The sequence below is a fragment of the Lynx canadensis genome, chromosome A1 (assembly GCF_007474595.2).
Source record: "Lynx canadensis isolate LIC74 chromosome A1, mLynCan4.pri.v2, whole genome shotgun sequence".
Lineage (NCBI taxonomy): Eukaryota > Metazoa > Chordata > Mammalia > Carnivora > Felidae > Lynx > Lynx canadensis.
Genome location: NC_044303.2, coordinates 191,924,468 through 191,996,556, shown reverse-complemented (window position 1 = coordinate 191,996,556; position 72,089 = coordinate 191,924,468).

Here is a 72,089-nt window from a genome sequence, read left to right as displayed (position 1 = left end):
TGTTGAGGGAGAGCCCCCTGCTAATTGGCCCAGCTGAACATGACTAGGTTTAACAGCAAGACCCACACCCTGGCTAGGGAGCACAAGTTAAATAAATTAAGGTGTTTCCCAGCAGAGAAAGCGAGACGGGGAACAGGGGAGGGCAGGTTCATTCATTTCTCCTTCTGCTTTGGGAGTCCTGCGGCCCTGAGAGAGTTTGAGGGGCATTTCAAGGATACAGCCCTTCAGGACTAAGGACTGGAGAGCTGGGGGAGAATGGCTGAGGAATCTGAGGTGCAGCTATTTAACATTGTCCGAAGCGGTGTCTTAGAAACCCGAACGGGCTGCAAACATCAGACCCTGCTGGAAAGGAATGCCACCTGGATTTGGCTGTCTTTACGCGTGTGTTGGCAGTGGCTTGGCAAGGCGTGCTAGGTAAAAGAGTCTAATGTTTTTAAGCCCCACACACTTTGGAGGCAACACAGTTTGAGTTCAAATCCCAGCTTTGCGGTTTAGCTGTTCTGTGGCTCTGACAGAGTGCTTTGTCTTTTTTCAGCCTGAATTTCTCCATTTGCAAAACAAAGAAACAATACTGCTACTTCCCAGGTTTAGGAATATAGTGCCTTTGGAAACAGTTCCCGGGCAATAACTAGAAATTGTTTCTGTGGCTATTGTTGGTAGAAAAGAAAATATCCACACCTGCCATTTCAACCAATCCGTGAATCATTTCCCACTTCACTGGTTTTTTAGCAGTTATTTTCCTTGCTTTCTCCTTTTGAGATGTTAATGGACCCCACATTTGGCTCTTCTCCCCAAAGGAACACTGCAATATTCTCAGATCATCATTTTCTTTACGCGTATGGTTGTCACCAAACCATTCAAGTCATATATTCTGCCAAGAAGCTAGTGAATAAAATCCTGTATAAAATTCAAACTCTTGTTACAGAAAAACTATCCTGAAATCGTAGCTTGGGTTTATTGTTGTAAATAATTTTAAAAGTTAGGCTTTTGGAGCACCATGCAATCCACTGCCTGTTTAAGTAACTTCCTGGAATATAAGGTGGGCAGGACTAGAAGCCATGGAAAAATGAGAATAGATGGGAAATCTGGGGTCAGTTCCTACATGTCCTTGAATGCCGTGCTAAGTAGTATGGATTTAAGTTATTATGCAGTGAGGTACCTATTGAAAAATTTTGAGCAGGAATATAATCTGGTAAGAATCTAAGGTATGATTTCTTTGTATTGCGTTTGGTGGGGGATGACTGGATTGTAGAGAAGATTTGGAGCAGCCCAAAAGATATCCCTGCCTTTGAGGCCAGAGGACTGTAGACCCAAAATAAGATGATAGAAGAGAGGATTGTGTGGGTGATATCGAAGGTCATTCCAATGTTTAGTTGTTTGTTTTTTAATGACGGTTTCGATGAGACACCTTGGGAGCAGAACTGATAGCATTGGATATATGGAGAATGGGTGTTGGCAAGGAATATGGTGTAGTTAACGCTGGGCTCCATGTTGGTTTAATGAACGGAATTAGTAAGATCAAGAAGTTTGGAACTGTGGGCAATGTGACGAATTCAAGGTACATTCAAGTATAGCATGAGTACAATTTTAGTCTTGATAGGTATAATCTGGGTGTTATAACTGGAAAAGATGTTTTTAATACCAAAAAATAAGAGTGACATATAGTAATTTTGATTAAGTTAACTTAATTGTAGTAGAAAATTAGTGTCACAGTGTTGCTCTGGGAGCAAAATGAAGTTACAGGAGAGGGCCCCGGCGGGGGCAGTGCTGGGGTGCTCGCCTAGTTAAGTGTCTGACTTCAGCTCAGGTCATGATCTCATGGTTCCTGAGTTTGAGCCCCACCTTGAGCTCTGTGCTGACAGCTCAGAGCCTGGAGCCTGCTTTGGATTCTGTGTCTCCCTGTCTGTCTCCCCTCCCCTGCTTGTGCTCTGTCTCAAAATAAACATTTAAAAAATTAAAAAAAAAAAAAAAGGCCACCAAGAAAAACACTGCCTGTGTCTTTGCGCTATGTCTGGATTCCTGGAAGAATTGATTTAAAATCTGTTCAGACTTCATCCTCACCTAAACCGAAGCACTAGTCTTAAAGACACATTTTAAATTTATGTGTGATTGTCAATAGCAAATAAAATATTCCATAAAAATGTGTCTATAAGAACTGTACTCCCTGCAAAAAACAAAAACAAAAACTGTACCGTAGTAAAATTTTCCAGGAGCTTATCCATATTATTTCACAGTATACAGATTATGCCTACTCTATTATTCTTTAAGGCTAAGAGAACATAATTCTTGGCCTTAAGCTGAGGACCTGGAGTTAAAAAAACAAAACAAACAAACAAACAAACAAAAAACCCTGCTAAAACCAATATAAAACAAAAACATGGGGCGGGGAACAACTAGTAAAAGAGACAGGAAGTCAATTATATCTGTTAGGTCCTGTGCCTGTATTCTATAGGCTTGCTTCCTGATCACTTTTAGGATTTACTCGTTTCTTTTCAGGCTTGACCTTAGAAGATTGAACTAAATCTTTCCTCAGAATAGCAAAGCTAGAGAGATGATATTTTCCACATCTGAACTCTGAGTCTAGGATGAGAAGGTTTTATTTTCAGCATACATAATAAAAGAAATAAAAGAAAAAAAAGAGGGGGCCTTTTTGCAAGGGAAGTTGTTTTATCTATTAATTGAGGCTGAGGGAGCAAACACCATTTGTGTTATGTTTGTAGATTACAGGTGCTTTCTAGCTCTATCTTACTATACCCTTACACTGCTGAACTGTTGTGGACCAGAGAAACCCAATGCGGCTGGCTAAAGCATGGGCTGAAATTTACAGAACTAGTCTACTGAGAACCAGCATTTCCCATCATTTTAGTTTCAGCCCTTAAAGGATGGGAGGCAAAGATCTAAAAATGAACCCATTGCAAAAATATTAATGAATTGGACCGGACCCCTGAGTAGAAAAATTAAAGCTATTGTCAGGGAGTATTGTTAAAATGTAGGAATCAGTATAAATTTGAGCTATACCAGGTGGTGGTAGAAGGACAAGGCACATAATTGCTCTTAAATAATTGCTAAGAGAAAAAAAAAAAAAAACTAGGAGCACTAAGAAGTTATGTTTAAAGTGAAGGCAAAGTAAGAAGCAAAGGCAACAAATATCTAGTGGGTTATCTGGATGATTCCATAGACCCAACAGATGGGGACATGGCTACGTCAAAATGTGTTTTAGAAGAACTCCTTCATAGAAGCTTGCAGCTGTGAGAGACTTAGTGTAATCTATTCCTGGCATTTTCAGTTTTTATTATAAATAGTCTATAAGTATTCTTGATCTATAAATACCAGATCATTATGTTGTATAAACTAAGTTATGTTATATGTCAATTATAACTCAAAAACAACAACAAAAACAACAGCAACAAAATCCCATTGAAACAGGTGTCTTTCCACCTGTTCCTCCTGGAACAGCCTTCCTTTTCCAACCTCTCCACTTGCCATGGTCTGAAATGCCTCTTGAACTGTAAAGGTTCCTAAGAAATGGCCATAATGCCCCACCTTCCATTTTTGCTTCATTTCATAAATGAAATTCAAAAGCCTGTTTTGTAGAAAATTCAGGAAGGAGCAGGTGGCTTATCTCCTGTATCTCCTCTGATCTCACCTCCATTACATCACATTGCCGCCCCAGGTCTCTGTGTTCCAAATACAAGAGAAGGAGACCTGTGTCTGCCCATGAAGAGCATACCAATTAAATGAGCAGACAAGGGACAGAAATAAAACAGGGGAAGGAAGTCAATTTTGCCTGTGCTTTTAGCCACAGCTGTTTTCTTCATAAAACGTGCTTCAAAGCCCCATATGTTCAGTGGAAAAGCTGCTCAGAAGCTCTGTGGAGTCTCGGAGCTTGTAAAGTCGAAAACGTTAGAGAAGAGAGAAGTTACCAAGGACTAGAATTGGGGAAGGGAAAGGTTTCAGGAGGCATTTCATGGAAGAAAGAGGACTGGGCTAGTTCTTGAAGGGTGGTAGGATTCAGGTAAATGGATAGAAAAGACTTCCTTATCAGAGCCTGAAAAGTGAAGGAGGAGGGAGAGTAGAGGGATGATATGAACAAATGGGCTTATTTTCTTAATGGCCTTGGCTTTCTGAAATTGTCTGGTTTATCTAATTATTTACTTATTTATTGTCTGTCTCTTGCAGCCAGAATGTAAATAATGTGTGGTGCAGTGACTTTGTGTTATCTCAACGGTAGCCCAAGCATGTCTACAGAGGATTTTGTGCTGTGAATGAAAGATTGAGTTTAGGGAGTTTATGGAGGTTAGACTGGACTGTTGCCATATGGTCCAATTGAGGGACTAGGGTCACCAGCATTCAGGGTTTGAAATTAACCTATCAAAAGGTTACTGAATAGAGAGGAGAAAAATTCTGTTGATGTGGGTCAGTGATAATATGAAAGTGGAATTTTGATGGACTTGGGACAGAAAAAATGGTAATCAAGGAAGACTTAGTAAGAGCCCTTTGTAATATTCCAAACATAAGGTGATTAAGGTGGGTATTAGGGTAATAGGGGTAAGAAGAGTACAAAACATTTGATAAGGAAAATCTCAGAGGCAGTGTTTGTGAGATCTTGTGGCTGGACGCGATAATTTGAAAAGACTATTGGATCATCTTGACCTTCATCATTTTCAACCTGTAATTCCTCTCCAGATTCATTTTTATTTTTTTAAGTTTATTTAATATGAGAGAGAGAGAGAGACAGAGAGCAAGCACAAGCGGGGAAGGAGCAGAGAAAGGGAGAGAGAGAATTCCAAGCAGCACAGAGTCTGATGTGGGGCTTGAACTCAGGAACCTTGAGATCATGACCTGAGCCAAGATCAAGAATGAGATGCTTAATCAATGGAGCCCCCCAGTCCTCTGGAGAGGCCCTTCCTCCCCAGATTTAAATTGGGCTGACAGTCTGCATACCAAGTCAAAAGCAATTGTAGGCTTTGGGACTTCCACACAGATGGCATCCTAAATGAATCTGTTTCACTATTTAAAAACCTGGAACCTTTTCTGGATATGTCCTTTTCATGTGAAAAATATCATAGATCAGTAGACCTTATTCTAGATTTGGGTGCTTATTTTAAAATAAATTCCAACAAGGGACAGAACTACTCTTTTGTGGTCCATGTGCTGAAATACGGAGAGAATTAGATCCCTTGAGTAATCCAAGTAATCCAAATGTCATTTCCTGCCATTTCTCTATTGTTTTGGTTGATTCAAAATGCACAGGTTTCTTTTTGTATGCTTTCTTCCTTCCTCCACCTGTCTTCGCCTTGATACAGGGGGTGGGTGTTTTCCTCCAGCTCTCATGGCTCTTTTTGTCCTCGTCGGTCTTTCTCTAAAAGGTTCTGGGAGTCCTCGTCATTTCCAATCTTCCAGTTGGTGCTTAGTTTACCGTAATTTTATGCAGCATATGATATAAAAGTTTACCACCTTGTTCAGTTCAAAATTAAACCTCTCAATCAAAAGGAGAATTCAAATGAATCTTGAAGAAATTTGAGGAGGATGGAAATGGGGAAAATGATTACATCCCTGAAGCAATGTCAGACTCTGAAACCAGTTCTGGATTTTCTTAAAATTGCTCGCTGGCTGTGTGATAAAGCTTGGCATTTGGCATTTCTTGATGATTTGAGGTGGGTGTTACATCAACAGTAGATAACCCTACTCTTCACCAGTTCCCTCCCACCTCTCACGTATTTTAATTTTTGCTCAACACTGTGTTGCGCTGTACAATAATGGAGCACTCTGAACATGGACACTGTCTGGGTAATAAGCTGTAAAAGGGTTAGAAAAAATAGGTTGGTCATGGCTCTAATTTGGGCATTTGCTAGAGACCCACTGTGATATAAGTCCGGAGCTTCCTTACAAGATAAACAGTGACTTTACAGAAGAACCAGTGAATAAAATAACTGCCACTTATTCAGTGTTTACCATGGGCTCAACATTGGGATAAATGCTTTACCTGCGATATATCTTTTAATACTTCTAAGACCCTGTAGGAGAAGTATAATTAGCAACCTTACATTTGGGGAAAATATGTTTTAGAAGGGTCAAGTTGCTCAAGCCACAGATCTCATTTGTTGGCCTGGGTTCTCCTGAAAGCAACACCAGAAACAAAGATTTGTGGGTCGTAGTTTTCTTGGGAAATGATTGCGTTGAGCAAGAGTGGAATGATCAGGAATGAAGGAGGGAATTTGTATGTAGAATGTTACTGATTTGGACACTACTAGAAATCTGTTGTTTGCTCTTGTTGGAAGGGTGTTATGAGAGACTCCAGGAAGGGCATCTCAAAACCATCCTCCTAGGGATGAGAAGGAAACATTTTTCTATTAGCTGTTGTTACTGACTTCATCTAGTACACTGACTTCACGTAGTATATTTCTGAGGGCCAAGCAGCTTCTCATTGGTGTTCCTCAACATGGTGTCCAAGAAGGTCTGAGACAGGTACTTAAGACAACTCTGTGTCAAGGGCCCAAAGTACCACTCTTAAGCTGGCTGATGGCTGCTAGAAAGTGTTCCAGCCATGGCTGGAATAAAAGGTGGGTGAAGTGGCCATTCACAGGAAGAACCCAGTCCAGCTGGTTCCAAAAGGAACCAAGTTTTGAACCCAAGCCAATCTGATTCCAAATCCTGTGTACGTCACCACTATACATTGTTATCTTTACAAGCAGTATTGGACTCACTAGATTGGCTCTCCTCGAATGTGTTGTAAGGATTTGATCATCTATCTTATTGGAAAAGAAGGTCTTGATGGAAATGTAGCCTAAGTGAAGTTCGCCTTCAGTTCTCCCAATGCTGCACTCAGGGCCCTGGTGCTGCCCTGCCATTTTAGCACCCATGTGCTCCAGTCCTGTTAAGTGATACACATACCACATGTGACCTGTCCCTTCTTGTAATGACATCCATTGCTGTCACAGTGTGTTGGTCCTGGAAAGAGCGTGGAGTCTGGAGTCCAACCTGCGTTTGAAATATTGTACTTTAAGCAGTGTGACATTGGGCGAGTCATTTCTCCACTTCTTATTTTCCATGTTTTATTTGCCAGAGGGGAGCTGTAATACCCACATAATAAGGCTAATGCATGAAAGGAAAAAGGATTAAAGGGGAGAAAAGTCAATGAAAACACTTCGATAATTGCCCTTCCCTCTCCCTTCCCTCAGTCCCTTGGTTCTTTCTTTTCTGGATCTTTAGGTGATGGAAGTTAATTAAGCAGATTCCAAATACATGAATGGCTTAATGTAACTTCTCTCATAATAATTTGGCTTTAACAACTGCTGCACTGAAAAGAGGTAGTAAGAATAAGTCACCGCCCGGCAATCTCCTCCCTATCCTTGAAGAACCATCCCAGATGTTGGTGCTCTGTGGAGTCCTCCAGATGAGTAACCTCAGAGCACAATCAACCGCCCTTTTCTTTTTCCCAGTAACTAACCTCTATAACCACAGTCCCACAATACTGAGAGGGAAGGAGAACAATTGAGCACCAAAATGTCTCTGCTGTTAGCAATCAGGCTCAGGTGAATCCCAGGGAATACCCGGTATATCATTTCCTTCACCATCAAAATTTCTCTTCCAACTCAGAGTGCAGAACTGTAGAAATCTGAGAGTGACTTCTCTTGCCGACTCAACTTGTCCCAATGGTATGTGCCATTTGCTATTGTGAAACCTTCCGCTTTGACTCTGGGATCATCTAGTAATTCCTGCCCTTAGGTACTACCTGTACTTGTTCATCAGAGGTTCTTTATTCCCCCTTCTTACCAAGGTTATCAAATCTTCATTTGCCCATGCCCCTAGCCATTCTCTACTTTCTAAGAATTTGTCTTCTTGAAATCCCATCTCCCTTTGTGTCTTACCACTACAGGGTACTCACAGGCATCCTCATTCAGGTCAGTTTCTCTTCTTGGACAGAAGATTGGCTCTGAGTGTTGGCAGTAAAGAAGAGGGTGTAAGTTCTGACATGATTTGTAAGGTTGCTGTGGTTTGGCCTCCGGGTAAAGCATCTAAAAGACAACTCATCTTTAGAAGTTATAAAGATTAACTTTTCACTGTCAGTTTAAATATACCTTCTACATTAAACATCTGGGTATCTTTTTAAGCTTGGAGTTACTGCCTCACAGGGAAAAAAAAAAAAAAAAAAAAAAAAAAAAAAAAAAAACCTTTGTTACATTATTCTAGAGAGTGCCTAACTCTAGGGAAGGTAGCAGAAGAGAACATTTCTGGCCTTGCCTCTCTTGAAACACTTTCCTATACTATAGCTTGTACACTATAGTTTACTTTTTTTTATTTGAAAATTTTATTAAGATAACTCAATGCCAATGCAGTTGTAAGAAATAACTCAGAAAGATCCCCTGTATACTTGGCCAACTTGCATTCATTCAGTAGTAATGTTTTTCAAAACCGTAGTATAATTTTGCAGCAAGGGTTATTGCCATTGATACAATCCCCTAGTCTTAGATTTATGCAGTTCTATGTGTACTCACTGTGTATGTGTGTGTGTGCATGTGTGCACTGAGTTCAGTACAATTTTATTACCTGGGTGGGTTCATGTATCACCTCCCCAGGCAAGATGCTGAAAAATTTCAGCCTCACTATAGTCCTTATTGCCCTTTTGTAAACATAACCTCCTGTTCCCTCTGTGTCCCCTGTACTTTACCCCTGAAAACTCTTCACCTGTTCTAATTTTTTTTTTAATTTTAAAAGTGTTTTATAAATTGAATCATATAGTTTGTGACACTTGGGATTGGCTCTAATTCAGTACAATTCCACATGGATCCATGCAAGTCTGCTATGGTATGTAGCACAGTTTGTTGAACTCTTCATCCTTTAGGACATCCGGGCTGATGCAAATTTATACCTATTACCACTAAAGCCACTGTGAATATTCATGTGTGAGTGTTTGTATGAACAAATGTTTTGAATTCTCTACGATATGCAAGGTATATATATAAAAGGGGATAAATGCCAAGGAGTGTAATTGCTGAGTCATGTGATAGTTGTTACATTTATTAAAAAAGAAAAAAAAGTAAAGACATTTTTCCAAAGTAGCTGTGCCAGATTAAAAAAAAAAAAAAGGCAAAAAAAAAAAAATCCCACCAGCAACGTATGAATGATTTGATTTCTCAGTATCTTTTCAGCATTTAGTGTTGTCACTTTTTTTTTTTTTAATTTTAGCCATCTCATACATGCCTGCATAACTCATCGTGGTTTCATTTGTATTTCCCTAATGGCTAATGATGTTGAACATCTTTAATGTGCTTATTTGCCATCTGTATACCTTTGCCAGTGAAATATCTGTTTGCCTTTTGCCCATTTTTTCTAATTGTATTGCCTGGCACGTGTGTTTACTATTGATTTATGAGACTTTATATATTTAAGATACTAATCTTTTGTTGGGTGTGTGGTTTGCAAATATTTTCTCTCCATCTGTAACTTGTCTTTAAATCCTCTTTCAAATGCAATTTCACATAACCAAGCTATTAGTTTTAATAAGTGCCAGTATACCAATTTTTCTTTTCATGGCTTATGTTTTGGTATCAAATTTAAGAACTATTGTCCTAGTCCTAGACTCCAAAGACTTTTTTTCCTTTTTATCCCCCCTAAATTTTTCACATATTTGTTTTACATTTCAGTCTGTAATCCATTTTATTTTGAGTTAGTTTTTGTAAAAGGTGTGAGGTTTAGGTCAAGATTCATTTATTTGCTCGTGGATGTCCTGTTGTTTCAGTAACCTTTGATCAAAAGGCTTTCGCTCGCTCTCGCTCGCTCTCTATTTTCTTTTCTTTCTTTTTTTTTTTTTTTTTTTTTTTGCCCCCAATGAGCTGTACTTTGGTCAAAAACCAGGATATTTCTGTGGATTTTTTTCTGGGTTCTCTGTGTTGATGTTGAATGGTGTTCCCCCCCCTTCCCCCCCCCCCGGCAATACCATGTTGTCATGATTACTGTAGCTTCTAGCAAGCCTTAGTGTCAGGTAGACTAATTCTTTCTACGTTGACTCCCATTATTATTATTATATGTATTTTTTTAGGTACTCAAGAGCCTGAGTCTTTTCAATCAAATTTTAAAATAAACTCTCCTGTGTCTACAAAAAAAGAACTTGGGAGTTTGACAGGGATTGCCTTAAACCTGTAGATGAATAGGGGGAGAATTGACACCTTTACTATATAGAGTATTCTGATCCATGAATATGGTATTTTTAAAATTAAGACATCTTAAATTCTTCAGCATTTTGTAAGATTTCGTTTGTTTTTAGGGTACGCATACTGATGAAATAGATGATGCCTAAGTGTTTTATTTTCTTCGGAGTGATTGTAGGTGATGGCATGTGTTCAGTTCCAACTACTGCATGTGAATTGTTAGTAAATAGAAATGTGATTGATCTTAAAACCTACGACCTTGCATTTATTACTTCTAGTATGGGGGTGGGGTGGGGAGATACCTTGAGGTTTTCTTCATTATTGTCTCTTACTTTGCAATCTGTCTGCTCTTTATTTCTTTTATTTGTCTTATTGCAGTGTCTGGAAGTTCTAGTATCATGTTCATTAAGATTGGTAAGAGTGGGCATCACCAAAATTGAACACTTCTGTGCTTTGAAAGACATCCTTTCAAAGGAAAGAGAGAAGACAATGTACAGAATGGAGAGAAAAAAAAATTTGTAACTCCTGTCTGAAAAAGAACTTGTATCTAGAATATATAAAGAACTATAAGAACTCAATGATAGAAGCACTTTCAAAATGGTCAAATGATTTGGATAGAGAGAAGGAAAAAAGATGGCCAATAAGCACATGAAAAGATGTTTATCATCAGGGAAATGCAAATGAAAACCAGGGTAAGATAATGCTTCGTAACGACTGGACTGGCAATAATTATTTAAAAAAAAAAAAGTGACAAGGATTGGCAAGGAGAGTAGAGAAATTGGAACTTTCATATGCTGCTAGTGAGAATTTAAAATGGTACAACTGCTTTAGAAAGCAGTCTGGCAGTTTCTCAAATGGTTAAACATAGCTACTCCTAGGTATGTGTATATATCCAAGAGAATGAAAACCTAAAACATGTCCTTAAAAAACTATGCAAGTGCTCATAGTAGCATTGTTTATAATAGCCTAAAAGTTGATGCAATCTGAGTATTCATTGATGAATAGATAGATAAAATGTAGTAAATCAATACAATGGAAAATTATTTGGCAATCAATAGAAATGAAATACGGATACATGCTACAATATGGATGAACTTTGGAAACATTACACTAGTTGAAAGAATCCAGTCACAAAGGATGAACCATGGCATAATTCCAGTTATATGAAATTTCAAGACTATGAATATTTATAGCTAGAGATAATGGGTACCTAGGGCTGAGGAAGATAAGCATTTTGGGAGATGACAGCCAGGTGATCAGTTTGCTTTGGAGTACTGAAAATACTTTAAATTTATAATGGATACACAACTCTGAATCTACTAATACCCATTGAATAGTATGCTTTAAAAGGATAAAGTTGATGATATGTGAATTCTATCTGAATACAGCTGTTACGTGCATAGGAACTTGCAAAAATTAATATGAGTGCATAAGTATGCCATCTTTAAACTTATTTTTTCATACATTTTTTCTTGCCTTGCTATAGATTAATTGAAATTTTTCTTTTTATTTCCTCTTAATTTGTTTGTAGTGGGTTAGAATGCATCTTTTTGTGTGTGTGTAGATTTTGTAGTAGTTGTTCTAGGTATTATAATAACCAGAAAAAAGTAGACTTGTAACAGTCTACAGTTACCAGCACTTACCACTTAAAATGAGATGTGTAGAACTTCACCTCTATCTTGGTCTCTTCAACTTTACCACTTTTATTAATTTTGTTAAATGTTTGTTTATTTTTGAGAGAGAGAGGGAGACAGAGAATCCAAAGCAGCCTCAGTGTGCTGTCAGTGCAAAGCCAGCCCGATGGGGGGCTCCAACCCAAGAACCATGAGATAGTGACCTGAGCTGAAGTTGGACACTCAATGGACTGAGCTACCCAGGCACCTCACTTTACCACTTTTAAATAGCATTATTTTGTGTATCAGATGGTACTCTAGTTTTTATTGATGAAACTTTGGCAAGGGATGGTTCATGGTCTTCCATCTTTGTGTTCTTGTTCCTTCTTCCTGATACATCCTGATACTCCCAGGAGTTCTTACCTCTTTTCCTTCTCTTTGAAGCCTCCTTTAGTCATTATGTAAGGGTATTTTTGCTAATAACAAAAATATTTTCATGTTTCTTAATATCCTAATGTTCTTATTTCCCTTTCTCAGAGGATCAATGTGCGTGATACAGATTTCATGGTTAATAGTTCTTTTAGCCCCTGAAAAAATGTTATGCTACTTTCTTTGTCCTTTATGGTTTCAGGAGAAAAATCTGTTGTTCCTCTCTTTGGTATTTCCCTCTAGGCAAAGTCCTGTTTCTCTTTGGTTGCTTTTGCAATTTTATCTTGAGTATACACAAGTTTAATTATGATGTGTCTTGTTCTGAATTTCTCTGATTTTACCCTGCTAAAGGTACACTTACTTCGTGGATGTGTTGTTTTGTGTCTTTCCACAAATTTGAGAAGTTTTGAGCCTTTTTCCCCCCAAATACTCTTTTGTTTCCTCCATTTCTAGGACTAGATAAAAATGTTGCTTCTTTCATCATTATTCTTTAGATAGAGGGTCTCTGAGGCGCCCTTTTTGTTTTGTTTTGTTTTTTCCTGTTCTTTTTAAATTGTTAAGATGGGGTGAATTCTATTAATCTGTCTTCAGGTTTATGGATTCTATCCTTTGCATTTCCATTCAGCTATTGTCATTTCAATTTTGCTATCTAGGCAGAATTTTTCATTTCTGTTGCTGTCTTTTTTCAGTTCTAGAATTTCTGTAGGTTCTGTTCTGTAATTTCTTTGAGATTTCCTATTAATTTGTTTCAAGAGTTGTAATTGATAGTTGAAGCTTTTTTATGACAACTGCTATAAAATCCTTGTCACAGAACTCCAACTTTGGATTTATCTTGTTGTTAGCATCATTTGATGGTCTTTTCTCATTCAGGTTTTGATTTTCTTGGTATGATAGGTAATGTTTCACTGTACTCTGGACCTTTTGTTAATATATCAGATTCTAGGTTCTATTTAAAATTTTTTTTTATGTTTATTTTTATTGTTGAGAGAGAGCAAGAGAGACAGACAGACAGACAGACATGGAGCACCAGTGCGGAGGGGCAGAGAGAGGGAGACACAGAATCCAAAGCAGGCTCCGGGCCCTTGAGTTGTCAGCACAGAGCCCGAAGCAAGGCTCAAACCCACGGAATGAGAGATCATGACCTGAGCAGAAGTTGGACGCCCAATTGACTGAGCCACCCAGGCACCCCTCGAAGTTCTATTTAAATTCTTAATTTGGTAGGCAGTTACCTTGGTTTGTTTGAATACACAGGTGTTGGTTAAATTTTGTGGGCTGTAGTTCCAGTGACCATGGAATTTCCAGAGTGTTTGTGGTAACACTCTGCTTTGCTTGGCTTGTCTGGTGCTCCTGGAATTCCCACTTTTTCCGGTTCTTACTGCCTGCTGGGGCAGAAGGGCTTTCTCCAGGTTGGGCTGCCTCGCTACTCAGACTTGATCTCTTTCAGAGGAGCTAGGAGTTCACGCTATGCCTCCCCAATGTCTGTAGGCAACTGAGGGGAGTTGGGTACACAGGAATAAAGCAGCTTCTCAGTGTAGGCCACTTTCAGTGATCGTTTTCCTTTTCTTAGTTCTGACCATGCGTCCTGGTGTTTCTGGGTCGGGGAGAGGGTCATGGGCCCATGAGGACAAAGGGGTTTCCTCGAATATGCTCCTTGCTATAGCTGAGTTTTTTCTGCCAGCTCTGCACCCTGCCTTCCTAGTTCTTGGTAGGAAGAGGATGTCTGAGGCCCATGTTTCCCTTGGCTGCTCTTTCTCTGGCTGGACTCCCAATGAATCCCTCTTGCTGTTTGCTTTCACTTCACCTTATATTGTCAGAAAAACTTTCCTTTGGTTGTAGGGAAGAATGAGTTTACCATGCTGCTTTCCACCCCCTCGACCCCTGTCCAAGGTTGGAGGTTCTTGTGAATACCAGGTCTGGATAGTATTCCTCCTTTAGGATAATTAAGGAACAAGACATCTGGCCACTGTGCTGTTCCTCTCATCCTGGGATACTGCTTCTCATCTTCTTATTGCCTATCAGTGTTCTCCTTTATCTCTCATAGCAGGGTTTACAGTTTATAGGGTTTTAAAAGTTGTGCTTTGCATGAATGAAGCATGGAGAAATACTTGTGCCACTTTGTCCTGAAGGGAGTAATGTGTACTATACCTTTCTTGTTTGTTTACGCGTCAAATTTTTCCATCTAAATACATTTCTCCATATCTTACAGATAATTGGTATTATAACTCCTCTTTTACCAATCAAGTCTTTTGCTGGTACTTAACACAGTCTTGACTTACAGTATATTCTCAGTTACAAACTTTTGCACATGAAATGAAACAAACACTTACGGTGGCAATATCAGGCTTGTACTTAGACTCTTAGGTGTGACGATGGCCAAATGAAGCCTTTTGAACCTATCTATAATTTTACCAGGTGAACAACTGCCTTCACTTAGATAGAAGACTATGTACATTCTGTAGTGTGTAAAGCCTAAAATTCTTAGAAGAAACGTAACTGTAGTCACTTTCCCAAGGAAAGTGAGTTGCTTCCTCTTTCCTTTCCTAAAGTTTATGCAAAATTTTTGTTGGAATGAACACAAGTGGACTTGTGGAATCACTGGGTCTCTATCTTTTTCAGTCTCTGTATCATTCCTGGAGAAATATATGAAGAAATTAAACTTGACCAATATCTGTACCTTTCTGTGATGTTTGGAATCATTCTGTGTGTCTTGTGGATCCTTAGTAAGTTGAAGTAGTAACATAACCTAATTAAGTTGCTTGTTGGGAGTAATCTGCTATAATCTGAAAATCTAAAATCATCTCTGATCTCTGGGGCTGGGGATGAAAATCCAAGAAGAAATGGAAACACTTGAAAAGATATAGCATTGGAAACTAGAATGGTAAATTAGCCTTGATACAGTGAATAAAACAGAATTGCCAAAGTGCATGTAGAAAATGAGCCTCCATATTTGTTTACATACCTCGTATGGCATGCATAGCTGAGATGACCTCTAATGATCCCATATTCTGTGTGTGATTGCTTCCCCTTAAGTAGGGGCTGCCCTACTGACTCACTTGTAACCACAATTTTGTCTAAGGTGATGAGATGTCATCACTACGATGGAGAAACAAGAAATTGTAACTTTTATCTTTCTAGCTGACTTGGTTTGACTCTGTCTGTCCTTTGATGGCTTCGGTAACTGCCATATATAGAGGAACACATGGCAAGGAAGTTCAATAGCCTGAAAGGAACTGAATTCCGCAAGCCACCACCTGAACTTGGAAGTGGATCCTACCCCTGTTGAGTGTCAAATGAGACTCCCAACCCTAACCAACATCTTCATTACAGTCTTGTAAAAGATGCTGAAGCAGAGGATTCAGTTGAGCTGTGCCATATCCCTGACCCCTAAAATTGTGAGACTATAATGGGTGTTGTTTTAAGCCAGTAAGTTTTTAGTAATTTTTTTTATGCAGCAATAGACAACTAATATAGCTACCTACTTTTTATATTAGTATAAGTAATGGAAAAGTGTTATTTTTACTTTGTACTTTTCTATGTGGTAAAGATTTTCACAAGAATATTTATGTACTTTTCATAAATACATGTTCACATACATGTAATAGGCTGTATGTGTATTCTGACTCTCTTTGTGTCTAATCTGTATAGCATCATACTGGAGCAGAGTGGTCTCCAAATGATGCACTGACATAGTACGGAATAATGGCAAAGAAGGGAGAGGAGAAATTCTGAAAGAATTGTTTTCAGAGTTGTTCACATGGAAGTGTCATTAGGGGAAATAATGGTACATCTTAGTATGCCTAACAGTCTAGAGCCAAAGAAAACACTCTTTCTTTTTTATTATTATTTTTTAATATTTATTTATTTTTGAGAGTGAGAGAGGGAGGGAGGGAAAGAACAGGGGAGGAGCAGAGAGAGAGGGAGACACAGAGTCCGAAGCAGGCTCCAGGCTCCAAGCTATCAGCACAGATGCTGACGTGGGGCTCGAACTCATAAACCGAGAGATCATGACCTGAGCTGAAGTCAGACACTCAACCGACCGGGCCACCCAGGCTCCTCAACACTCATTGTTTCTTAATGCATTTAGGAAGTGAACAAAGAATAGGATTGGCTTAAAACAGAATAAAACATGAAAGAGGATATGATTTTTATATTTTATCAGAGGGTTATCTCTTGGGAATGTCAAAACACTAATAATTATCAAGGAGGTGAGAAATATGTCCGTTAGCAGATGTCTTTAATACATGGTGCATGGAGGTGTATTTTTTTATTTTCCTTAGCGTAAGATGGGCAACATGAAGCAATTTAATTTCTTATACAAGTTTTTCCTTGTTAGAAATCCAAAAAATGTTTGTCATTCTGGTATCTAATGATTCAGCATTTTCATTTTTCCCTATTACAGTAGTGTTTTTTCTTAACCATGCCTGTTAGACCAAAACCACAGCTTTTACAAAAGAGAAATTAGGAATTTGCACATCATTTCCTAACAGATATTAATTGAGCAACCTACAGAGGAGGGGGGATATAAATATGGGCTCTGCCAATAAATGAGAGATTTTTTTATTTTAATTTTTTTAGTGTTTATTAATTTTTTTTTTGAGAAAGAGAGAGAGAGAGAGAGAGAGAGAGAGAAAGAGAGAAAATATGAGTGGGGAGGGCAGAGAGAGGGGGAGACACAGAATCTGAAACAGGCTCCAGGCTCCGAGCTGTCAGCACACAGGTCTCCAACTCCTGGCCCGTGAGATCATGACCTAAGCCGAAGCCGGATGCTTAACCGACTGAGCCACCCAGTTGCCCCTAATTAAAAAAAAAAAAATTATTTATGTTTTCAGAGGGGGGGGTATTTTTTAAAGAATATATTTTGGTAGGTATTATTTTGATGAGATTTTTGAATATTTGCCTGTTCAGAGCAGCTTGTATCCTAGTAGATTAGGCAAAAACTGCCACAGTCTACCTTGATTTTAAAGACAAAGCACTGAAATTCCTTCTGAATTCAGAAAAGTGAAGTTCAGAAGATGGCCTGGCTGTTCAAGATTCTGTTTTGAGTCATTTTCCTATGACGTAGCATGTGTCATTTTGAGCTAATCAGTTGGATACATGGGAGGAAAACGTATTTGGGTTCATGCGTGAAATTTCTCCTTTAGATAGGCTCTTACCTCTCGGGTGTGCCAGGAGTAGAGAGGAATATTCCATGTGAGTAGTCAGGGAAAGCTGTGTATTTGATGGAGGGAATCTTGTTTTAGCATAAGAGTGGTGCCCAGAGTATGGGAACATACCTTGTACCTTAGCTAGAATGTTCTCCTCTGATAAATCCTGATTTCTCCTTTGAGGTGCTTATAAACATCTTTATCTTTTATATGTGAAAACACAAGTTGTTTGAAGTCTACCATTGTGCCATTTGGTAAGTGTATTTTAATTACTCAAATTACACAGCCATTCCTAACAAATAGTTCTGTGTATTGTGATGTTTGGTGACTCAAGTGAGCTGATATATGTATCTAATTTTAGCAGTTTCTGAGGATTTTCAGAAGTTACACATGTAAACAGTGTTGATGCGTATTTGCTTGGCAGATTCCATCAGTTCTGTAGATCCTCTGCAGGGCTGGTGCTTTGTCTAGTAAAACAGACCTTTTTTTTCCATGTATTTTTCATAATGCCATTATAGTTTTATAGAGTAATACATGGAGTTGTAAAAATCTTAATTGTTTAAGTAATGTCTACACCCAACATGGGGCTCGAACTTACAACCTAGAGACCAAGAGTTGCATCTTCTACTGACTGAACTAGTCAGGCTCCCCAACAGTAACACATGAAGTTTTAATTAACATTTCCTTCAGGAACTCAATGAGAGTCCACTATTGTATGAATTTAATTTTTTTCCTCGATCACAGGTCTCCTTTGATAAACTTATAATTCAAAAGAGGCAAAACTAAGTTGGATTATTTCACTTAGCATAACACTCTCCAGTTCCATCCACGTTGCTACAAAAGGCCGTATTTCATTCTTTCTCATTGCCACATAGTATTCCATTGTGTATAAACCACAATTTCTTTATCCATTCATCAGTGGATGGACATTTAGGCTCTTTCCATAATTTGGCTATTGTTGAGAGTGCTGCTATAAACATTGGGGTACAATTGTCCCTATGCATCAGCACTCCTGTATCCCTTGGGGAGATTCCTAGCAGTGTTATTGCTGGGTCATAGGGTAGATCTATTTTTAATTTTTTGATCCTGAGAAACTTAACAGAAGACCATGGGGGTAGAGGAAGGAAAAAAAATAAAAGGTTAGAGAGGGAGGGACCCAAAACATAAGAGACTCTTAAAAACTGAGAGCAAACTGAGGGTTGATGGGGGGTGGGAGGGTGGGGAGGGTGGGTGATGGGTATTGAGGAGGGCACCTGTTGGGATGAGCACTGGGTGTTGTATGGAAACCAATTTGACAATAAATTTCATATTAACAATAATAAAATAAAATGGGGAAGAAAATGTAAAAAAACTAAGTTGGGTTAAATGCTTTATTTATTTATTTATTTATTTATTTATTTATTTATTACAAATGCTCAATGTGTTCTAACAAATAAAAGTAATTTAGGAGTTGACTAAAAGGCCACATCTACTACTTTAGTTCATGACAAGGTTTTTGTGCAATTCTTAACAAATCAGTATATAAAATTCAATAATTGAATTGGGTTTTCTGGATTTGATAAGTTTTAGCTACTTGTAATTGAATCTCAAGGACTTACTGCTATTACAAATCCAGATCCTTGATGTCAGAATAATCAGCCGAGGTTGGATAGAAAGTAATGTGTAAGCTCCCCACTTCTGCTCTAGACTTGATAAATGAAAAGTGAAATATTGGCCTATAGGATATCATGCACAGTTCTGATGTTGAATAATGTTATTCTGCTGTGGGTGGTGGTGATGTTATTTTGACATTACAAAGAGCCTTTTTTATTTGAAATTTCTTTTAGCACTTAGTAGACTCTCGCTAGATGCTGGGTGCATTGATCCATGTCTTTATTTCATAGTTTACACACAAAAAATTCAATTTTTCCATTTTAATGATATGAGGCATATAAAAATGTGTAAATATCTCTTCCTTTATTTAGAAATAATCCATGCCTTCCCCCAGACACAACATAATAATGCTTAAATATTGAATAAAAACAGAAGACCCAAAGTATAATTTAAACTTCATTAGATGATTTTAGTTTTCTAGCCCTCAGCAAAACTCCATCATAATGAATGATAGGAGGTGTTCCACAGCAGTATTAGAAGATAATTTATTATGGTACAGTAGGTCTGGAACTGCTATAGATGATCTCTAAAATTATTAGGCTACATTTGGAAAAGTTTCAGGAAGTCAGTGAAGATGGAATATTGTTGTCCTTCCTAGTAGACTTGCAGACATTCAAAGTGTATTTGAAATCTCTTAGAAAATGCTCAAAATCACTTTTTGGTACATATTAAAATGTCCTTAACTGCTCTATAACCATTAGCAGTTTAGTTGTATGATTTAAAGTGTGCATGAGTAAATACATGGTTAATATTTTGGTGTTTCCTGGATATAAAAAAATGTACAATATTAATACATTGGCCCAAGCTGTTTTGAACACAGTTTTATTTCACAATATTTCATGGGGTATTAATTAAAAACTGCTAATTGTAACTTGTTGAGGTCACATTAATGACATTTTTGCTTGACAAAATATTAGCTAAATTTTATATGAGAGAAATTTTAGAAGCCTTCAAGTTACAAGAGAATATAGCTAAATTTTAGTCTCCATGTAAACTCAGACTAAGTTCCGTGGAAATTCTTTAGGTGCAAAACCATCTAACACTAATTGTACTGACTTGGATTTGCATAATGCTTGCTAATTTTCATAGCTCTTTCTTATCCCGTTTCACATTTGATCTGCACACTGTGCCCAAGAGGATAGTATGATGGGTATTATCCTCTCTAATTTGTAATCCCCTTGTTGAGTTGTGGTCTAAGTGGAACCTGCCTAATACTGATTCCCACTGTAGAGATAAGGTTCGAGAGTATTTGCTGGACTTTCTCCTTGTGCTGTTTTGATTTTAGGTCACTGGAGTACAGACTCCTCTGTGATTTCTGTGCTTTGGATTGGGCTCTACGGTTATTTTTATGCCAATATCCATATGGGGTTATGGTTAAATTTTTCACTAAAGTAGTTGATTTTGACGTCAAAGCAAGTTTTTTCCCTTAGGGAATCATGCTGAGTTAGCAAGTGTCCCATCTGCTGTGAATAACAGGTATTAAAACGGTACAGCATAGGGGCACCTGGGTGGCTCGGTCGGTTAAGCGTCCGACTTCGGCTCAGGTCATGATCTCACGGTCCGTGAGTTCGAGCCCTGCGTCGGGCTCTGGGCTGACGGCTTAGAGCCTGGAGCCTGTTTCCGATTCTGTGTCTCCCTCTCTCTCTGACCCTCCCCCGTTCATGCTCTCTCTCTCTGTCTCAAAAATAAATAAACGTTAAAAAAATTAAAAAAAAAAAAAAAACGGTACAGCATAAATGTTAAGATCTTGGTTCTTTCTAGAGCAATTCCTGGATTTAATTATTTTGACCCTTTCCTTGGCAAACTTTTTAATCTCTCCAAACCTTGGTTTCTTCAACTTTAAGCGGGAAATAATGCTAGTTAGTATGTTATTCAGTTCTGAGATTCAACAGGATGATTCATATACGGTATGATACAGAATAAGCATTGAGGAAATGTTCATTGCCTCTATTTTTCCTTTAAAATGTGTTTTAGCCCAAGAAGGAAGGAAGAAGGTATGTAGAATATTGTATAGATGAAGTGTTTTACACATATTTTCATGTAATCCAATAAAGAACAAGTAACCGACTGAGAATATGTACACCTTTCCCATATAAATCAGTGAACAAACTTGTTTTTAATTTTTTGGCAGACTTATGAAACCAATTAGCTTGGTAATATATATTCAACTTTAATGGGCAAGTAAATAATTAATGTTATTGCCTTTGTAAATTTAGCTTTTCAGTTATAAATTAACATAATTAAAAGAGTAATGTTTCAGTATGCATTCTACTAGCCAAATTTAAATCAGGCAATTAAACTGTAGGTTTTCTGCACCAAATGAGCTCAGCTCATAATGAGACAGACGACAGACGTAAATTTGTTTTTTCATGGTCAGGTTCATTACAAAAACATGAAGGAAAATACTTGTAGTACGTGTAATCAAGTAAATTATTCCAAGCACCATAAATTGTTTTTTCTGGGTCTTCTACCTGAAACTCAGAACTTAAACACTGTCTTTTTTTCCCCTTCTCTCCTGAAGAATGAGCTCTAGTTGCAAAAGAACACTTAGGTTTTTGTCAGAATATTTTTGTGTTGGTAACTGCCTGCAGGAATCCAAATCTCTGAAGAGGATAGGCTTACGCATGGGGGACAGGCCTCAGAACCAGAGCTGAGACCATTTACGTAAAAGATGAACCATTTTGCATGACTTGAATTTGAAAGGCCAGCTGTGTGATAATTGTGTGGCGGTGGTGATGGAGAGAAATGTCTGAGGGGGTCACTGCTGTGCTCTGAATCCGTCCAACATGAATGGAGAAAGGTATAAAGCAGTAGCTGGTATTCTCCCTGGGAAGTGAAGCAGGTGCATATTTCCCCCTTTGAAATCAGCCCGGTGGAGTACTATCAGAAAGATTTTAATCTAAAACCATATATTTTGTGACTACGTTGTTCCAAGCTGAATGAATACAAAATGGGACTTGCCTTGTGAGGATAATTGAACTGCAGACATTTTTAATCTTCAAGAAATACTGGTATGTAATTAAACATGCGCTGACTAATGATCTATATTTAACAGCTCACCACTTTGAAGAACACTAGTAAAAGTAAAATTCCGGGGCATATTAGAATGGGCACATGTATCCCATTAATCTCCTTCTGGAGATAAACACAACTGCTTCTTTGTGCCCACTGATACATACGTAAAGTTAACCCACCCTCCTCCTTTAGTGATGATGAGCTTATGAAAACATCCCGTTTTGATATTTATTTTTAATTAGTTCCATCTCTAGTGATGCATTATTTTAGTGTATAATATCTTAAGAAAGACTTGAATTCTTTGCTAGTAACTTTTGGGAAATGTGTATCCTATTGATGATGGCCTTTTTGGATTACAGAACACATTTCTTCCCCTTGATTACCGTGTGATATGGTCCTAGTCCCCTCAGGTCAAATTAAGAGTTTTTCTAAGTGCTCTATCTGATCACTCCATTTTGTTTTCTGGACAGCGTTTTCTTTTCTTGTCTTTTGTTTTTCAAGCATCATTGTCAATTTACTTCTGATACCTCTTATGGATATTTAAAAGTAAATAAAGTTGGAAATCACAGCTAACTTTTATTTCTCATTCGCCCATCAAATTACCTTGGAATAAGTCTAGAGGTCACTGGTTCTAAATCTTATTTTGGATCAGAAGCTGTGGGGCTTCTCCCTTAGGAAGATGGAAATAACAAAAGGTTTTGCATAAATTGCTGGGGGTTCATGGAACACCGAGGAAGTCATCCCTGGCTTCAAGTTCAAACCTCGATGATTAGAATTATCAAGACTGGCAGTTCTCCCGTTACTGTTCTGTTCCAATTGAGTAGTTCTCTCTAAAATGTTCTAAATTAGAACCCTTATTGTTCTAAATTAGACTCTGTTAATGGTCCGTATTGGTCATATTAACTTGCATTTGTGTGGTTTCTGCTTTCTAAAATTCTGGTTACTTTTCCAAGCTAAACCCAACACCCCTTGTGCCATGAAGCTCCCTGTCTTCTCCTGAACCTTTATGTGAACCAAAAGTAGGTAGCCTTTCTCTGTCATTCCCACATTCAACTCCCGTCCCACTTTATAGTTGTATCTCTCATTCAAGTTTGTGTGTTTGACTATGTCATAGTTGTATTTCTGCCACTATGTTCAACTTCTTCCTGGAAACAGAAATTCTGGTTTTTTTCATCACATATTTTTGTTCACATAGTGTTAATAGTAAATACTGAAGAGACATGGGCTTTTCTCAACAAGAATGACCGAAATAGGTTTGGGAGCTAACCCGGTTGCCTCTCAAAATGTGCACTGCCCTACTTCTGGGATAGAAATGTGTGAGATGTAATAAAGTAGTAGAGTAGCTTCAATTATTTATCATGATGTGGGCAATGGTTGCTACATTGGATAAAAATAATGAAGAGCATTGTCTAATTTGATGAATTGGTGTATTGTAGGACACTTTAGACTGTTTTGCAATAGGGGAACTAATCCACTCTGATTGTATCAGTTATTATGACAGAAAAATAGGAGTAACAAGATGCATGCTTTCTAGTAGCTTTCATTACTTAATTTTAATGTTAACCTTGAAAGTTATAAGTTAATGATGTTCTACTGTTTGCATTCTTTAGTATTATCAACAGATGTTAAAATATCTTTGTGAAGCAGCTAGGTATAGATTTTAAGAGCTATTCGTGTGGAATCAGTAGGTAGGAACTCTTGCCTCTTAATAGCTATACAATGTTGGGCAACCTGTTTAGTTTATGACTGAATTCTCACAACTGTAAAATGGGGATAATACTCATAACTGAGTATATAGTTTGTTATGAGACTGGATGCCTTGTACATATACCACACATTAAATAAATATGATCTGTTAATAGGGAAAGTTGCTGGGTATTTACTTTCCATAATTCTTTCCATAAATTTTATTTAATTTAGAAAATTCTAAAGAATATAATTCTCTCCATAATTCATTATAATTTTATAATTACTTTCCATAATATATCTTTATGATATGTCCTCAATTTTATTTATTTGAAACAGCCTTTTAAAACTCCTAGTTGTATTTCCTTTAAGGATCTTGAGGACACTGATAATTACCTTGGGTAGTATTCACATCCACAGATGAAGTTTCAACCAAGACCTTATTGCCTTTCTAAGCAAATGTTTGTTTTTATTTAATAAATTTTGTTGAGCTGTGTATATACAAATATGGAAACTCTTGGGTATGAGGGCTCATCAATTTCAGTATTTAGTTTCACTGTGAGTGCATCAAGCCAACATGGTGGTGGGGGTGGCAGTGAAATGAACCAGTTTATTATTTCAGGCTTGTTACTCTCTGATACCTTAAGAGTCCATAGGGTAATGGAAAGTAACTCCTTTTGTAGTAGTCTAGTTATTTCTTTCCAACAATAGTAATAATGCCACCAAATCCTCACTGAGTGTGCTGATAAACCAGATCTCCAGAAATGAACACCTTGTGTTACAGTATTGGCCAAGGTTAAGAGTATAAATACTCCCAATATGTTTGATTTCAAGGTACATAATTTAACAGCCAGTTTACAAAATTCCTGGAAATTGAGCAGGATTCTTGTTAGCTGGCTTCAGCTTACCAGGACAGATTCTTTGATCTCATCTCTCAGAGCTGCCCTCTAGTTGATTGCCTTCCAGTAAAGTAAAATTCCCCTTCTTTAGGATACCCTCTTTCTTTTCTCCCCCCCCTTCACCTCTTGTCTTGCTGACTTCTTAGGTTTCCTTTCAGACACTGTGCAGATTTTATTGACTTAGTTTTGGTCCTTGTCTGATTTTTCAGTGGTAGGGTGGTGCAGGGGGGAAGCAGAGGGAGAGGGAGGGGGAGCCAAGCAATATAGAAGTCTTGCTCATTCCTTAACGTACAAATGGTTTAGTCTGTTGTAATTCCTTAATGTAGCCTTCATGGTTCTGTGTGGTCTCATCCCAATTTATTTTTCCATTGTGAGAGGTTATAACGTTCCATCCTGAAAATGTGTAATGCCTTCATCCATATACAACTTCTTTAAGTTCCTTGAAAGCACAACATTCTCTCTTCCAGGATCTCCTACAAGGAGCTCTTTCTGCCTAGGAAGCTCTTCACCTTTCTTCCCCTCTTCTTCGGTTTTCATCCAGGTAAACACTCTTCAGCGTCACAGCTCAAGAACACTCCCCTCCCTGTGATGACCCAAATGAAGGTTATCCTTTGGTGATCTTGCACACCATGATACTTAACTCTGTCAAACCATTTTTTGTATCTCAGTCATTTCTCAACACAGAGATGAGTGTTTGAAAGGCACTACATGTATATTTGCCAAATGAGAAACCATGGCCTTTGAGGGCACTTAGAGATTAGGAATCGGGAGATCGTGCATCATTTGGGGCAAGTCAGAAGATCTTTAAGACTTTGTTTTTTTCATCTATACAAACTTGTTTCTGTTTTTACATTTTCAGGAACTCCAAGCTCACATGTGCTTTGATGATCAGTGTCAAAGTGTAACATTTAACATAGCCCTTTGGGCCTGAATTCTTTTAAGACCTGAGAGGCAACCTTGTGCCATGGTTTGTAAGTGTGGACTCTGGATTTAAACTGTCTTAATACAAATCCCAGCACTGCTACTTCTGACAAGGTGCTTGGTGTCCTCTCCTATGAAGTGGAGATGATGATAGAACATTCCTAATAAGTTAGGGAGAAGAACTGAGTCAGTACATATAAACGGGACTTTGATCTTTTTCACTCACCGATAGTGTTCTTTCCCTCCTCTCCTGATAACATTACTTGGTGTAATTCCTTCTTTGCCTTCTGGGAGATAGTACAGCATTGGATTGGCTGCCGGCCGTTAGCACAACGATTTTGAGAAAGCATGGAACGGTTTTTTTTTGTTCTCCTGTTTCCTCTCAGCATTGAGCTGCTTCGTGTACATTGGCAATTTTATTTTTCAAACAAGTACTCTTGCCCTGTATCCAAAATAACTTTTCGAATTAAGGTAGTGATGTGTTCCATTCTCAGGGGTAATTATCTGTAATGCTTTATTTTTAGAGTAATATCCAGTAATTTTCAGAAGCTGGAGCTTGTCATAAAATCATTGAAAGATAAGTAATTTTCTTCTAACTACTCCAGGAGAGTAGCTCAATTGATTCCAATCATGCTTGAGAAGGGAGTTTAGCATTCAGGTTGCCAGTTTATACACACAGTGAGGATAAATATGTTATGAACTGTCTGAGATTTGGGGTGGGGAGGGAACTATGAGGAAATAGGCAAATGAGAGAAACTTACTGGAAAATCCAGTTCCAGTAAATAGGACATACTTCTGCTACTGAAGGAAGGAAATGACTTTTACATCCATGGAACATCTGGAACTTCTCTAAGCCGGTGAACCCGACCTCCTCATGAATGAGGCGGGGGAGAAAAGAGAGTCCATGTCTTCGACAAATCACCTCCAAATTATTGTGGTATCTTTTTGAGGGCATGGGGAACAAAGATCACACCTTCTATTTACAGTGTGCTAAAGACTAGAGACCAGAAGGGGCATGGCTGGTGCCTCACAAACAGAAGAATGGCCAGTATGGCCGGCACATGTTAAGTAGGTAGAAGTGTAGAATACAAGATGAGACCAGTGAAACGGGCCAGACCTTGGATCTTCTAAACCACAGTGAGGATTTGAGATTGTGTTATAAAAGTCGTGGGAAACCTTCGGAAAATTTAGGCGGAGGAGTGGAAGTGACTTAGGTTTAAAAGCTCATTCCTGCTATAGGGAAGAAAAAGGGGTGGGGTCAGCCCAAGATGGGTTGATGAGAGACCGTTGAGAAGGTTGTAGAAATATTCCAGACAAGTGGAGATGTGCTTTTAGGGGCTCCTTCTAGGAGAGGAGAGTGGACAGTAGATGGAGAAGCCACCACCATGTGAGAAGCATTGCAGGTAAGCTGCTGAGTGGCAGTTGTCCTGGATGCTTAGCAGGATTATGTGTGGCTCTTCATGTGAAAACATTGAGAAAAGCAGCGTGTATTCTGTGTGTATGCATGCGCGTGCGTGTATTGACGAGGTAGAGTATATAACCTTGCCTTAACTGTATTTGTTAAAACTGGAGGCTACTTGTAGAATTGTTTTTATGCTTTCTTATGTAATTGTGAAGGAGTTCAAGGATTGACCCATTTGTTCTCCTTTTTAATAAACCATTTTTCCTCTTAGAAATTTCTCAACTTAGAACTTTCAGTAAGCAAGCTATAAAATTGAGATAGAAGTTTTGGACTTCAGCCAAATGGTTCATGTAAGTTCATGAACGTCACTTGGTACCAGATGGCTAAGAACAATTATCAGGCATTTCTTTCAACTGTGATGTTTTCAGAGAACTTTATGATAAGCGACTAATTTAACTTCACATTTGCCTAGTAAGAAGTGAAGGGAAAAAATAATAGCTATCTAAGGCACAATTATGTAACTCATACAGCTCTGTGGGTTCTTAAAAAATATTAAGTGTAGTGACTTAGCTTCTACTGTGGTGGGAAACAGATGGTTCGGAAAGGCTTAGACCAGCAAACCTGTATTTCCCCGTACTTCATGCCTAGACTTACGGAATTGTTTGGATTTTGTGTTTGTTTTGAAAATCAAAACAGGATGCTAGACCTGTCTTGTACTCTTTTCTCCTTTCAAAACTGTGGGTATTCTTATGCCTCCTTCACAGCGTGGAAAACTGAGGCTGGATGAGTAGGTCGATTGCTTTAAGTTTGTGGAACAGGGATTTGGTTCAAAGGTTTGAGTGACTCTGTAGTCTTTGACATTAGATGACAGCTTTCCTCTCCTTGCTGAGGCTACAAGGCTCTTCCTCTCCCTAGCCAGGCCCTTGGCTGGCCCACAATGCGTATCTGTGTTGTTTTATAAACTTTCCATAATCTACCTCTTGATGGGGCTAAATATGTTTCTAAATCTAATCTTTCTGGTTTCTAATGTGATTTCAGTGAAAGCTTATTTCCAATGCAATGGTTTTGCAATTATAGTGGAGTCTCAGCTTATGTGCATTTAATTTATGCAAATTCAACTGTACGTGCATAGCAAATAAAAAGAGAGCCATTTACATAGTGCAGAGGATTCTGTCCCCTGTTCCATGCAGTGGGCACATGCTACAGAAGAAGAGAGGCTGTATTCTGCTGTTCTCAGTGTCTGTCCCAGTCTTTGGCCCCCCTGTAGGGTGAGAATTTGGTCTGAGCCAAGTTCTATCCCTTAATCATACTTACTTTTCACACTCTAAGGCCCGTAAGATGAGTCTTCACTTTGTTCAACTAAAGAAGTGTGTGGTACAAAACGGAAGGAAGGTTCCCCCCCCCCCCCCTCTGGATCTGTTCATTTAACAAATACTAAATCAGCATTTATTATGTAGCAGCACTGTTCTAGGTGCTAGGAATACTACTGGGGATACAGTGAACTACTAGAATAGATCACCTGCCCTCACAGAAGTTAGAGCGTAGTGGCTTCTGAAATCTATCAGTTAATGTGCCACCTTCCTAAGATATTTTGAAGAATGATGTTGGTTTTATGTGGTTTTCACTTTGCTGATTTTTAACATTAAATCCCTCTCTCCAGCCAGTTTGAAGACACTTGGGCACTTTTTTAGAAAACTAAACATATTCTTACTTCATGATCTAGTGATTATGCTCCTTAATTTTATCCCAAAGAGTTGAAAACTTAAGTCCATAATACAGAAACCTGCTCCTGAGTGTTTAAAGAAGAGTTATTCATGATTGCCCAAACTTGGAAGCAACCAAGATGCCTTTCCGGGGGTGAATGGGTACAGAAACTGTGGTACATCCAGACAATGGAATATGACTCAGTGCTCTAACGAAATGAGCTGTCAAACCATGAAAAGAACTGGAGAAGACTTAAATGTGGATTACTAAACGACAGAAACCAATTTGAAAAGGCTACGTACTGTGGGATTCCAACCAAATGACATTCTGGAAAAAGTAAAACTATAGCCATATTTAAAATCTTAGTGGTTGTCAGGGATTAGAGGGAAGGGAGGGACAGACAGATGGAGCGCAGGGGATTTTTAGGACAATGGAAATATTCTGTATAAATACTGTTACGATGTATAAATACCTGCCATGAAACATTTGTCAAAGCCTATGAATGTGTAAAACCAAGAGGAAAGCCTATGGTAACCTATTGACTTGGGGTGGTGATGATGTATCAGTGTAATGGCTCACTGATAGGAACAGATGGACCACTGATTCAGGATGTTGCAGATGGGAGTGGCCATGCCTGCTTAGGAGGAGGAAACGTATGAGAACTCTCTGCACTCCCTGCTCCAGTTTGTTGTCAGCCTAAAACTGCTGTTATAGTCTCTCTCTCTCTCCCTCCGCCCCCCCCCCCACTGGTACTCTCTCTTTCTCAATAAATAAGCATTAAAAAAATAAACCCCTTGTTCCTCTCAGGCATCCCCACGTAAGCCACAACTCCTTATGTGTCCTATATATTCTTACTAGTTTTTTGATAATATATAGAATGCAGGTGTATCGTTGTGCCAGTATCATAGAAACATTTGGAAAGATGCTATTTGGTAAGGCATGGTCCTTCAAGATGGGAATCGGGCAGTAGAGAACTGGATCCTTGTTGCTCATCTGGCCCCAATCACTTTTGTGACTTTGGACAAGCCACTTAAGTCATCTGCAAAGTAGTAGGATCCGACTGGCTGGTCCCTATGATCCTGTCCAGTCCTTTTCTTTGAAATATTTTTAACTGGATGATTTCGACTTGGTCCTAATCATTTAACAGTGTTATGGTAACATCCCTCCAATGTCACGAATTACAGGTCATATTTTTTTTCCTTTAAAAAAATAAAAATATTTAAAGATATAAAGGTGGATAGTATTACAGTGTGCTCTTCTGTGGGCTTCCTCATAGGGTGGATTCCTACTACCTCTTACATAATTCTTTGGAAATGGCTGCAAGATTGTTCTTACATTTATGGTGAGAGTAAAACTATTTTACATTGTGGGACACCCTTTGCTTTTAGAGGTCACTTTGGAGAAAGTATTCAATATGACCTAACAGAGATCACAGGACAGTCCATTAATTTTCAGTTTTTATAATATTTTATTGTACAAGGTTACATTTTTTTGAATTAAGGAAAATCATAAAACGAACGGTTGTGTGTCTGTCACCCAGCATGGCAAATCCTAAGATTTTGCAATATTTGCTTCCCAATTGTTGAAGTAATAAAATACTAATGGTTAAAGTTTCATATGCAAAAAAAAAAAAAATTAAAGATTTTTCAAAACATTATTTTGAGAGAGAGCAAGCCAGAGAGAAGGGGAGAGGGAGAGAATCTCAAGCAGGCTTCACGCTCAGTGTAGAGCCTGATATGGAACTTGATCCCAGGACACTGGGGTCATGGCCTGAGCCAAAATCAAGAGTCCAACGCTCAACCAACAGAGCCACCCAGGTGCCCTGGAAAGAAATTGTTTTTAAAATGAATTTCCCAGGGAGCCTGGGTGGCTCTGTCTGTTAAGCATCCGACTTTGGCTCAGGTCATCATCTCAAGGTTCATGAATTCAAGCCCCGCGTCAGGCTCTCTGCTGACAGCTCAGAGCCTGGATCCTGCTTTGGATTCTGTGTCTCCCTCTCTCTCTGCCCTCCCCTACTCCTGCTCTGTCTCTCTCTCTCTCAAAAATAAATAAAACTAAACAATTAAAAAATAAAATGAATTTCCCATTTCTGTTTGTAAGTGTGTCACACACTCATTAAGAGGAAAAAAATAATGAGAATTAGAGAGGCCAAAAGCCTACATAATTTCACCACCTAGAGACAACTAGTACCATTTTTATCACATTCCTTTGTTTAAAAAGTTGCTCTATGTTGGGGAACCTGGGTGGCGCAGTCGGTTAAGCATCCGACTCTTGATCTTGGCCCAAGTCATGATCTTGCAGTTCGTGGTTTCAAGCCCCGCATTGGCCTCTGCACTGATGGTGCAGAGCTTGGTTGGGATTCTGTCTCTCTCTGCTCCTCCCCTCTCTCTGCTCCTCTCTCTCTTCTCCTCCCCTGCTTGTGCTCTCTCTCTCTCTTAAAATAAATAAATAAACTTAATTTTTTTTTTAAGTTGCTCTATATGGTTTTATCTGGCAAATAGTTCCCCTTATTTTATTATGGAAACTTAAATTTTAAAATAGAGGGAACAGGGTAATGAATCCTAGGTAACCATAAATGAACTGTAAGACTTGCAAATTCATTAGCAGTCTTGTTTCATACATCACCCAGACCTCACTCGAGCAAATTCCTACCCATAACCTTCTTCCTTCAATATTGCTGGTTCATCTCTAAATGGTAACATCCTTTTTATAAATAAAACAATGTCATTCTTATACCAAAGATATTATTTTGTACTAGCAATACCTAGTCCTTTTTGAAGTGACTGCTGACATTTTTTTTTCTTTCACTTTGTGTCTCAAGATCCAAATCCCTTTCAGCCCTCAAAAGTGACTGTCTTTCTGAAGTTTCTCTTAATCCATAGGTTCCCATCACTCTTCTCCTTGTGATTTATTTGTTGAAGATGATCTTGTTCTTGATCCTGCAGACAGTTCCACAGCCTGGATGCTGCTCATCGTATCCCTCTGTTGTGTAAGCAAATTCCTTGGTCATGTGCATTTCCTTTAAGCTAGCTAGTTTAATTCAGGTCACATGTTTTTGGCTAGACTGCTTCCTAGGTGAAGCTATTGTGCCTCCATAAGGAGGCACCTGTTATCTTTCTTTTGTAATATTAGCACCCATTGGTGATTATTACCTGGATTCATTATTTCATTAGGGGTTAAACAGTGGAGACATTCTACTTTTTTTAATTTTGTTTTCATTTTTTGGTGAGAAACTTCTACAAATGGTAACTTCTTTTCTTCAGTATTTGATTATACGTCCTAAGGAAAGGCAGGACAGAAGGTTGATTTCCATTTATTTACTATTTTCAAAGTAATGTTGTGGTTCTCTCGTGTCTTCCAAAGGTGACCAGTAAGATTTTTTTTCTTCTTAGTATCATTATAAACTCACTGATTTAAATATATCTGTGGTATTTTCATTCTTTGCAGTATTAGGATTATTTATGTTCTAATTTTCTCATGTGTAATTTGGATTTCTTATTATGAGTGTTGCTGAGTTCATGGGCTGTTTGCATGTTTTTTTCTTGTAAACTTCCTGTTGATATCCCTTGCCTATTTTTCTAGGCACTTATTAGTATTTTCTTTTCTATCTTTATAAGGTATTTAGATTGGGAATATTAACTCTTTTATCCTACAAAATGAAAAGATTACCCCTCAAAAACTCACGTAAGCAATATAAGGAGCAAAACATGGGCAGTTTTTATCATAGACAAACATGAGTTCATGACCCATCAGGAAAGACTCTAGGGGTGGTTGGAAGCCCAGAGCCTAGACTCACTGTCCAGGGTTCCAATCCATACTCTGTACTGTGGCACAACTTGCTTGAATACTCTGAGCCTTCTCCTTCTCCATATGCAAAAAGAGAATCCCAATAGCACTGCTTCATTTTGGAGCATTTCTTGAGCAAATGTAAGCTCAGAACAGTGCTGGTACATATGAGCTCAATAGCTAATCATTTCTGAGACTTTGATTACTTAACAAAACCAATGATAATGTGTTATGCTTTTATTAACATCTTGGGGGTTGGACAATACTTCTGCCCCTCTCATTCTCAGGTGATTTGGGTTTATCTAATGCCTCAGTCATTCCCTAGACTGGTCTTCCCTCTTTGCCACCACAGAATTAGCAAGGAAAAGGTATAACTTGCTTTGGAGATCAATCAGTGAAGGAGATCAAACATAAATGGTTAATATATGTCCACATACAGATATAATGCCTATGCAATGTCTCCATGTTACATTCTTACTCTGTTCCTCAAAGAAAGAAACATGATGCAGATAGATTTGATGTTCTCAATGTCTTGTTTTAGTAGGTAAGGCACGGACGTAATGTTGCACATAATATTTTTCACCTCCTAAAATCCTTGTCAGAGCTAGTTGAGGTGTTGTTATGCCCTTTTAATAAGAAAATTCATACCACTATTAATTATAGCATAAGTACATTATATTAATTCAAACGTACCATCATTGTATTAAAGTTATTCCTCAGAAAGAACGCTTTGAGATATGTATTGTGACTTCTGTCTTGTAGATGAAGCACTGAGACGTAAAAAGCATGTCCAAAGATACAGATAGTGGGCAGCTGAGCCAGAAATCAAACGCATGCAGGGATCTGATACTTTCAGCCAGTATGACCTTTGCAGTTTATGGTAACAAGGCAAGACAGTGTCCATGTTTACAGCCTCTTAGAATGACATGTTTTTGCTGAGCACCCTTGAGTGTTCATGGTGTCATAATCTTGTGGACCTAACTTCTATATGTCACCAAGAGCAGGAGATCAGAAACTGGGGTTCCAGGGATGAGGTGATGCTTTCTTATATTTTCTTTACTGTGTTAGTATTTAGAGATAGATGGAAAACTGCCACTTAAAATGGCGCCTGGTAACTTAACTACTGGTTCACTGAGGCATGTACTCAAGCTGTGTCTCCATGCTAACATATAAGAGGGGTGTGATAAACTCATCACTGGCTGGGTTTGAGGTGGCTTAGGAAGCTACTGTCTGGATTTGAGGCCATGTGAGTTACTGTGCTGCCACTGTGAATTTTGTTGGGATCTACAAGGTCGAATGGTCCATAGACGTGTGGAAGTTGATGGAGAGTTTGAATACATGAGTCATGCAAAGAGCAGGTGTATTAAGGAATCGTATATATACTTGCTATTAGGCTGGGAACAAAGACGGCTTCTCTGGTGACAGTGATACATTTCCTAAAGCAAAGGTGAACCTGTATTTGTAGATAGCGAAAATAGCAAATGTCAGACTGGGAGAAATAGTGGATAGGTGCATATGGAAAGGGGTGAGGGTGGGCATCTATCCTTCGATGAATGTTAAATTTTAAAAGCACATCTTGTGGGCCACCGCTGTTTCTGCCTACAGACTGTCAGTGTCTGACCCTCTTGATGAAGTTGGAGATAAATCATTTGTTAACTAGCCAAAGAAAAATGCAGATGAACAATGAGCCCAAAAGCTAGCAAATTCTTTCAAGTTTCATTATAATGTTCAGTGACATTTCTTCTAGAGTCCCTTTGATTTCACTATTCAATTTTTTTAAATGTTTATTTTGAGAGAGCGAGTGAGCATAGCATGCACGTAAGCAGGGGCAGAGACAGAGAATCCCAAGCAGGCTCCATGCTGCCAGCACAGAGCCTGACAACTGGGGCACAATCTCAATAACCGTGAGATCATGACCTGAGCCGAAATCAAGAGCTGGACGCTGAACCGATTGAGCCGCCCAGGCTCTCCTCACCATTCAATGCAAAAGGCTCACCAGGTAAGAAAATGAGGTGTTAATGAGTTGGCAAGAGATCAGGTATCTGAAAGTCATTAGATATATCCTATTATCCTTAAAATCCAGTGACACAACTATTCTTCATTTATTCCCTAGTAATTTGATGGTTTGGTGTCCAGATTAGGAATAAATAGAAGACTTCCAGATTTAGCCCAAAGGTAGTGATTGCAGTTACAGATGAGCACCCAGATCTCCAAAATATTTTATGTTTCACCGACCCAAAGCTGTTTCAATAAAGTTAGCTGGTAGGAAGTGTAATTAATATTTTAGAAACTGAGTCCATCTCTCTGCCCCTCCCCCGTTCATGCTCTGTCTCTCTCTGTCCCAAAAATAAATAAACGTTGAAAAAAAAAAATTTTAAAAAAAAAAAGAAACTGAGTCCACTACCAGTGGTGACTGGGTGCAGGGCATCTGCTGTTCAGGAGGCAACTGTTCCAACATGGGGTGTGACCTCCTCTATGGCTTTGGAAGAAACCTGCCCTCTCCTGTATCTGGGTGCTTTCACTCTGTCTGGCAGAAACCCAGCCAGGCCAGTCTTCCCACTTAGGTGCTTAGGAGACTGAATTCTTTCCTTGAGGATCAGACTGCAGCATTTCTGAGCATCAAAACTCCCCTTGACCAGATCTAAAATCTAGGAAAGAATCCTTTGTGATTTTCAGTGTATTTGGAGAACACCGCGAAGCTCCAGGGTTGGTTCTGAGTTAAATCCTGTCACTTTTTAGTTGCGGGATCCCACGCACATTACTTTAATGATGTCTTCGTATGCAAATGGAGGTAATGAACAGGAGACGCATTGCTGGCAAACACGAATGCCACGTGTATGTCTGTGAGGTGCAGCCTTGGACACATACATGGTTTGTGTATAATCACAGTGCTTCTCCTTGAAAGGGAAGTCCTCTAGGGCAGTGCTTCTCCAGTTCCTGGTAAAACCCAGCCTCGTTCATTGGATTTAAATTCACGGTTCATCCCTTCCCCCTGGCCTGCTTCCACTCAGAAATCTTATTCAAGATACATAGTTCTTAGTATCTTTATGTCCCTCTCCTACTCTGCCTCATCCTGCCCTCTCTGGCGAGTGTGTCTGGGTGCATTTATGTTGTGTTGTACACTCACAGGAATCATTATTAACTCAGCCCAATCATTAGAGAGGTGTGGTTCACACTCTGCCATCAGAACAGCCACTAATTGATACCTCTTGAAAAATGACATATTCCCTGAAGCATTCAAGGCTGCCCAACAGGCAGAGATTACACCCACCTCTGTGATTAGCACTCTAACCATGCAGACGTTGGTGATTGAAGACACATGTTGTTCTTTCTTGACATTATTCCCTTTGGCAATATTCCTAGTATATCCTTTCTCAGTTTATTTTGCCATATAACAGCATTAATCCCATCACATTCCCGAAGATTTCAAAAAACACTGATTTCTGCAGCTGTGTCCTTTGAGCCCGGTACCTTCTTACCATACCATCCGTGTAGCATTTTGTTAATGAATGGAATGTATACTTGCGGATTTGGTGGCTACTTTTTTGTTTCTTTGCTGCAGGAGGGAAATAAACCAGGATCAACTGAGAAGAGGTGTGTGTTGGATGGGGGCTGGGTAGCAAACTAAGGAAATGAGCTTAATTCTTGAGAAAACCAAGAATTAGAGAGTTCTCTATAAAATCAGCAGAAATTAGGCTCTGTATAGCGGGGCACTCTCTATCACTACTTGAGACAATCCACAGCTTTGGAGGAGTTTGTCCAATCTTCCCATATCTGGGCAGAAGTTAAGAAATGGGAAAAGACAACAAAAAACTGCTGGAGTAAAAGCTTCATGAGGATAGGAATGAAATCGTTAATCTTCCCTGCCCTTAACAAAGTGCATGGTCAATGTTGTGTGTTCAAAAAACATGTGTTCGTAAATGCATTTCTGGGCAAGTCCTTCAGTGACTTAGTATGGAGTATACGTAACTTGTCCCTGAAGCATCCTAACTTATTATTGGGTTGTAGTGTAGTTAAACCTGAAAAGTAAGTGACATTTTTATGTTGTTACTACCTGCGCATAGTTTCCTAATATCAGTTAGGAAAAAAAAGGAAGAAAGATGAATCCAGATAGAGACTCAAATTCTCAAAGCAGTCAGCACAATTTTCTTCATAACTCCATGTATCATTGTGCCAAATGATAGCATTGTGTGCCTTCCAAATTGGGTTTCTTGGCTTTGGAATGCAGGAATAATTGTAGACTGTGGCTTTATGATTATCAGCCTAAAAGAATTCTAGGGACAAGATCATCCTCAGATTGCTGGTCATCAGCAAGAGTATAAGAAAAGAACCAGAGAACTTGAGTGTCTCATGTCGCAGATTTCTGCCATCTGCCCTTAGAAAATAGGGGCAATTGGGGTAAAGCCTTTCCAGAGAAAGTCATCAGGGGCCACAAAAGCAGTTGCGTGTGACGAAAGATGGAGAAGATTAAGACTCTGCAGGCAGGTAGAGAAAAACTTGAAATTTCATGCAGGATGGTGGCCTGCAATCATGCAAAATAAAAATTAAGAGCAACAAATATTGAGTCCTTAGGCCCTGCACAGTAACAGGTGATTCACCTATGTTACCTTGTTTGATTTCCATAAACCCCGTATAGAGACAGCTATTTCTATCCACTCGCTTTGACAGAAAAATGATATTTAGACAGGTGGAGTGTCTTGGTTCAGAGTTCCACAGTGGTGGAAACAGGATGTGAATGCTAGCACTGTCCTGAACCCTAGTTCTTAAATATTGCACCCTGCTTCGTAACCAGTCTTCGACTACTCAGAATGACGAAGCCTTTTACTAATTACAAAGGAAAGCAATCAATTTTGGGGGAGTGAGGACCTCTTTGAAGGGCATGTATTTTAGCTCAGCGAGCATCAGGATCTCAGGAGGGGGAAAGGATCCCACTGAAAGCATTCGGTGCGTTGGTGGCCCAACTAGCCTCAGATCCATAGTCCTTTGATCCCTGCCCCACACCTTTTCCCTAAACCTATTTCTCCTCTTGCCTTTATCTAATCTTGGATCCCATTTCCTCATATTCACTCAAGAAAGGCAGGGACTGAAATTTGAGGGAGGGACAAAAAATAAGTGTAGAGGAAAGGCAGTGGAAACTGAGAAAGATGAGGTGAAGGTTAATAGTGAGAATGCTACATAAGGGTGTAAGCAGAGCCATCCCACTATGTGAAATATATTCTCTTGAGTTTCTAGAAAACCTTTGGGCTCTTCAAATATAAAATACATCTTCTGTGTCACCTGCCGGGCTGTACTGAACCTATTCCTAATGCCAACACTAATCGGTCCTCATGTAGCTGTGATTACATAGTATCAGGAGTACTGGAGACAGATGCTTTTGGCTTAAACCTGGCTCAGCCATTTATCATCTGAGTGGCCTTGAGAAGGTTTATGTAGCCTTCCTGTTCGTTCATTCATTCATTCAAAAATATATGTTGAGCTCCATGTTGGTGCTAGGCTGTACGTGAAGTGCTGGAGATCCAGCAAGATACCAGGGATAAAATGTCTTGTCTGCATGGAACTTGTGTGTTACTGGGAAAAGGTAGATAATTGAGTAAACTATGTAGTATATGAGCAGGTCTTTACCAATTTGTAAACAGTGAAGGGGGATGAGGAGATGTTGTCAGGGTTTACTATTACCAGCAATTGTGAAAAGGTCACACTGGAAGGAAGATATAAAGTAATGAGGGGAGAAAGAGCCTTCCAGGTAAAGGGAAAGTGCCCAAGTCTGCAGTACAGCTAGAGGAATAGTTGGGAGGCCAAGATGGCTGGAGAGGAGTCAGTGAGGGCGAGGGTAGGAGATAAGGACGGTGGTAACAGAGCTGTGTCATGTGGAGCCTTTTCGGCCGGTATAATGACTTTTACTTTGGTTCTGAGTGAGGTGGAAGGTTTTGAGCAGGGGAGTGTCATGGGCTTACTCAGGGGTCTAGTTGAGAGTGATAGCCATGGCTTGAGCATACCTGCTGTGCAAACTTATAGATCTATAATGATGCCAGGAACCAGAGTGTGAGCGAAGGAGAAGGTAAAGTGGTCAGCTTTTGGATTTATCCTGATGATAAAACCACTGAATTTTGAAGAGAACATGGGGTATGTATGAGAGAGAGGACTCAAGGTTGACTGGCAGGGTTTGCACCTGACCAGCAGGGTGAATAAAATTGCCTTTGAGAAGGAATAAATTAGGAAGAGTGTGAGCCTCATTTTTTTTTTTATTCAGAGGGTGTTGTGTGGGTAATAGAATCAGGACTTCACTTTGGGCATGTCCTGACATGTCTGTCAGAATTCCAAGCAGAGTTGTTGGATAGTCCGTCGATCTGAGAGTCTGGAGTTCAGCGAAGTACCTGGGCCAGGAGATGATCTCAGAGTTGTCAGGGTATAAATAGTTTCCTGAGCCTTGGAGCTCGGGGATGCCCCTGCTGAGTGAGTTCACAGAGAAGATAGTTTCAGGACTGAGTTCCAAGATGCTCTTATCTTGAACATTGTAAGAGAGGGGACTCACAGAGGTAGCCATGATGGAGTTGCCAGTGATGACAGGCAAGTTTGCTATCTTAAAAGCCAGGGGAGGGAACTGTCTCAAAGTGAAGAAGGGATGCATTGTCCCCCTTTGTCTCATTTTATTTTTATTTTTTGTTTATTTTTTAATTTTTTTTAACGTTTATTTTTGAGACAGAGAGAGACAGAGCATGAACGGGGAAGGGGCAGAGAGAGAGGGAGACACAGAATCGGAAGCAGGCTCCAGGCTCTGAGCCATCAGCCCAGAGCCTGACGCGGGACTCGAACTCATGGACCGCGAGATCGTGACCTGAGCTGAAGTCGGACGCTTAACCGACTGAGCCACCCAGGCGCCCCTTGTCTCATTTTAACATAGACCACAGTGTGAAGCACGTTTGCTTGTTTTTATTCAAGATTTGCTTGATTCACTGGTGCAAATATGCCACCAGTAATGAATTATCTTGGGAAAAAAATCTCTTTTTTAGTTTCCCTATGAAGTGAAATGAGCAAATTTGGTTATTTGTGTCCTAAAAAATCTGCCAGCCTTGATGCAGTGTGACCTTTTCTGCTTTTGTATGATTACTCAAGTCTAATCAAGACTGAATCCATTCAGGTATTATTTGTATTTATGCCAATCAGAATTTAATGTGTCTTCTGTTTAGTCTATTCAAGTCAAATGGTTTAGAATTTAATATCCTTGTTGAAGGTCCGGTTTAGGTTTCATTTATGAATATCTTCTTTCTCTTATGATGTTTTGTGTTTGTTTTTTTTCTTTTGCTGTTGTTGTTTTTGTAGCCGTGGAAGAAACCTCCATCTTCAGAAGGCAGTACTGGAACCCGTGTGGAGGTTAAGAACACTATCCCGTTGGTGGTGGCCTGAGGAGACTATCTCAACCCCAATGTTGCCCTGAAATTTGTGTTCAAGATTCAAGAAGATTAGGACTGCTAAGGTATGGACCTTTGATCTTGAGATCTATATGTATATATACACATACATTTAAGGATATACACACACACACACACACACACACCCATACACGTATATATATATTTATATTTGTGTGTATATGTGTGTGCGTGTATATATATATATATATAAATATATATTTAAGGCAAAATATATAAATATATATTTAAGGCAAAAAAATTAAAGATACTTAATCATTTTCATTCTTTTCTCCTCCTCATACCCCATTTCTCTTTCCTTTCTCCTTTCCTCTTTTCGAGCAATGATCTTCTCTCTTGCTACTAACTTTTGGGATGTGGTGGGATGAATAAAGGTACAGTGAGAGAAACCAAAGTCCATGTGGTCTCCATAATAATGAAGTGACCAGAGGGGCGTGAGACCAGGCATGGGGAGAGGTGTGTGCAGGTGTCTGTGATAGAAAGAAAAGTGAAATGGATCCAGGCGCCTATGTGATAGGACTTCAGGTGCAGAGATGAATGAAGAAGGCATGCTGTGGAATACACTGGTAATTCCTACTTTCAGTGTCCACAGGACACTTTTGGCAAAGCTTTGTATTATTTCTTAAGATCTTTGGGAGGACCTGCCTTAATATTTATTTTGGATACATACCAATGTTGAGGCAAGTTTGAATAAGGAGATTACATTTTTTTTTTATGGTTGCAGTGATAATCACTGTGTACATATACAAGCATATGTGTAATACATATGTATTATATGTATTATATATACATATGTATTATATATGTATATTATATTATATAATACATATGTATATATATTATATAACACATATATATTATAATGCATACTATATACTATACTATATACTATATACTATACTATACTATATACTATATATATATATATATATATATATATATATATATATATAATTTGTGGAGTGGTGTGTAAACTCTCTCTCTCTCTCTCATTCTCTCTCTCCCTGGGTGGTGAGAGAGGAACAGATGGAGGGAGGAGAGAGAGAAACCTACAGAAACTACCATTAATGGCGCGTTTACTGTGTTAGGCATTGTTCTGTAAGCTCGGGGGGAAAATCACAAGTGTAAGTGATAATAGCCATCTGGAATAGGGATTTCTGTTCTGGGAAAACAAAAGAACTATAAGTAAAAAGGTTTTCTGAGACTCTGTACCACGTAAGGGCCAATGGGCAGACACTCTCAGACATATTGGAGTTTACGTCTCTATGCTCACTACTGTAGAGAATAGTAGTACAGCACACACAGCTGGGTAAGCCCTGTGGAAATGTGGTTTAACAGCCTGGGGCCACATGACATGTCTAAGAGAAACTGGAGAACATCTCCGACAATTCCATTGATAACTCATTGCTGTCATTTTAATTGCCTTCAAAGACAAAACCCTCATACCCCAAAGGCTTTGGAAATGGGGAGAACAGTTGTAGCTAAGGTGTTGGTTGGTTCCCTTCTCTGGCACAGAGGACTCTCATAGGTCAACAGCTGGGCAAGGTAGAGTTCTAGAGCTGATGAAAATCGAACACGTTCCAGCCTTAGGCCTGCTTTCATTGTATCTTCGACTTTCTCACTGCTGAAAGAAATGTGGTAGATACTTTGCGTTGATTCTGAAAAGACCTTCTTTTAAGGAGGAAGTACATTTACTTTCTCTCCAGTTTTCGTAAAATCCTCCAAGGCCCGTGCAGAAATGATTAAGCTCTGATGCTCACGCTGCTCACAGCACCTCTGAAACGAGTGCTGAGGGGCTGGTGACAGTGGGAGGGTGGCATTTGAAACTCCTCTCTTCCCTTTATTTGGGGGATTTGTTATTTTTTTCAAAGAAGGAAAAATAATTTATCTCCTTCACAAAGGGCACCTTCAAAGCAGTTCACATCTAAATATTATTTATGAATTAATTTCCCATTAACATGGTTCCAAAGGCTAACTACGTAATTGAACAATCAGAAAAAGAAGTAGCATCCCTTCTTTGGGTTCTTGCACAAATCCCAACATCCTGCCTAAGAGATGCATCATTGTGGTATGGCCCTCTGCTTGCATGTGCTTGATCTGTTGGAAAGAAAAGCTCAAAAAGCTGTTCTGTGCTAGTCATAAAAATCTAGAGAAGCGTGGGGGTTTGGGTTGGGATTTTGATGACTGAGTTCTTTGAGTGTGTTGATCTTTAATTCAGAACCTGCCTCTGTTCTGTCAGGAATATTCACCTAGACGCTAACCACTTAAAACATAAATTCAGAGAAAGTTTTAAAGGACTTGGCCATAAAAATGTTCCTGGTTTAGAGACCAATCAACTCTTCAGGGGAAAATAAAACTTTCTCTGATTGTTGGCGGAGGCCACAGGGAGAAGAACGCGCTTTGCGGTGCGGGGACGTCACGGGGCTAGATTCAGCTGTAGCGTGCGCAGGTATGTGTGTGCCCCTGCTCACAGACCAAAATTGAATTTCCAGGAAGGAAGGAGGAAATGAGGCAGTGTTGGTACATCAATCTACCATAATGTTTCCTGGCTCCCATGCTCCAGTGCGTTCGGCAGATTTTTCAGATGTCTTTTCAAGTGAAGACAGTGTAAATTAGTGGCTGTGGTCACGCACTTTAGAAAAGGCAAATCAAGCTTCTGTATGAACATTACGAAAGCCATTTAATTTTTTTTTGAAACCAATGCTGCTCAAAGTGCAGCCCAGACACCAGCAGCATCCACATCACCTAAGCTTGTGAGCCATGCAAATTCTCAGGCCTTTCCCTAGACTTACTAAATCAGAATATCTTAAAGTGAGGTCCAGGAATCTGTGTTTAAACAAGTCTTCAAGATAATTCATATGTCTTGCTAAAATTTGAAAACCACTGCTAACCCTGTTCCTTGAGCTCTGAAAAAAGAGTTTTAGAAAATCTTGGGTCTAAAAACTGGGACACTCTCAGAAAATTGGTACACCTAAGTGTATGTGTATATGTGTATGTAAACACTCACACACATGTATTTATAAATACATCCATATGGCATTGAAAGAGAGAATAAAACCTTTCTCAAATGCCAAAAGCAAAGTGTACTGGGCTTTAATTATTGCATCTGACATAAGGAAAAGTTAAAAAATTGATAATAATAAAAAGTAATGTTAGATTGGCTGCCATTGTAAACAAATGGATCAGTGGACCAGAATTCTGCATTAGACCCACACATGTGCAATCAGCTGGCCTTCAACAAGAGCACCACATGAGTTCAGTGGGATAAGAAAACTGCTTTAAGAAATAGTGCTGGAATACCTGGATATTTACTTGAAAAAATAAAGAATCTAAACCCCCACCTAGTCCCGTACATAAAAAGCAACTTGAGTCAAATTGCATACTGAACAATGAAAGCTGAAACAACAAAGATAGTAGAAGAAAAGTGAAAATACCTTTCTAACTTCAGAAGGCAGGTTTTCTTTTTTAAAGGACACAAAAGCACAAGCCATAAGAGGGAAAAAATACACTGAACTTCATGAAAACTAAAAACATCTATTCACTGAAAAAAACTAAGAAAATAAAGAGATGCCCCACAAGACTGGGAGAGCATATTTGTAACACATATATCTAACATGTACATAAAAAGCATACAAAAAAGATATAGAATGGCCAATGAACAGAAGTGATGGCATCTGACATAACGTGTCATCAGGGTGATGCAAATTAAAAACGTAAGATCCCACTACATACCTGTCAGAATGGCTAAGATTCAAGGCGTGCCAACACCAAAACTTAATCAGTCTTGACAAATGTTTTTCAAGACACAGAACCTTCTGTCACTGCAGAAATTTCCCTCATGTATGAGCCACTGGAGCTCTCATATGTAAAATGTTCCAACCACTTGGAAGAATTATCTGGCAGTTTCTTAGAAAGTTACACAACTGTCTTCCCGGAGGGCCAGATATTCTAGTCCTAGATATTTATTCAAGAGGCTTGAACACCTTTGTTGACACCTGTTAATAGCAGCGTTTTTAAATAATAATTTCATGCTGAAATTGACTCAGATGTCCACCAACAGGAAAATGGATCAGCTCTGGTATATTTGGAAAATGAAATGCTATTTAGCGATAAAAAGGAACATTCTACAGATAAACATAATAACATGAATGGATCTCAAAAATAGCATGATTAAAATTAGTTAAATAACAAAAAATAGTTACTTTAGGATTTATGTGAAATTGTAGAATGATCAGAACTCACCAATGATAGAAATTGTTCAGTGCTCAGTTCTGGTGTGATATGATTACCTACCTAATTTAGAATGGTACATGAGGGAAATTTCTGGAATGACAGAAAGGTTCTGTGTCTTGACAAACATTTATCAAAACTGATTAAATGGCACATTCGCTAAGCGTTTTATTATAGGTAAATCATGTACATAAAAATGCATAAAATATTGTTTTTAAACTCCCATTTATTTTTTTTTAATTTTTTTTAATGTTTATTTACTTTTGAGACAGAGAGAGACAGAGCATGAACAGGGGAGGGGCATAGAGAGAGGGAGACACAGAATCTGAAACAGGCTCCAGGCTCTGAGCTGTCAGCACAGAGCCCGATGTGGGGCTCGAACTCACGGACCATGAGATCATGACCTGAGCCGAAGTTGGACGCTTTTTTTGGTAGAGTTGCAGTGACGATTAAGTGAAATCATGCTTGTAAAGTGCTAGTATGTGTTGGTTTCTTTTAATCTATATGAATATGAAGCTGCTGTTTTTGGTTTAAAGATCGCATGAGCCATGACCCTCCTGAGTAAGAGAATTAGCATTACCTTCCGTTTGCTGTGGCCTCTCTGAGTCAGTGTGTATATTCCTGTGTATACTTAACTAAAGCTGAAAGCAAACTACTGTCGTTTTCTAACAACTGGATCATTTGAATTATAAAAATTGAGAAACTCTGGAAAAAGTTGATCCTGTTGTCAAAAAAAAAAAGTTTAAATAGTATGTAGGAAATTGTATTGAGGGAGAGCTGTCATTAAATGTGCATGTTACAGTTTGTCTGTCCAGAGTGATTGAAAGGGAATCTGAAGCTTAACATGGCTAATGGATATCAGCAAGGTTAATTATCTTGGGAACACTGAAGAGCTGAATTTCTCTGTGTACGTCTCTGATTTGTGGTACTGTCATATTATTATTTTTTTTTTTGTGACACTTGGACATCAGTCTGTATTTTAGCTGTGCTCTTGAAAGTCTCAATTTCCATGGTCAAATTTAAAATCCAGACATACTACAAATAGGTGCAAGCTAACAGTGCTTTTCCTACAAAATACAAATTAGTTTATTACCACCTGCCTAGGTCAGTAGAAAATCTCTACACACTTCTGAAAGATGTTATGAAAGGGAAATTTAAAACTGCTTTTAAGGATAGTTTTTTGTCATTGTTTCTGATTGTCACCACTAAGTGTGGGAAGGTGGGTGGCTTAGGAAAACTCTTCAGAAATTGTCAGGGTGTGTGTGATGTGTGTGTGTTTGTGTCTGTGTGTGTACAAACATGTATTTCCCTTTTGGAATATTTTTCCCCAATAAATTCTATGCCGGTTTTTGTACAAGTGTGAGTATTGATGTGGATCACTTGGGCACTTACCTGTTTCCTTCAGAAGTGGAAATGGTGGTTTCTGTATTTTGTGTGCCTCCCAGCACATTAGCAGAAAGGTGGCTAACTTATCAAGTCTTCTGACGGCCCTTCTCATGGTTTGCTTCAGCTCTCATTGGATTGCCCTTAACATTCATCACGCATCAACATTTCATCTCTGGTAATGAACATCTTGCTGTCAGAAATGAAAGCATTCGCAGAGATACTTCCTTGTGAAAGAAAGAGAATCTTGCTGGAGAGCCCACAGTGTTGCTTTCTGAAGCTGGCTTTATTTCTTTAAGCAGTTTATGCCAACCACATTCTTGAGCAGAGGCGTCCTGCCGAGTTTGCTACTTGGTATCTGTAGGACACCTACCCACTTTTGCCGTTGGTTCTCAGTTTCCTCATATGGAAAATGGGGGTTCAGATCACATAAGCCTAAGGATATTCTCAATTTCAGTAAGTATTCCAGTTTCCCTTCAAATAAATAAGTAATTAATGGTATTACAGCTACATACTCTGGACGTGTTTGACACCTGTCTGTAAGGCTCAATTCAGAGATGGAATATGAAGGTCCAAACAGCTGGAGACGAAGAAATTTAAAACTTCTTCACCAAACTTCTTGTTGAATTTTGTTTTTGTGCAAATTGTTACACATTTTTACTGGGTTCATTTAAACTAAACAAAACGGTTCAACCGTTCTCCCACCTCTCACTCCCTGCCTCTTACAATCACCAATCTGTTCTCCATGAGCTTGGGTGGTGGTGGTGGTGGTGGTGGTTATTTTTTAAGTGAGATTATGCAGCGTTTGTCTTTCTCTGCCTCACTCATTTTCATTTGGTATAATGCCCTCAGTCTCTATTCACGTTGTTGCAAATGACAAAATGTCATTCTTTTATATGGCTGAGTGATGTTCCATTATGTATTGTTACCATAGCTTCTTCATCTGTGTATCCACTGACACTTGGGTTGTTTCCTTATCTTGACTATTGGAAATAATGCTGCAGTGAACATGGGGGGTGCACATGTCTTTTCCAATTATCTGGTTTTCTTCAGATAGACTCAGAAGTAGAATTGTTGGATCATAGGGTATTTCTTTCTTTTTTTTTTTTTTTTTTTTTACTTTTTTAATGCTTATTTATTTTTGAGAGAGTGAGGGAGCATGCAAGGGGCAGAGAGAGAGGGAGACATAGCATCTGAAGCAGGCTCTATGCTATCAGCCCAGAGCCCAATGCGGGGCCTCGATCCCATGATCTGTGAGATCATGACCTGAGCTGAAACCAAGAGTCGGATGTTTAACTGACTGAGCCACTCAGGTGCCCTGGTATTTCTATTTTTAATTGTTTGAGCAATTTCCATACTGTTTTCCATATAGTTTGGACCAGTTTGCATTTCTATCAATAGTGCACAAAGGTTATCTTTTTTCCACATCCTCACCAATGCTTGATGTATCTTGTCTTTTTGGTAATAAGCATTCCAACAGATGGGAGGTGGTGTCATCTTGTTGTGGTTTTGATTTGTATTTCCCTGATGATTAGTGACCTTGAGGATGTTTTTATGCCCCCGTTGGGCATCTAGGTCTTTGGAAGAATGTTTATTCAGATCCGCCCATTTTTTAAATGAGATTTTTTGTGTGTTTGCTGTTGATTTGTAGAGGTTTTTTTTTTTTTTTTAAATCTCTTTTGAATATTAGTCCCATGTCAGTCACATGATTTGTAATGATTTTCTCCCATTCAGCCTGTTGTCTTTTTATTTTGTTGATGGTTTCTTTGCTATGTAGGAGATTGTTAATTTGATGTCATCATACTTGTTTGTTTTTGCTTTTGCTGCACTTGTTCTTGGCGTTAGTTTTGAAAACATCATCACCGAGCTCTATGTCAAGGTGTCTGTTGGGTGGCAGTCAAAGAACTGGGGCTCCAGACTAGTACCTAAGCTCCTTCCCGGGAGACACTGGCAAGCTGGAGTGAGCAAGAGGCTACCAAGACAGTGTCCACAGCTTATATTGTTTGAGAGAAACTCCCTAGGCTACTCAGTTGTGCCAAACCTGAAGTCTGCCTCTGCATCTGAAGCTCCATAACAAGGAAAACAGCCTCCTTCACAACAAGACTAGTGGCTATGCCTCAGTCCACTCTGCACTGCCCTGGGAGCAGTAGCCTACCAAGAACCATCTTGCCGATTACTATAGTCTTGTGGGACTTAGGGATGCAAGCCCCTCTGACCGCTAGGACCAGTGATCAAGGGGAGTCTCCTGGGTGTTAGCTGAAAAAAACCAGCACTACATGCGTACAGATCTCTCCCCTTCCAAAGATGTGTTCTGGAACACAACAAGGTAAGCGTGAAGATTGCGCCAACCCTTCAAGGTCTGTGGAAGGCCTTGATGTGAGTTTAATTAGAAGCCTGTTCCTCAGACCACAATCATGATGATTAGCAGTAGACCTCCACAGAAAAGACCAGGTTGATGGGTCTGGTGCCTCTTGGTGTGCCCTGGGGGTGGCAGCTGTTTAAGAGCTCTTTCTCTGTTGGTTACAGTCCTTGGGGACCTATAAGCATAAGCCCCACTAGCCACAAGGTAGGCAATGTAGAGGGGCCTCCTGGCAGCAGTCAAACAAATTAGGGTGCTGGAAGGGGTTATGAGCTCCTTTCTGGGTGATGCAAATTATATTCTCATGTGACCAGGAATACAAGCTCCCCAAGGCATCCAGTGCTAGACAATCTATCCCCTGAGCAGCAGCTGCCAAAATCAGGGCACCAGCTGCATGAAAAAGGCTCCCTTCTGGGTGCTCTAGCACAGCAAAGGGAGAGCATAAAGATGGGCACCTTCCAGTCTCAATCCACAGAGCGTTTTCCAGCACGTCTCAGACATGTGTGTTAAACTAGATGTCTGCCCTCCAGTCCAAGGTTTTAGTATAAGCAGGTAAGCCTCCTTCACTTGAAGTCCAGATGCCATCAACTGCCTCCGAGTTGGGCCCTGGGGAAAGTGAGTCAGAGCCCACTTTGTGGCCCTTTAAGAGATGTTTCTCAGATGCTACTCTCTTGAGAGTCTCTAGATATGAGTCGTGTTGGATTTCAAAACGACATGTTTTTGGCTTGACTCTTGAGTGCCTGTCTTGAAAGTTGATGTGCATGATGGAGAGTTTGAATCCTTTGCTCCTCAGGGAGAAGCTTTGGGTTTTGGGTTAGCTTCCAGTGCCAGGGATGGCGTTGACGGTGAGATAGTGTCTCAGCATCTCTGACCGGCTTTCACGTAGTTTTCTTCTCATTTTCCTGATGTACGGTCATTACTCAGCCAGGCTGTAGGTATTTTAAGAGGAAATTGTTTTGTATGTAGCTGTAGACTCCGTGTGTTCATGGCAGGACGTTCAGAATCTTCCTGTGTCACCATTTTGAATGGGAACCTACTTGTTGAATTTTTTCTCTCACTGTATACCCTGAGATGTTAGAATACCATTCAGAAAGTCTTCTTTGGGATATTTTACAGAGGGGGAAATTGAGGAACCAAGATATTAAGTAACTTTCTGGAAACCATCCTGGTAGAATAAGAAACTCTCTGATCTTTGGGTTAGGCCCTTAAAATGTGCGATGGGCCCAACTCCATTCACAGAATGTTTCATCCTGCCCTGAAGCTTGCCCATTACAAGAAACCTGCTTCACTGCTCTTTGATTCTGCTTCCCAATGTGGTAGCACCTTTTTGCCTGTATGTTTTGTTTCTAATTCAAAGAGCTACTGTTTTAGGAATAGTCTCCTTTTGACAGTTCCTGAGGAAAAGATGTGTGTTTCTCCCCTTGAGCATGATGTTTTGCAGTCTGTCTGTTTACTTGAGCTGAATTTTACCCAAGGCCTTTGAAACTAACAAAATCTAAGTCGTTGCCGTGTTCAGAATCTTGTACAGATTGAGGTCTCCTTTGCCAGGTTAAAACACCTACACAAGCCCACCACTCTCACCAACAATGACAATGACAAAATGGCCCTTTTAACTTTTCCTGCAACTGGGCATGGTGTTTTTATAACTATGCAAATATAACCTAGGTTAGGAATCTACGAACTGCAAATTCGCAACTACTGATGATCTTTATTCTCAGAAAGACTTTCTCTTCCACTTGCTGCTTCTTCCCCTTTGCTGCTAAAACTACCCCCCACTTTGCCATTTCTTTTTCATGACAGTTTTTCAAATGTTCACACCAGCATTTTCTTGATCTTGAGCTTGAGTTGCAAAGGCGATCTGTGCCTATCCCATATTTGTTGTGAGGATCAGATGGGAATAATTGTGAAAATACTTTGAAAATCCCCCCTGAAGAACTGTCCAAAGACCTTGATGTGCAATACACAATCTTCCTGCTCGATTCTGTCTGTGCAGCAGCTCTTTCTGCTGTTTGCTCACCCTCTCTGTACCCCCAGCCTTTGCACCTGCTGCAGTGACCTTCTCCATTTTTCTAGAAATGTGCTCTGTCTTTTTAAACCACCACTTCTTTGTACCTACTGGTCCTTTTGCCCATAGTGGCCATCCCTACTCCCCCACCAAAAAAAAATCTGAAATGTTACTCATTTTTTAAGATCCAATTCACTGGAAGCCTTCTGGGACTCCCCTGAACCATGTGCCAGTTCTTCTCTGACTTCTTGGCACTTTATTTCAAGCCTTCATTATCACTGTTAGGATGAAAGAGGTCACTGTGCTTGTGTTTGGAAATCAGTCTCCTTCAGTGGAATCCATCCTTGCTTTTCTGAATGTATCTGTGGCTTCCCAACTCTTCCCATAAAATGGTGAGTACTTAACAGGCATAGGAATGGATAGAGGGTGCTTAAGTATATCATAGAATGGATTCAGTTTAAACATAGGTCAGGTTCTCCTGGATGATTGGTTCCTTTTGGATTGCTAAATTTTCTTTTTGGTTGTTTTCTATTTTTGTTGTTGGTTTCTATCTACTTCTGATTTTTCCATCCGTATAATCTTTTTTGGAGGTCTTCTATTATTTTCTTTCTAGCTACACTACCAACTCTGATTATTTGTCTCTCTTACACAGCACTGTGCATGGCAGCCTTTCTCAAGTCTTCACTCTGACTACAGGATTGGTGCCCATGTTGCATGTGCTCCAACTGTCCTTTCCTGTGCCCTGTGCAAACATCACTCACCAATCCCAGCTCAGAGCCCTAGAATCCTACATCACTCCAGAAAACAACTGATCGTAGCATAGAAAAACAAAAACCTATTTGCCAGTTCTGGACTGGGAGATTTCCTTTCCAGAGCTTCCATTTACTCTCTGCAAGGTTGGGACCTAGTTGCTTAAAGACCAAATGCATTTAATTATTCCTTGCCTTCCATGTATCTAAACCATAGCTCCTTCCTTGAGAGATTATAGGTTTTAGGATTTGGGAAAAGTTTAACAAGCTGTCAATTTGCTCCATTGGACTTGAGAAGCCAAGAAGCACTTGTGCAACATTTGGAATATCTGAAGAGCTGTTTCTGTAGTTTGAATTTGATAGAAATCAATGTTAATGTCCCTGGAGATTATTCAGGTTTTTGAAGAAAAATTACTCTTTTAACAGAGGGTTTTCAAAATATTTTAGACTCATGAGGCTAGATTTAGTGGTAGAGACCTCTTGATTGTGTTTTCTGACAGGTGATGGTCTCATCTGCAAATAACGTTTTGATGTCATTATTGTGGGTCTAACAAAGAATATAGGAAAGTCTGATGAAAAATTGATTTATAACTATAATAAAGCTGATAAAAGCTCCCTTCCCCAGAAACAGAAATATAATCCATTCATTGTAGTCACTAATTTTCTGACATCTTTCTTCAATCACATTACCTTCTAGCCATGACTATGATTAAGCCACAAAATTCCATCCCCCAAACAATGACCACATGTAAATATAGATGGTGCTTATGTAATTTCAGGATGTGTTTGTATCCACTTAACCCCATCAATGGATTAAAAGTTCAGAACTCAACCTATATTTATGTAGAAGGTGTTCTCACCCTAGGTAATTAGTTTGTGGCTTTAATCTCCTTCTCCTTTAGGAGTGAAAATACACACATAAAATAGAAAGAGAGGCCAAGTTCCCATAAAAGCAAGTATGTGACCTATAGGAAGGATAATAAACATAGAAAGCCACCAGAAGTAATCTTTGGCATTTAATGATATTCACAACATTGATATCTAGGGTTTTACTGGAAGCTGTAGGATTGAACTCAAGCAAATGTGTCTGCTTCCCTCTATATAGTTAAACCCCAATTGGGAAAAAGGATGGGAGAAGGGATAAACAGTATATAAAACTTCAAAATATCTTTGGAAGATTTATAAAGGAAATGCAGTGTTTTGATATATAAAACATAGCTCAGTAAAGATATCAGAGGAAAACGCTCAGTAGAGCTCTAAAAATGGGAAATACGCCAAAGTATGGGCGTAAAGGAGGAAAGAAGGGAAAAGAAGGGCATAATTAAAAATCTGCCTGTGGTGTGAATTTTGGTTTGTCTCTTCTCTATTGCTTCTCGTTAATAGAGCTGATAAAATCATTTTAACCTTAAGCAAAACAAACTGGAAAGGATCCTTTCTGAAGACACTGAGTGAGCTTCCTATGTAGAGCTCTTCAATTGGATGGGTGTCCTAGGAAGGGACCTTTAAGGTCCTAGGAAGGTTTAAGGTTTTGCCTTAAACCTTTCAAGGGCATCCTAAGCCTGAGATGAATTTCCTGCTTGTCCAGCTTTGAGGAAACCCAGGCAGTGCTGTGGCTCTGTCATACCCATAGAATGGCCAGCCAGGTAGCCATCTTATTCATGGGTAGAATCTAGTAGTAAGACTTGAACATAAAAGAGTGCTATAGAGTATGTACATTACACTTACCTCAATTCAATTATGTGTGGTCAGAATATTGAGAAAAAGAATTTAACCGTTCTTCTCAATGAGAGCATGTTCTAGGCTGACCGTGAGATGGGGCACATATTTGCTAATTTATTAAATCTCACTTCTTTCATGATTTTATTTATTTTTTAATGTTTATTTATTTTGAGAGAGGGAGAGAGCATGTACAGGGGAGGGTCAGGGAGATAGTGAGAGACAGAGAGAGAGAATCCCAAGCAGATTCCCTCCTGTCAGCTCAGAGCCTGAGCGGAGCTCCGTCTCACATACCACAAGATCATGACCTGAGCCAAATCAAGAGTCAGATGCTTAACCAACTAAGCCACCCAGGTGCCCTTCATGGTTTTCAGAGGGTGGCCATCTCCCTGTATTGAATATAACTCGACTTCTAAAAATACATAAGGAAATTATTTCATATTGTGTTCAATTTGATTTCTTCCCTAGAGGAAGACCTTTGTGATATATTTATTGTGAAATATTGGACACTTTTCTACTGGCATTCCAAGGGTTATTTTCACTGTAAATGAATTTCGCCTCAAATACGGGTTCTGTATTCTAACCCTTATGTAACATGACTACACTGTAAAACAGAGGAAAGTTTATCTATAATAAAATAGTTAACTCACTCTCCCCATTCCTTTTTTAAAATCCGTTTTCCTGAGATAACATATTGTAAGTGAATAGTTTGGATTTTGAACATACACATTCCTATAACCACAGCCACAATCAAGATGTTGAAACATTTGTATCACTAGAAAGTTTCATCAGTCCTGATGTTTCCCTCCTCATGTTTCTGAGGCAACAGTAATCTCCACCTTCAGTATTTCTTAAAAATGGCCATTTATGCAATATTCTCTTGTCTCTTGCTACTTTCATTCAGTGTGATGATTTGGGGAAATACTCATGTTTTTAGGTGTATTAGTAGATTGTTCACTGTTATTTCTCATCAGTATCATTGTATGAATATATACTATCTTGTTCTTTCTTTGATAGATGTCTGGGCTGATATCAGTTTGGAAATATTAGGAATCAGGTTCTTATGAACATTTGTGAACCAATCTTGGGAGATAAATCTTAATTTCGTAGGGTAAATATAAAAGAATGAATTGCTAAGTCATGGGATACATGTATATTTACTTTTATAAGGAACCACCAAATTGTTCTTCAATGTACTTCCCTCCCACTTTTTATTCTCACAAGAGATGCGTGAGATCCAGTTGTTCTGTCGGCTAACAATTGTATTCTTAGCCTTGTTAATTTTAACTGTTCTAGTTAACGTGAAATGATACCTCCTTTTAACTTGCGTTTCTGTGTTGACTAATAATGTTAAGCACTTAAGCTTCTGCTTCTTGGTCATTTGTATCTCTTTTGTAAAGGGTCTGTCAAAGTCTTTCGTCCAATTTTTAATTGCATTGTCTTTTTAATTATAAGAATTCTTTATTTTTTTACATTTTATTTTTTAGAGAGAGTGACTGTGTGAGTGGGGGAGGGACAGGGAAGAGGGAGTGACTGAAAGAGAGAGAGAGAGAGAGAGAGAGAGAGAGAGAGAGAATATATCTCAAGCAGGCTTCATGCTCAGCTCAGAGGCAAATGTGGGGCTCCATCCCAGGACCCTGGGACCATGACCTGAGCTGAAATCAAAAGTTGGGAGCTCAACTGACTGAGCCACTCAGGTAATCATAGTTGTAGGAATTCTTCAAATGGTCTGGATATAAATTCTGTGTCTTTTATATTCTGCAGATAGGTTCTTTCAGTTTGTTACTTTTCATTTTCTTTGTGGTGTCTTCTGAAGGGCAGGAGTTTTTCATTTGGATGAAGTGTCCGTTTATTCACATTTTCATTTTATGGTCTCTGCTTCTTATGTCCTACCTATGAAATCTTGGCCTGACTTAAAAACACTAAGATATTCTTCTAAGTTTTCTTCTAGAAGTTTTATGGCTCTAGCTTTTACGTTTAGGGCCGTGGAATGAATTTGTGCATTTTGGGTATTTCTAGTTTCAAATCCAACGCAGTAGCTTACAGGTTCATCAACATTTGGCTAGTTTCTCCCCGTCAAACAAAGGCTATCCTTCTCTAGGAGACTTGTTGCTCTGATCCCCCTTCCTCCAACCTCTCAAGTATGAAATCATTCTCTGGAGTTTGATTCTTTTAGAGCTCTTTGAATCTATAGCTCTTTAGTGAAGATCTTTAAAGAAAGGTTTATCTGGCTAGTTCATGTAGTTGTAGCAGGGTGACATTGAATTATGCTTTTAGATATCGTAACTATAAGTGAAACTTCATTTTTGTATTTTTAAACCAAAAACTGACAATCACACTAATGAAGAAAACCACTTGTAAAGGAGAAACCATGAAAGAAGGACAAAAGTTAACAAAGGTTACTACTAAAATGTGTAACCATTGCAAAAATAGATAATGTGAGGGACAAAAGAGTGTATTTAAAACCTTCTTATCTTTATCCTTAAAAATAGTAAAAAAAAAATCTGTTCATAAAATAAGTACAGAACAGTATTAAAAAACACTGAGAGTAAGAACTATCTCTTGTAAATTACGTTAAAGGGTTGTGAAATAAAGTAGAGATCTAAGACCTAGAAAAGAGAATATTTAGTGGAAATCAAGAGTCAAATATTGTAGATAAATCCCATTGAAGAATCTCCAAAGACACCAGATAAATTTGGGAGGTGGGGCTATTTGATTATCAAAATTTTTAAATATTACTCAAGTGAGGCAATAGGTTGAATTTACACATCATAAACCAGTGACCTAAATGGGAATTAAACACAAGGTCTTGATGTGTATCAGATTCAATTTTCAAAATTCTAAGAATAAAAGAATCTTAAAAGCTTCTGGATGGGGGTAAAAAACTTATACAAAAGGTACTATTTTTAAAATGCTATCAAACTTCTCATCAACAACACTAGAGTCAGGAAGACATTGGATAGTTTCTTATATTTCTGAGAAAAAACTCTTTTGAATCTAGAATTCAGTTCTAAACCAAATTATAAGTGAGAACAATGTCAAGGAATTAAAAAAATTAAAAACATCAAGGTATATAGACCTCTCATTTACCCTTTCTGGATATATTTATGTGAATTGACCATGGAAATTTAATATTTCTGAAGATACCAAGAAATGGTGAAACTAAAGCCAAAAACCCTTCAAAAAGTGGAAGATAAGGCAGTACAGCAGGTATGGAAAGTACTTGGTCAAAACTGGAGAAATCAGGAACTCTAAGAAGGATATCTTCAAGAAGAAAGTTGGAGCAGATTACATGAAGAGAGTTTTGCCGGTGAATCAAGTGATGTGATGGGAAGGAGAGCGTGTGGGTCTTTAAATAAAAGGCAGACATTTGGAAATAAGTCTCAATAAGAACAATGGCAAGAACTATATGAGGAGACCATGGCCCAAATAAGCATAAAAATAACAAAGAATCCACTTGACTACTATAGTCTGGGGGTATGGCATTTAATCCAAAGAGAACTAAATGCTATCTTAGTATGCTCCTTGCTTCTCCAATGGACAATTTATGTCATCATAATGAACTCTTCCAACTTGAGAATCCTCCTATGAAGCAAACATACAAGCAAGTTAAGCAAATGTTATAACCCTTGAATAATGGAAATAAGAGGAAGGTTGGCAGATAGTGGATACAGAGTCAAAGGAAGAACAGAAAAGAGTAGTGGATACAGAGACAAGAGAGGCATGAAGATCTTTAACAAAATGGGAAGATTAATTTTTTTTTTTCTTCCGAGGTTAATGAAGCAAGGCAAAGTTTAGATGTATTATTTCAGCTACAAGTAAAACCGCAGAAGAATAAAAGCTGGGGGAGGGAAGAATGGGCTAAATCCTTACATTTCATAGAGTTAATAGATTATATCATAAAAAGGTAAATTATGAGAGAGGAATATAAGCCTAAAAAGGAGAGTGAGATAATCATTAGAGAATTAAGCACTGAGTCAGTTAAATATTGTTGATTTGCTTTTGGGAAGCCGAGGTTGGAGAAAGAGGAAGGCAACTGTTGTGTTTCAACAGAGTATTTGCTTTTTACTCTGTACTTGTCTTCTTTTGGGGAAGACATTAAAAAGAAGGAATTCACCCTGACTATTTGGTAGATGTTTACTGATCCTTAAAGACTCCCTTTTTCCAAGTATAATATTCAGAAAGTATAAACATGACTCATCCAAATAGGTAATGGATATATTTCAAAGGTTTTACTTAACTCATTAATAAATGTGAATAAAAGGAAAATAGAAATCTAGATCAAAGAGCATTTTAAGAAGCAGTGTAACTATAGTATACCATAAAAGGTGTTTGGAGATGAATTTGATCAGCGACAAAAGGGTTAGTACTAGAGAGAAAGCAAGCTATAACCTTGAAATTACCTTTTCTACAGGTTATGCATCTACATGTTAACAAGAAGCTTCTCAAAGTCTCAGCTCTAATGAACTAGTAAATAGCAAAGTCAAACACTAGTGAATTCTCCTAGAGGGTTAAATAACTCTTGGATGAGTTTGTTGAACAATGTCTATCTAAGTCTGCCTTTTCATTTCATAGCAGACATTTCATACTCTTAATTGACAAGTTTTAGATAGCTTTTGTTTCTAAAAGATCTCAAATATTCCTCTGAAATTTTCCCTAACCCTCTCAGCATCTGACTTTTCTCTCTCCGTGTCTGTTTCTGTAGCCTACCTCTAGTACAAGGACAACATTTAAAAATGTTTCATTATTCTTTGCTCACTTCACGCCCCCACTAGAAAGGAAGCTTTCTGTGCCCAGGCCTACATAGTAGATTCTCAAGACATTTGTTGAATTAATGATTTAAGTCATTAAATCATTGGGGCAGAGAGAGGGAGGGAGACAGAGAACCCCATTCAGGCTCCACCCTGTCAAGGCAGAGCCCAGTGAGGGGCTAGACCTGATGAATTATGAGATCATAACCTGAGTGGAAACCAACAGTTGAAGGCTCAAACAACTGAGCCACCCAGGCGCCCCTGATGATTTAACTTTAGAAAAATATTGGCTGACTTTATAATGCAATGATGGGAAATTAGAGATAAGAACATAGGAAGAGAAAGATCAGTAAATAAATATCTGGAAGGGGAAACTTAAATCTACAAAATCTGTTGATATGGCAGTTTGCAAGTTGTTTAATAAATAGCTGGGAGAAATTCTACTGTCTTTTAATGCAGTTACATTCAGATGTGAAGGGAAATGGAGTTAAGATAGAAGTATTGTCAGGTTAAATGACTTATTAAAGCCTTCTCTATTTCTTAGATCTTTCATTAACTTCATCTTAATTGCAAACATACTCCTGAATGAAACAAAAAAGGAAGATTTCAGGGAGAAAATGTCCTCCTATTTATTTTATAGTTGGGGTTAAGAAATGGTTGCTACTTGGACTTTCTTAAAACCCATAATCATAAGCCTTTCCCCCCCACCCCCCACTACTGGATTGTCCTCTTTCCCACACAGACCACATACAAACAGTATCTGGAAACTGGGATGCTTTTTGGCTAGTCCTGTTTCAAAGAATGTTGGGGTTGTATCCAGCCTCAAAAGTCTAAAATGTTCTATCCAATCGGGAGAAGTGGAGGGGTCCTGGCAGATGTTTGGCCTCTATATTTTCGTCATCTTGCTAGTAGAGGACTTCCTACCCCACAAATCCAGTGTCTTTATTTGAAGCAGCTTAGAATTGACTCCTGTCGATACAACTGGACCATAGTCTTTCTTTTATTTTTTTTTTTAATACTTATTTATTTTGAGAGAGAGAGAGAGAGCATGAGCAGGGGAGGGTCAGAGAGAGAGGGAGAGACAGAATCCCCAGCAGGCTCCGCACTGTCAGCATAGAGCCTGGTGTCTGGCTTGATCCCACAAACCATGAGATCATGACCTGAGCTGAAATCAAGAGTCGGACTCAACTGACTGAGCCACCCAAGCGCCCCTGCACCATGGTCTTTCAAGTTGAGCTTACAACGTACTCTGATAAATGCACTACGTCATGATTTGCATGATACTGTTCAGATGGTCTGTTGCATCATCATCAGCATTTTTATGTATCTCAGGATGCTGGAGCCTCTGATGGCTCCTGGGCACCCCTTTCCCAGTTGTGGTAGCCTCATGATGGACTGCTTGCCAGTTTAGCCCTGGAGGCACAGGCCCTTTAATTTCTCCCTGTCTTGAGTTTGATCACTAGATGGTTCTACTCTGGAGGTCAAGTTTCTATATAGGAGCCAGAAATGAAGTTGTGAGGTGAGACAGGGACCTTGAGAAACTGGAGGCCTGTGGCCCTGCCTGAAAGAGGTTGGCACTCCTCAGCTCCAGCTGGTTGTTTGGGATACCTACGTGAGTGAGCCTACAGTTGCCAAGGCTATCTTTTAAGAGATACTGGAAAGGCAGGTTTTTACATGCAAACATCTAATTTTCAGAATGGTTTGTGGACTAAATGAGATGTATTGGCAGGCTCCATTCACTTGGGAGCTAGTTTACCACCCAAGTCTGGACCTTGAAAGCAAGGACCCTTCTAGATCCCTAAATGGTCTCCCTGCAACCATTCACAGTCCCTCCTCTGTTTTCCACACTACAGCTAGAATGATCTTTTTAAAGAGCAGACGTAATCACATATTTTCTGTGTGTAAAACCCTTTGATAGCTTCCTATTAGAGCTGGGGTAAATGCCAGAACTTTATCAAGGTTTCTGGGGGCTCTCCCCTTTACTATACCTCCTCTTTCTTTCTGTCATTCCCTCTCTCTGTGACTCTTTTTGGTTTGTCTAGTCTAAACTACCACACCAGCAACTCTGGCTTTTGTCAGTCCTAGCATGCCTCTTGGGATGCTTCTCTACCTTCCTAGGTTTGTTCATTTAGGGAAATTTTGGATACCTTTCAAGGCTCAGCTTATGCTCTAAGGGGCCTTCATAACCCCCTTTACTGGGCTGGTTTCATTTCCTTTATATGCAGCCAACATGACCTCATTGCCCTACATCATCATGTACATCAAACCCTAAATTATAATCATAATTTCCTATCAAACAGTAATTTTCCTTAATGGACAGGATGATGTTTGTCTTGTTCGTGGTTTATCTTCATGTGCTATAGTGTAACGAGCATAGTAAAGAGCTTGATAAATAGGCATTGATTTGGCATTGAATTAACATTGCCTGTAGGAAGTGTGGAATGTTGTGAGGATATAGGATTTTATACAGGGGGAAAGATGATCTTTAGCCTGGTGGTTTCTCTGAGTCTGTTAAAGCCTCTGATTTTGAGAGAGGAGGCAGTTCCATGCAGAGATTTTGCTGGTTCTAAATAATGAACTTGTTTCGTGTTCTGAAAGATAGGTCATTAATTTTTTTTGTTTTTGTTCTGAAAGGCTGCCACTGGTCTTTAGATTTCTGTTGTGACCTAATGAAGAACCGGAAGGACTCTAAACAAAAACTCAAATGCATAGTTAATTTCATGTAGGACAGTGGTTAAAAAACTTCTGTACCTCAAGGGCTCTTAACATAACTGGAATAGAAAAATACGATGCCGTCAGTAGGTAAACATTTCCTGAAAAGAAAGACATAAAACATTTCATTACTCTGCATTCAAACTGAGAACAGAGAGGAACATAAACCATTCGGCCACACAATAATATGAGCTGAGATACATCAAGGGCAGCCAGTAGGGAAAGGTGGTAAACAGAAGGGAAGCCAGAGAGCCGCTGAGAAACAGATACAAGAAATTCTTGCTTTTGCCTCTTTTTATCTCTTTGCTCCCGTGAGTAACATAGAAGATGGAGGGATGAAGTTCTGAAAATTTTAAATACTGTCTACTGAGAGCATCTTCAGATAGAGAAGTGAGCAAAAGAGGAGATAGCCTAAATGTGCATGATAGTTCTTTTGCGTACGTCATGATTGTACATGTGAATCATTTAAGTCACGTATCCAGTGTAGTGGCCACTGGCTATGTCTGGCTATAAAATACTGGAAATACATGTGACAGGTATAAACTGGTAGGTCGTATAAGTGTAAAAAACACATGAGATTTCCAAGACATGGTATTTAAAAAAATGTATAATATCTATAATCATTTTAACATTATGTTGATCTATAATTCACCTACCTGTATAATTCACCTGTTTCTGATATAATAAATATCAATTATATGTTGAAATGACAATTTTTTGATATAGCAGGTTAAAATGTATCAAAACTCATTTTACCCTTTCTTTTTACGTATTAACGTGGCTGTTCATTTCAAATGTCTGTCATGTTCTACTTCTTTTCGACAGCATTGACTTCAATAATGGCTTGTGAATATATGATTTGTTGAAGAAAATGTGATAAAAGTACTCTTAGACCAGTTAATATATATCTTTTTCAAAACTGGAAATGCTATGGGTCTGTATCTCCTTGTGTTTTATTTACCAAAAATATGTCAGGAGATCTCTCTCTCTCTCTCTCTTTCTCTGAGACTGTTCGAAATTGATCTTGTTGGGTTTTGATTAGCCAAAGTAGGGGAAGGAAAATGCTCTAATCCCCTTTTTCCAAAGATGATAAACCTCCCTTGGTTTAAACACAATTTAATACGTATTTGTCAGTTAATTGTTCATAGCCAAGTTGCTGTATTATCTTGTTCAAATGTTCCAAACAATGTTTTTGTAACCCTGCTGGTGTATACCTTTCTATTTGCTCTTTGAACTGAAATGTTTCATTTTACCACAAAGCCCTACTAAAATAACCTGTTAAAGGAACTGTCATAGCGAAGTGAATCAAAATTAATTTTTTTCTTCTGGCAAAAGTAGAACTTTAACTCCTTATAGACTGAGTGGGAATCTAGGCTGTGATTGGAATTTTTTTTTTTTTTTTTAATGTGGACCTTGGTTTTATAGAACTCCTTTAAAACTGAATTTACATTTTCTTTTACTATCTCCATGAAAGAAAGTAATTAGAAGTCAGGTCTTCAAGAAAATAAATAAACATCACTGGCATTCTTTAATGATCTGAACTCTTCCCAAATCATGCTCTTTATGGGTTTTGTTTTTTTTTTTTTTAATTTCCTTACATAAGCTTCCTGGGATCTCTGCGTTGAAAAGACTGAGGACAGACTAGTGGGTAACCTTGGTCTTGTCTTGGCTAATATTTTCGAGGTCAAATCATTGGAGAAGCTTTTGCACATCTGGACCTCCAGGCCACCCTTATGACCATTTAAATCGGTCCTGAGCTAAGTCTCATGCATCAGTATTTTCATAGCTCCTTGGAGTGATTCCAACAGGCAGCCAAATTGGAGAACCACTGTTTTTAAGATTTGCAAGCCCCATTGTTTGAAACACTTGGGAAGCAGCACAACACTTTCGCACATGATCTATTGTGAGGAACCTCTGTAAAAGCTGTTCTCTCTAAAGCGAGGCTGGATCTGAAACCCAGCCACTTGGTCTGCCCCTAACTCCCTACCCAAATGTTCCCCAGGGAGCACAGATAGAAAGCCCTGGATCTAATGTGAAATCCTCACTTTCTCAGCTAATCCCTGTTCAGTGACTTGCCCCAGGACACTTGCTTTTTCTTCTCCCTTTTCTACTTGTACCTCCGCTTTGTTTCCTTTGAGAGAAGATGGTGGCCAGTTTGGGAGCAAAAACATAATTGAAGCCTAATGTCTTGAACTGGAGTAGTGACTTGGCCTCTCTCTACCCTCTTAACCTTTGACCTCAAAGTCCCTGGAGACAGTGAGGAAGGCTGAACTGCCAAAGCAGTTCATATGGTTGGTGAACAGAATAATGTCCGACAAATACATACACTACTATTTTTCATATGCATGCAGATGCCACTAGGATTAATGAAAAATAAATCCATTTCAAAATAATGTACATACACCAGCTTTATGTTATGCATTTTATCTGTCAATAATGGCAATATTAATAACCCTTATTGAGCATTTACCATCTGCCAGATACCACATTTAAGTGCTTTATATGAATACTTGATTCAAGCATCATAAGAACCCTAAGAGACAAGGATCATTAATTATCTCCATGTGAGAAACAGAGAGGCAAAAAGGGTAAGTAACTAGATCATTTTTATATTAAGCTGTCTGACTCTGAAACTTTGCCCTTAACCATTCAACGTGACTGCCTCTCAACAAATAACCAGTAGAAATCTTTTTTTTTTTTCCAACATTCATTTTCTTTTTAAGGGATCTTCATCGCAAGGGGCCTGAACACCCCTGCCCTGCAACATGCTGCTTCTTACACAGTCCCCTGGTTTCTTAGTGAGCTTTGGACATAGCTCTTGTTACCAGATTCGCGTCCTTGGACTCAGCAATGGTAGGAATGAGGCTGGACCCAAAATGTACAAACACAGGCAAAGCTTTAATGGGGCAATGGCTCTAGCTGAAGAGAGACACAGTCACAGCTGGAGTGTCAGACTGGCTCCCAAGAATAATAGCCGGGGAAAGTTTTAACGGGCCTGACGCAGGAAAGGAGTGACATCTAAGCATAAAAGGGTGAAGAAATACAGGGAATTGGGTACAGAGGTGAAGTTGACATGACAACATGAAGTTGACATGCTTCTTCATATGTCATATGCTTCATTTGCATGGTAAGTCTCCAACTCGAGGCATGATTTTTAGCATTATAGTGAAAGAAGCGGTTGGTGACAGATCAAACTTGATGGCCATCTTATTTGTGGACTAGCCTGAACCAGTCCGGGCTTCTGTGTTTGGCGCTTCAAAACTCCTTCCTCTGTGTTTGGCGCTTAAAAACAAACAAACAAACAAAAAAAGCTGTAAACCAGCAGGATTAGAGGTGCACAGGGGCTTGTTCCCAAGGTCCCTGACTGTCTCAGCTCAACCTTTCTATTAATGAAGGGGTTACAAATCCAGGGTCTAGAGGAACAAGGTGGGGGATGCTAATCAGTGAATTGGGTCAGGTCTGCATGTTAAGCATTTACAAAAGCTATGTATCCTCATCCTAGTTTTCTGAAACCTACCAGTCACTGACACCAGCTTTTTTTTTCCACACCCTGGCTTTTGTTGGAAATGTAGCTGCCAAAGTATTTGTCTATTTAAAAACAAACAAGGGCGGTGCGCCTGGGAGGTTCAGTGGGTGAAGAAACTGACTCTAGAGTTTGGCTCAGGTTACGTTCTCACAGCTGATGAGTCCAAGCCCCGTGTCGGGCTCCATGCTGACGGTGTGGAGCCTACTAGGGATTCATTCATTCTCATTCATTCTCTCTCTCTCTCTCTCTTTCTCCCCCCCCCCCGCTGCAGCTCCTACTCTTTGTCTCTCTCTCAAAATAAATAAAAACATAGAACTTTTAAAAAAAATTAAAAAAAATTAAAACAAATAAAAAGATACCAGGAGCAAGGTAGGAACCAACCATGGATGTTAGACTTCTGTCTATATAGTAGGGAGTGGTAGGGGCTGGGGGTAGCCTGGGTTATACATGTTCCCTCTAAATGGGAGCAGTTACTGGCTGTGAGAGCAGTTACTCAGCTCTCACAAATGATGGGTTGGCCTTTTTTTTTGCCTAACATTTAGGACTTTTCATGGGAATCTGGAAAATTGGATTTTTATGTGACATATTCCAATTTTCCAAAACTTGACTTAAATGGTATAAAGACACTGCAGTAGGCCAAACAAATTAGGTTTTCAATCTAGTTCTGGGTCTGGGCCTCCAGATCACAAGCTTTTACTTTCAGTGGAGAAGAAACAAACCAAAACCAAATAGTGAAAAGCAGGACAAACCTATTAATGTCGTGAGCTAGCTCTAGAACCAAAAGCACCCAGGGTTTGCTCCTGCAGAATTTCTGCAGCTTCCGGTACATCCATCAGCTTCTTGGCGGCTCAGCGGCAGTGTCAGGAGGCAGCCAATGGAGCCAAGTGGCTCTCTTCCCTCTTTGCAGACTGACTTGTGCTCTCTTGCCAGTGACCAGGAGAGTTAGGGTAGCAGTGGGCTTCCTGCCAAGGCTCAGTTTCTCATTAATTTTAACTTGATAAACACTTTGGTATGCAGGAAACTGGCAGCTTTGTTGCGGAGGCAGCAAGCCTTCCAGATAAGAGGAAACAGAAGGTTGTGGATAATGTTTTTGCCCTGAGTGGCGGGAAAGCCTTTTAAAGAGCTGTCCAAAAAACTACTTGACCTGCCAAAATTCTCCCTGATTGGCCAAATGTGCATTGACCTTTTTCACACTTACCGTGATATTTCCTCTTTCTAGTTGTTTCCATTTACTTTTAGCCTTCCAAGTAAAATGGCAGATTCCAGAAGAGATCTTACAGATGCTATCGATGCAGCCCATTTGTGTTGCAAATTTATGAATTGAGGCCATGAGAGGAGAGTGAAGTTGCAAAAGGACACTCTAAAGTTAGCAGAATAGAACTTGAGTCTTCATGACTCAGTTCATTGACTTTCCAGGGATTCCCAAATCTGGCCAGGCAACAGAATACCATGAAGAGCATTAAAACCCAGCTATGCAGCTCAGCCCAGACCTGCTGATTTAGAATTCTGGGAGTGAGGACCAAGAAGGTATATTTTCCCAGGTCCCTGGATCACTCTCAGGTAATTCTTCCAGGGACAGGTAGTTGGGAATCATTGGCTTTTGCTGGACTCCATACCCAGATGGGTCACAACTGAATTCTACTGTAGATATTCTTAGAACTCTTGGTATTCATGTGTCTTGGTAATACTTGACTCTAAGGCAGATTAGTTTACTTTTGCCTTCAGAGATAAATTCAAGAGTATAGAAATTGTTATACATTGTATAGGAGTGTTCCTCATGGATCCCTGATGCTTGACAAATTTGAGTTGAAGTGTGCTCAAAGATTTATTGCATTCGGGAGTCCAAATGATGATGTGAACAACATTCCCAGAATCTCTAAGGCAAGAATGATGAAATATACCAAAGTTACTGGAAAGCAGGTTTTTTATAAGATGCTTAACTTTGGTCATGGAGATATTTAATGTCTTCTCTGGCCATGAATGATTAGCTGCTGTCAGTATAGTAATAGTCATTAAACAGGCAGTACAGCTTACGGACTCCAGACCAGGTGCTGGTACTGGACTGAATGCTGTTTTAAACATCATCGTCTAGTCCTCACATGAATTCACATGAGGTGTATTATTTTTACCATCTTACACATGACAAAACTAAGACTCAGATTGTAAAATTTGCCCTGGGAAACAGAGTTAAGAATATACAGAGCCAGGTGTTGGGCTTAAGAGATGGCCCCTCAGCTTTGTGCCTAGGTCCAGTGGGTGACTGTCCCCTCAACTTCCTTAAAAAAACCCTCCAATCCCACTTGCTCAAAACCTCCATCCATCACTATTCCTCACCTCCAGTTGGCCATGGACTCTGCAAGTACTAGAATGTGGTGTTTAGTTGGAGGCAAAACATTTTTCCACAGAGGATGCAATTGGAAATGTAAACTGTTGTCTGTGTAATATAAACAAGAGACTTGATTCATTCTGGCTGTCTTCACTGTGGGAGCAAAACATTGTTCTGTAGCTTTGTTTCACTAACATATTCATAACTTTTACAATTCGTACTGTAACACAATGGATTTTGAAAATGGAACTTTTAATTAAGGATATATTGAAAGGAACTATACTTAGTGTAATAGTTAAGTGCGTTTACTCGGTCTTTTGTACAACTTCTTGTTTGCTAAGAACTATGGTACAACTGGTTTTTTGAGCATTTGAATTTGGGGATTTTGAAATTATATATCAAAATAGAAGCTTCTGAATTCATATTCAAAGTTTGAAACAATGTAAATCATCCAAATTAATATTCCCCAAGGGGTGCAGAATAACAAAGTTGGTGATCCATGTGAACACTAAAGTTTGTGTTCTGAAGTGACTCACACTCTGTTCCACCATTTCCACATCTGTAGAGCTAGGGTACTGAACTATATTGGATAGTCTCTGGGAGTCCTCCTTTCTGTAACCTTCTCAGAATCCCCATCAATCCTAGACACTGTTTGACATTCCCCATTTGGAAAAGAATGACTCCCCCCCACCCTCCCCCTGTGGAATCAAATTGGGCGTAGGAGTTTCCCTTCTTTTTCCAAATAACAAATCAGGACACAGATGATATATTCAGACTGAGAATGTAGGAAGGTTTAGGAAACTGTGGATAGTGCACCACTCGGGCCCAGTAACTAAAGGGGGCTACAACTGCTTCTAGCCCTGAAGGAGCAAGGAAAGGAAGCCAGATGACTAGTTAACCTAATGACCCAACTCTTCTGCTCCCTGATCTCCTAATGCCCCATTTGGAGCAAATCCAGCTGCAAGGGTTGAGGACCAGTGGTTCCATTGATGATGTCCATACAGACTGGCTCTCTGAGCCTCATTTCCATCATTAAAGGAATGGTAATAACTGTCCTGCCTATTTCACAAGATTATTTCGAAGATCAAATAATCGAAGAGCCTGATAAAATGTCATGTGCTATCTATACAAAAATTTATAGTTGTTAATCATTCAGAGTAGATTTCTAAGTAAAACTATGAATCTTTGTTAAAGAATAAAACTATGTGAATTTCACCAATTTTTTTAATGCTCTGAATATTTACTGAATATTTGGAATAATTTCAACTTTCACTTTTAAAAAGATCATTTTTAAATTATTCTTTGATATTAGGTTTTAGACGAATGAAAAAAAAAAACAAGCCACAACAAATTAGAGTCCAACCACTATGTATATTATATATTTTTTTCTCCCAGCTACCTATTAAAATGAAACTTGTCATACCTTATGCTTCAGGAGGGTGTTAATTTTTTTGTTTGTAATAATCAGTTTCTTGTGGTAAATACTATTTATGAAATGTTTAATAGAATTATTTCTCCTGTTAACTACAGATGGCATAAACATTGAACAAATAAAATTTATAAAATATAAAAGTAAGGGAAATTAAGTAACTAATAATCTCCCAGCTCCAGAAAGAATCACTCTATTAAATATTTACACACTTTTTTTAACATTTATTTATTTTTGAGACAGAAAGAGACAGAGCATGAGCAGGGGAGGGTCAGAGAGAGAGGGAGACACAGAATCTGAAACAGGCTCCAGGCTCTGAGCTGTCAGCCCAGAGCCCATTGCGGGGCTCGAACTCACAGACCGCGAGATCATGACCTGAGCCGAAGTCGGACACCCAACCGACTGAGCCACCCAGGCGCCCCTACACATGTTTCTTATAAAATGGGAATTCATTGTTGTAACATTTTCCTTTTTTTTTTAAAGTTCACATTTTCTTTTAATATATTTTTGTCATTCAATATTGTAATTGTAATGGCCATATAAGAATTCCTTAATTTCTTAAATCCATCTCATGCTGCTAAATGTGTATATTTTTGAAAAGTGTCTTTTTAAAAAAAAATAATGTTTATTTTTGGGAGAGAGAGACAGACAGAGAGACAGAGTACAAGTGGGGAGGGGCAGAGAGAGGGAGACACAGAATCCAAAGCAGGCTCCAGGCTCTGAACTGTTTACAGAGAGCCTGACGTGGGGCTTGAAATCGTGAACCACAAGATCATGACCTGAGCCGAAGTCAGATGCTTAATGGACTGAACCACCCAGGCGCCCTGAAAAGTGTCTTTGATGATTAAGAAAAGGTGACATTTTTCCTCAAGTATTTATGGAAGACTGGGGCTTGAAAAACAATAAGAAATTGTATTTTTTAAATGTTTTATAAATGAGTTCTTCAGCAAATTTAGTTTGCAGTAAGTGTTTGAGTTCATGTGATTCCCTGCATTAAATCAGTTTAAACATATTTTTAAATCTTTAACTCATTTTCTGCAAGTGCCTCACAATAAGATACAATAATTACATAAAGAGTAAAACTATCTCAAAAAAGAAAATGTGTCATCTTAAATAATCTAATTTTTTTAAAGACTATAATATGAAACTGGAAGGAAATTATCTTTTTAATAGGGACGTATTGATGTGCAGATAAAGATCTAGTCCAGCATCAATCTTATATACACTAATTTCAAAGTGTTAAATAATTGATATTTTGAGTTTTTCTATTAGAGAAATCCCTCCACTTCCTGTATTTTCTTCATTCAATTCATTTAATGAAGTAATAAAAATGCTACAGAATTACATATATTTCAACATATCTTCTTTATAGTCTCAAAGATGTTTTGGTAATAATCCTATAAATCAACAGCCAAAACAAATTAAATCCAATCTTTGTTGCATTTAGTTCACACAAAAGGCTATCTGTGAACTTATATGTGCTTTTTAAAAACTGTATTTCCTGAAATGTAACATCTTTAAGACCCTGGAAGAGAAATACCTGAACATTCTTGGTTCTGACATTTAGCTGTAAGTAGCATTTATGCCATTAGTCTTCTGCTAACACTGAGCTTGATTTATGTGTATTATTTCTTGGGCTCTTCCCCATTTGAGCCCATCCTCATGTGGGAAATAGGAGCTTATCATTTGAAGCCACCTCACTTGATATTTTCTCAATTTTCCTTTCAGCTTGTCTTTAGGATTCTTGCCTCTTTCCTCAAGTTCTGCCTTAGATCAAAGGTCAGCAGACTTGTTCTCTCAAGAGCCAGATAGTAAATGTTTTAGGCTTTGTGGACCCTAACCTTTCTCTTTGTGTGAGAGAAGTTTTAGACAATATGTAAATGAATGGGTGAAGCTAAGTTCTAGTTAGACTTTATTTGCAAAGACAAATCACACACTGTATTTGCCTTTGGGCCTTGTATTAGATGTTGGCATATTTCTTTACGTGTGTGTGTATGTATGTGTGTGTGTGTGTGTGTGTGTGTGTGTGTATATATTCATATATATATATACATATATATATTCATATATATGTATATATATATATATATATATATATATATATGAATATATATAAAATTCTGTGTCTACTGTGAATAGTTTTGAAACTAAGGGAATCAGTGGCCAAACATACCAGAGGGTGGGATTTTTGTTCTATCCCGAAGACCCCCCCTATTGATTTGAATGTTGCAGCGTGGAGGGATAAGCTCATTAAGATGGAGAACAGTAAAAACTTTATTTCTTCTTCTAGTTCTGAAAAGAGGAATATTCTCTTTATTAAGTTGATGAATTTTTCAGATTGCACTCAACCAAACACTTTGATACTAATAATCGTAGCGCACATGCAGTAAGTGCTCTCTCTTTTCTAGGTACAGTACTAGGGACTGTATGTTTGCCCTCAAAGCCCATGTCAGACGTATGCGCTCTTGTCTCTATTTTATGGATAAGGAGACAGAGTGTCAGTCCGTTGCCCAAGGTCACAATGCTGATGAATTGCAGGAAAAATACTAAGACTGCCTGCCTTTGACATCAGAATCCATGCTCTTCCATGCTCAGCTACTGCTTGAACTTATCCTACATACCATAAAATGAGGAATGAGTGATAGGGAAGGGTGGGGAGCTACTGTATATAGACTGTCATAGACTAAACACTCTCCTTTTCTCTCTCCTGTGTGGCCCTGAATTTTGGGTTGTCTGTCTCCAGCCTTTAGGCAAAAGATTTTCATGAAGTTCGATTTTTTTATATTTCTAAATATAACAGCTATTTAATTCATAAGCTGCAAAGTTAGATGTACAAAGACGTAACTGTTTTTTCTTTCTATGACCTTAATTCCTTTGTCAGCCTCCTAGTTGAGTCCAGAGTGTTAATTTCAAGTTAATTTTAGATGTTTTCTCCCCTCTTCTTTCCCTTCCTGGAGTTAATGTTAAATACCACTACTTAGCCCACATTCTCTAGGAAACAAAGTGTGAGACAAAATCTACATATTAATGACAAGTCCAGTGTGCAGTTCCAGGGTGGTGAAAGAAGTGCCCGAGGAAGGAAGGAAGCAAATACAAATTTGGAGATTACGGAACACAGATGGCTGCCTCCCATTGGTCAAAGCTTCATCTACGTTTCTGGGTTTTGTCAGCCCCCTTCACCAGGCAGCTGTTGGGGAAGCCACAGCCCATGTCCCATGAGCAGTGTTGCACTTGAGTCTAGAAGAGAAGAGGCAGAGCCTCTTGGATCTGATGGCTTTGGGTTTGGGAGCCAGAGATGCCGGATCTTCTTTGATGTGGTGTGTTGGAGGGTGACTGCAGCCCCGCTCTCATGCAGGATGAAATCAGATGTTAATAGATGAGGCCACATGGTTGTGGACACAGCTCTCCACTGAGCACATGGCCAATGACAGGGAGACAGGGCGGGCTGAGTAAATCTGATGAGGACCATAAACCAGGTCCATGAAGCAGGAGTTCCCGGTATGTTGGCATTTGCAGAAAAGTAGCCAGACTCCTTTTTAGATTAGATTCCTTTTTATTCTGGCTTGTTCTACTGAAATGTCATCCTCTCAAGTCCTACCGTGGTCTCTGAAGAAATGTGCATGTTACCCTTTACTATTTCTCCTTCATTTTGACCAGGAGGACTGTTCACACCTCTGCTTTATCTCTCAACTGATGTCTTTTACCAGCTCAGGAGATGGGAAGATTTTACTGTTTGTCCAAGCTGCTCCTGGTCTATGGGAGGTGATTCATTCATGTACACACCAAAACACTGATTTAGGGCAGATCTAAAACACTCTGCCATCCTAATCCCATGCAGGTTATGGACCACAATTGTCCTCTACTGTAAAATTCTTAAAACTGAATTGGATTTTGTAATGTCCACATCTGTGGGGCCTGGGGGAGGGGCCAGGTGGGAGTTTATTATCCCATCAACAACTACTTGTTTTTTTAATCTCGCTTCTGTCCTGTCCCTCTCCTCAGCTAAGAGGTCCTCTTTTCTAGATTTGGCTGGTAGAGATTGGAATGGGAATATAGCCAAGCTTCTCTCTCAATTTTTTCCTGTCATAAGCTAGATTTCAGACACTTTTAAATATGACAGTCAACAACTTGATTTTTTTTTGTCTCAAAAATTATGGTATACTTTCTTGTATTTGCAGAATGCTGGATTCCATTTTGCTAATGACAGATTGCAAGGAAACACTAAGGTAACTGGAGTTGAGGGAGATAATATATAATCTCACCACTTGAGGTATGCAAACTGAGGAGTGAAATCCACTCCTATTGAGGAACCAGGTGAGGGCTTCTATTTCTATGAGAACCCATCATTTTTCCTGGAAGCGTCTATTAGTTTGCAGTAACCTTGGCTTCTTGTCTCAGAGTCCATGACAGACACCATCATTAACCACACACAGTTTTCTCCACAGAGAGGTGTCTTCAGTCCTCGTTCTTGTTCACTGTGATTTCTCCACCCAGCATATAAGGTCTTTTGGGTTTGAGGAACATATGGTACTAGTGTAATTGTTACCCCCTCCCTCCGCCTCCCCCCCCCCCCACACACACTTTCTGACCTCAGGTACTATATTCCATTGACTCTTTATGCTGTAAGTTACTCCCTTAGCAAAAAGCCATGACCAGGCATCACTCAACAGGCTCTCAGAAATAATCATGAGCTGATTTCTGGGTTTAGAATCTACCAGTGCTATTATCAAAAGAAATCATTCACATTTTCTGCACGTCTGAACTTTGCCTGCCTTGGAGAATGGCAGGGAAGGAAAGCTAATACAATTTGATAAAATGGCTAAAATGAGTCTATTTACAGTCCTGCAGCTTTTAGAGCTGCGAATTTAAATATAGCCACATAGTCACCCATAAATGTAAATGTATGTGTATTTGGGTAGAGAATGGGAGCTGAGAGTCAATTTTAGACTTTAAGTTCAATTTTCCTGCTGGAATAAATATTGAAGCTTAGGCTGACTGCATTGAAAATTCTATCAATTGTTGGACTGGCTTCTTACTCTCGTTGGATTTTTAATCCACAGGATGTGAATG